We start from the raw sequence: 70,922 nt of genomic DNA, 5'->3' as shown, positions 1-70,922 counted from the left end.
TGCTGGACCATGTAGGAGCCCCTAAGGACTCTCGAAGTGAAAAACCACTTCAATGTCAAGGGAAGCACACTTAATAATGTTAGAACAAGCTCTGGGAATACCGAAAATTTTCTGAGCCTTGCAGCCACAGAAAAGCTGTAAAAAGATGCCTGTGTTCTGAGACGTGGAAGACATTAGTGTAGAGGCCATGGGCCAAGAGAACTTTGATCACGGGGCTGACACAGGGGCTCCAGACTGCACTGTCTAGGTTCAAATCTTGGCTCATCTGCCTCCTGGCTGTGTGACTCTAGGAGAGCAACTTACCCTTCCTGTGCCTCAATTTTCTCACCTGTAAAATGGGGAGGATAATACCACATTTCATTGATTCTAAGTCATGCATTTTTTAAACATTGATGAAAGCAGGGTATGTTTTATAATCAGTATCATGTCAAGGCTTCACTGGAATGTTATTTTATTATTTTTTTTAGTGGCATCTGATTTGGGATGGGGGGGGCTGTTATTTAAGATGCTCCTCCCTCTCAGGACCACAGGGTGGGACATGTGATCCAGTCTGGCCAATCAGAGTATTCCATCCAGTCGGCCACAGGGATTGTTTCAGAGATGGGCAGGTGATCTAAGCTGAGCCAATCAGATGCTTCCCTGGGACTTTCTTGCTGGATCTAATGGGAGAGATCCTCTATGTCCACTGGAGAATCTATTAGCATTAGATGTAGTTTGCCTTGATTAATATTCTAGTATTTTTTTTTCCTTTGGTGTGAGTTTCATTTCTAGAGAACATCCCCCTTCCTCCATCCCCTAAGTTAACCATTAAAGATTCCAGGTCTTCTCCCAGGCTGACTTGCACTTCCCTGCTCCCCATGAAGTCAGACAGGGGCCATGAGATTTTCTCTGACCACTTAAATGTGAGCTGAAGTGACATGTACCCCTTCAGATGGAAACTGTCACAGCCATGATACAACTTGTCCCATTGTCTCTTTCCTTAGCTACAGCGACCAGCAAAGTTTGAGATCGTGGTGTCTCCATCAACGTGTACATGCAGGAGGAATACATATACAGTCCTCAGCCAAACCCCAAGAGAGGGACCAGCACAAGCAAGAGATACATCTTAGGGTTTTGAGCCACTGAAATTGGGGGATGTTTGTTATTGCATGTAATCTTAGCCTTCCCTAACTGATACACCTCTTGGTTTCTGAGATCTCATTGTTTCCACCACAGACACAACCAGAGATTTTGCATGACCTGGTCCAATATGATGTAGCAAAATTGTTGGTATGTCTACACCTAGGACAATAGAGGTAATTTTTGTGCCCTGTGACCCTGACAACACCAGCCACTGTGTGCTCTTCATTCAGAAATTCAGAGACTGAGTTGAGGGCTGGATAAAAGCATTGTCCATGCCACAATCTCCCCTGATATCTGTACATCTCCCCATCCTTACTCAGAGCTGGCTCTTCCCAGACCAGTGACATTTTAAAGCTTTGCCTCTCAACCATCTTGCCAGTGACTCATTTTTTATTCCTATTCTAGTAGCAATCCTGCACACAGAGAAATTTTCTCCCATTCCCTCCCACACCTTTCCCTTCCCCCAGCCACCAGCAGGAAAAGAGCTTCATCTGGCATCACTGTGTGGGCAAGCCCTCTATCCGTGATGGACTCAGTTTACCTCGCTGAGATTCTTTTTTTTTTTTTTTTTTTGAGGGCCATTCCGGCTCTGCTGTTACATGTGGCTCTAGTATTACTGTGTTTTGCTTTGGTTAAACTGGGAACCTGATGTCATGGGAATTATTTTCTTTAAACTCTCTGCTTCATTCTGTGCAAAACATTCATCTGTGCAGACTTCACCTTCCTTACCACACTGGTTAAGGTTCTCTGGGTTGCAAGTGACAGAAAACCCATCTCAAACAGGTTTCACTGGTCAACCACTGCCAACGACAAAAGCAGCAAAAACGGATTCCTCTGCCCTGCCTTTTGATGCCTGCAAAAAAATGGTACCTGGACCCTCAAGCCTCTGTTCTTACTGTATCACTGTGCTCACCAAGAAATATACTACAGATGTGGCAGAAACACAGCCTCTGCACAGAACATTGCATAACTATATTCCATCAACAGAACTTGATTGCATCCAGTATTCAGCTGCAAGGAATTCTGAAAACTGTAGTTTCTAGGTTTCCGGCCCCAGCAGGGCAGCAAGTAGACGGAGAGAAGTCCCAGCCCCTCAGCCTCCACACAAGGCCCCAGACAAATGGATGTGACCAGCTTAGACCTTCCAGCCCAGCACAGTTGCCCTTTGAATGCAGCTGCATGAATGAGCCCAGGCAAGAATCACCCAGCCAAACCACAGAATCATGACAAATAATAAGTTGTTGTTGTTGTTTAAGCCTTTAAGTTTTGGAGGTGGTTTGTTACACAGCAATAGGTAACTGATACATTACTGGCTTATTGAGAGAATGCTTTTGAATGGAATAACTAATTGACTGGTCCTTTTAAGCAAGCAGACACCGCTTCATAGAAGCTGAAGATGCTTAAACAGTTTCTCTCTGTCTCTCTCTCCCTCTCTATCTCTCTCCCTCTCTATCTCTCTCTGTCTCTCTTTCTGTCTCTGTCTCTGTCTCTTTGTCTCTCTCTGTTCTGCCTGGCCTCTCTCTCTCTCCCTCCCTGCCTCTCCCCTCGCCTCTCTGTGTCTCTGCCTCCCTCTCTCTCCTGCCCCCTGTAAGCTTGGGACCCTGGGGTTTGGAGAGAACCCCCATTGAGGCAGGTGGTTAGACAACCTGATACCCTGGGGGATTAGCTGCTCTGCCCCTCACTCTCCCATGCCCCAAGGGATTTGATGCCCCTACCTTTTTCACTCTACCTTGATTAAATTTCCTCGTCTTCACCTGTGAAGTCCCACTCATTCACTGTTCACCGTGGCTGATCCTGTGTTTCACTTTGCACATGTTCCCAGTCTCCTCCAGGTCCTCCTGGGTCACCAGACGGCCACATGCCTGATAACACCGCTGCACCTGCCTGGGTTGTAGAATCTGAGCTTCTCACCCCCCAACCCCAACACACACACACACACACACACACACAGTGCCTGCATCTCCCTTCTCCACCTGGGGATTTGGGGCATCAACCATGTTCTCAGTTAAAATCTTACTTTAAAAAAAATCATAGGTTGGCTGCTTATGTTTTTTCCCCATTTTCTCCTACTTGTTTTGAGGAGACACAAACGTGTGAAATTCATGTTTCTCATCCCGATTTTTTTTAACCTTTCACTTTTTAAATAATTATAGGTTCCACAGGAAGTTGCAAAAATAGCACAGCGTCCCTTGTACCCTCCCCCCAGCTTCCCCCATAGTAGCACCGTCACATAACTCTAGCACATTCTCAAAATCAGGAAATTGACATTGCTACAATACTGTTAACTAGACCATGGGTTTTCATCTCCCAATTTTTACTTTAAGCTCCCCTCGTGCACACACACCTAAGTATGTTGTGTATACACTTCTGGAGTTGCACATACATGACCCATTCATGCACCCATGAAGATAAGCCTGCAACTTCTCACACAAGTGCCTTGAAAGGAGCACTCAAAAACACATGGGACTCATTATGTGTCCACACCCAGCTTTGAATATCTCTATAAAAGTCACACCCATGTAGTGACATCCATGCACCACACACACACACACACACACACAGAGGCCTGCAATCCATGCATGCAGTCACTTACACACACACATTCAGAACCTCCACATATATGCACACACACAGCCATACCATGCGTATATACACACACACACACTGCCTTGTGCATGCACTAACCCATGCTGGAAAAGTCCACACAGTGAGTTATTATTAACATGACCAGTGCCCCCCACCAAATCCTACTGGTCACCATGGTTTCAGGAGGACATCACCTGCATTTGCCATTTGCTCTGTCCCTCCCCTGCCCTCTCTCTCTCTCTGTCTCTCTCTTCCCCTGCCCTCTCCTCCCCTCCACTCCCCTTCTCTCTCTCTCTCTGTCTCTGTCTCTGTCTCTGTGTTTGAAGAAAACATTTGCTGCCTTTCTATAAGTTTTTCTAGCTTTGAATTTAGTAAGCATAGTAATATATTGAAAGTTCTGGAAGGGAAAAGAAATAAAGCTGTACTGGGATCCACAAGTGTAACCTTCACAGGCTCCTCTCCAGGCTCTGCCCTTATTCTGGTGCTGGAGGAAGGGGTCCCAGTGGTGGTGGTGGCCGGGGGGGACTTGGGGCTGCTCTCCCAGGCCCCAAAGCAGGTGCTCAGGCTGTTAGACCCCCTTGCCCCTCACCCTGCCTGTCCCTCTGCGATACTTTTGATACTCCTGAGTTTTTCCTTTAGCCCAGTCTCTCAGCCACTTCCCACCTGGCCTCTTGATCCCTCCTCAGCAGCCCCTCCACTAACAGATACCTCAGTGCCTTCAAACCTGAACTCATGCTCCATCCCCTATAAACCTAGCCCTTATGAAAGCTCACCACCATCTGTCCTGCCTCAAAGGCCAGAATCTTGGGAGTTCCCTTGATACTTCCTCTGTTTCCAACCCAAGTCCCACTTCTCCACACCTAGCTTAGTCTCAGCTGGTGTCAAAATCAGGATCCTGCCAGTGACATTTCCAGCCAAGATCCTTCTGACTCACTTTGCTCCACACAGGCCTGGTTGCACCAATTTGGGCCACATTCCTTGCATCCCAGGACCTTTGCACATGCTGTGCTCACCTCCAGTACTAATCCCCTCACTGCTTCTCTTAGTTGTGCTAATGCATTCTTCCGTCTCAGCTCCGGCGTCACCCTGTCAGAGATGCCTGCCCTGTTCACCTGTTAAGTGCTAACTCATGTTACCCTATACTTTTTTCCAACTCCCAATGTTAAGGTGCTTCCTTGTTTAGTGTTTATAGCTCCCTTTCTAGATAATGAACCCCATGAGGACAGGGATGTTTGTCTATCTTGTTCATTGCTCATTTGGAACAATGTCTGGCACACAGCAGGTGCTCAATAAATGTTTGCTGAATGAGCAAATGAATAAAGAGATTTCCAACCATCAGGTCATGCCACCAAGAGAAAAATGAGTCAGATGGGGCCCAGGCTTCTGGTGTGATTAGAACAGAAAAAAAAAAGAGGGAGTGGAGATGGTCTTACTCATTTTAAAGGGGGGTTTTACGGTTAAGAACAGAGTGAGTTCATCTTTTGCAGAAGTGAAGTTCATGAACATGGGTTTGCGTCCATACAGAAAAGGCTCTGGCAGGATGTGCTCCAAACTGTCAAGAGAGATTGCACTGGGTGGTGGGACTAACTGAAACATTTACTTTTCCTCTTCATGTCCCTCTTTACCTTTATTCACAAATTGCGTTTGGGCTGAATAATGAGGTTATCAACTGTCTTGCAGTTGGAGGTGGTAGATAAGCTGTCATTTAAGCAATACTTTAAAATGAGCATGTTTGGACACCTGGGTGGCTCAGAAGTTTAAGCATCTGCCTTCGGCTCAAGTCATGATCCCAGGGTCCTGGGATCAAGTCCCATATCAGGCTCCCTGCTCAGTGGAGAGTCTGCTCCTCCGTCTCCTTCTGCCTCTCCCCCAGCTTGTGCTCTCTCTCATTCACTCTCTCCCTCAAATAAATAAATAAAATCTTTTTAAAAAATACATTTGATAAAAAAATTAAAAAATAAAAAATAAAATGAACATGTTTGCTGATATGACATTTCTACCTCTGACAACTCACCCTTAAAGAAAGAAATGTGAACTTGTACAAAGAGCTCGGTCACAAAGTTGCTTCACCCCTAAACTGAACGACCTAGATGTCCAGCAATGGGCACTCATTACTTAAACTGTGGGAGAGCTGAATCAGGAAATAAAGCATAGGAGAGAATTTAAAGTCATGAAAAGACATTTTCCATCTACAAAGGACAATAATGTGCTAGATGATTCCCTTTTTGTAAACACAGGAAGGAGAACAGATATATTAGGGACAAGTGGGGGAGGATGTCAGAAATTGCTGGCAGCAACTCCCTCTCATGGGGTGGTCGTGGGTGACTTTTATTTTCCTTGTTGTTTTTCCCTAGTTTTTAAATTATCTGAAAAGAACATGCACTCATTGAATGAGGAAAAGACAACCCATAAGATTATTTTTGAAAAGATGAAGAGAATGCTGTGGCCAGTGGTTGTGTGTGCTTGTGCTTGGCTGAAGGCGGGATGTGTGTGCAGACCTGGTTTTGACCCCTTCCCATTGACACAGACTGAGGTTCCCCTACCTCGGCACTATTGACATTTGAGGCTGGAGGTGTCCTGCTTGTGGGGGCACCATCCCGTGCGATGTAGGATGCTTGGCGGCATCCCTGGCCTCCACCCATTATATGCCAGTAGCACCTCCCACCAAAAATGTCTCCAGAAACACGGAACACAACCTTATGTGACCACGCACCTACGCAGACTCTCCCTGTTTCTTGGGTCCCTGAGCCGGCTGTCACAGGTGAGCTGGGACACTCTGCAAGAGACAAGAGCAACCCAGGGATTACCGGACTCCATCCCCGTCAGCAGAACCTCACTCCCAAACCCTTCACCTGCCTGGGGCCTCTCAGCAGCTGCCCGGAACAGAAACCTGAGCCCCTGTTCTCACGGCTGGGGCACCCAGACCCTCAGAGATACAGCAGATGAGCTGGGGGCTGGGGTGGTGCTCTGGGGGCCCAGGCAAGCTGGGGAGCAAGTGGAGTGTCTGACCACTGCTTGGGAAATCTTACCCTGTGCAACCAGAGACCCTAAGCTACAGGATGTTTAGAAAGTGACGTTAGACTCATTGGCCCCTCTCAGATCCTAGCTGTGTTTTATCTAACTGCGGATTGTTCCAATCACTGGCATTCTTTAAAATCACGTATCGTAGGTCAGTGGTCCTCACCCACAGGTGATTCTCCTCCCCAGGGGACACTTGGTGGTCTGCAGACACTTGTGGCTGTCACAATTTAGGAGAAGGAGCTCCTGGGATCGAGTGGGTGGAGGTAGGAGATTTTGTTCAACACCTTACAATGCACACGATGACCCCATCCTAGAGAATGATCTGGCCCTGAATATCAGCAATGCCAAGATGGAGAGACCCTGAACTAGAGTCACAGAATAATAAAAACCCCAAGAGTTAACTTTCTTTAGTGTGCATTCGGTATTTACCAGTCTCGCCATGATGCTAGTCCATTGGCTTCTCAGAACCCCCCCATGAATGATAAAGACTAGCATCAGCCACATTTTCCATATGAGAAATTGAAACCCAGAGAGGGAAAATGTCCAATGCAAGGTCACACAGCGAGTGAATGATAGAGCCAGACGTTTGGCCAGGAAGGGCTGGAAATTTCAAGGTGTCACTACCACCCATCCACTCAATGGTTTTATTACACAGCTGGGAGATCCTGTGTCCTGCATGACACCAGTGCCTGGCATACAGTAGGTATTCAATAAGTGCTTGTTAAAAGAATAAAAGGAGTTGGAGGGACCACTGGACAAATCCAAAACAAAACCATCTACAAAATAACTTCTCTGCTCTTTTCGAATGTAATGGAAAGCAAAGATAGCCGGCATGGACAGGAACACCAAACACAATGTATGATTCTGCTTAGACCCCAGATTGGAAAAGAAAAGAGCCATAAAGAGTACGATGTGGACTGTTGGCAGAATTTGAATATGGATTACATACTGGATAGTAATATAGACTCAATGTTAGAGTTCATGAATTTGTTGTATCCTCATTATGTAAGAAAACAGCCTTTTCAGGACGCCTGGGTGGCTCAGTCGGTTAAGCATCTGCCTTCGGCCCAGGTCAGGATCCCAGGGTCCTGGGATTGATTCCCACATCGGGCTCCTTGCTCAATGGAGAGCCTGCTTCTCCCTCTGCCTGCTCTGCCTGCTTTGCTTGCTGCTCCCCCTGCTTGTGCTCTCTCTCTCTCTCTGACAAATAAAATCTTAAAAAAAAGAAAAGAAAAGAAAAGAAAAGAAACGGACTTTTTCTTAGAGGCACCAAGTTTCTTAAGGGGCTTGGTGGCAATGACGAGGTGTGGATATGAAAATGTGAACGTGACTAAGTGGGGCAGTGGGGAGCCAAGAGGTCATGATACTATTCTTGCAACTTTTGATATTCTTTTCAAAATAAAAATGAAAAATCAATATATGGAACTACTTGGCAGTTAGAAGAAACCAGCTTGGGATAACATGCAGCAGCCTAAATGGATCTCCAGAGAATCATGAGGGGTGAGAGAAGCCAATCCCAAGAGGTTACATGGTGTATGTTTCCATTTATAGAACATTCTTGAAATGGCAACTTTGTGGAAATGGAGGAAGGATTCATTGTTGCCAGGGGCTAAGGGGGTGAGTTGGGAGGAACTTGACAGAAATGTTCAAGGTCAGTGTCCTGGACCTGCTGTTATACTACAGTTTTGCAAGGTGTTATCATTGGGTCATGGGTTATTTCTTACAACTGCATATGACATCTACAGTCACCTCAAAATTAAAAGTTTAAGGGGCGCCTGGGTGGCTCAGTCGTTAAGCGTCTGCCTTCGGCTCAGGTCATGATCCCAGGGTCCTGGAATCGAGCCCCACATCGGGCTCCCTGCTCTGCGGGAAGCCTGCTTCTCCTTCTCCCACTCCCCCTGCTTGTGTTCCCTCTCTCGCTGTGTATCTCTCTGTCAAATAAATAAATAAAATCTTTTAAAAAAATATTTAAAAAAAAAATTAGAAGTTTAAAAAGAAGTATTTAATACTAACCAAAATTTTTCTGGGCACTTACTATGTCCCCAGCATTGGTTAACCACTTCACACATGGGTTTTTTGTTTGTTTTTTTTTAAACTTAAACTTGTCAGGTAGGTCCTGTCACTATGTCCATCTTACAGAAGAAGAAATTAAATATCCGAGGCACAAAAGGGAAGTTTTTGACTAGAGGGACAGCACACCAGAATCTCTGGGAGCATGAGACGGGGATATGTAAAGGCTTACAAAAACTGTGCTTAAGATGATACTTGTCATAAAGATAACTATAATCATGATCACTATCATTTATTGAGTGCAAACTCTGTGCCTGGCACTGTGTAAGTGCCTGGCACTGTGTAAGTGCCTTCCCTGTGTTAACTAATTTTATTCTCACTACATCCCAAGGAGGTTGATGCTATTGGTAGCCCCGTTTTGCAGATGAGCAAACTGAGGCCTAGACTTTACCCTGAGCGCTATAGGGAACCTTAGAAGGCAGAGCAGGAAAGGAACATGCTCAACTTTCCTGACACCAAATTGTGGGGTTTTTTCCCTACATGAAGCAAGTCTCAGACACCAGCTGGTTGTCCTGCAATTTAACTAGATCCTGACACCATCTACCTGGAGACAGCCTCACATCCCACAGGTAGGGGCTCTGTCCCACAAAACTACCCCTTTCAGACTCCAATCCAAAGTCCAAGTTGTCGCTTATGCTCCTGACCTACCAGCTACAGGTTGGATAATTTGTCAGAGAGGCTCACAAAGTTCAGGAAAAACAGTTAACTTACTAGATTACCATTTATTACAAAAGGATACACCCAGCAACAGTCGGATGGAGGAGACACACAGAGCAAGGTACGGGGAAGGGTCCAAAGCTTCCATGCCGTCGCAGTGCCTCCGTGTGCTCACCGACCCACTTCTCCAAACCCCACGCTTTAGGGAATTTTTATGGAGACTGCATTATGTAGGCACAATTGATTAAATCACCAGCCACTGGATAACCTTTCTTGCTCTTATCACTTAGGAAATTCCAAGGGTTTTAGGAGCTTAGCTCTGAGCTATATATATATCTACAATAAACACACACAAAGTAATGGGATGCTATTTCCGTAATTGGCTTATAAAAGACAGCGACTTCCATCTTGCTCGCAGACTATTGTCTCCTGGACTTGCATGCTTTAATGAAGCAACCCACCGTGTTGGGGAGACCCACGTGGCAAAGAACTGAGGGCAGCCTCCTGCCAAGGGCCCTCCAAAAACTGAGTCCTGCTAACAACCGCGTGATTTTGGAAGTGGATCCTTCCCCAGTCATACCTCAACCCTGGCTCACACCTTCAGTACAGTCTCCAAAGCTGTGAGGCAGAGCACCCAGCTAAGCCATACCTCAATTTCTGAGTCACAGAGCTGTGAGATAATAAATATTATTTTAAGCCACTATGTTTTGGGGTAATTTGTTAGGCAGCAATAGCTAACTTTATTATTATTATCAGAGTAAGTTTTATAAAGTGACCGTGAGAGCTTTACTAGACACTCGTGGAGGTGGAGTCCCCGTCTCCTAGCTAGGTGTTGGTCCCACGCTTAAGCTTGGCTTCCTCATCTGTAAAGTGGGGTTAATATAGGAGGGTCATGAGCAGGAAATACAGGTAAAGTGCTTAGCTGAGGCCCTGCACATGGGGGTGCTCAGGTGCAGGGGCTCTTGTGATGAGGATGATGACTGGGAATGGGGACTGTCTCATTTCTTGTCTAGTGTCACCCCCCTCTGAACACAGGCTGTGAGCCTCGTGGGTTTTCAGTAACTGTTTGTAAAATTCAGGCTCTCTGTGCGTCTGTGTTCTGTCTGCACACCCTGTCTGCTCATGGTGGTGATGGGGACGGGGGGATCGCTGGCATGGGTCCTGTCCCTGTTGGCTGCGTGCGTGCCCCCTGGTTCGGGCTGTGACCACCCACGTGGATGTCAACGTCCGTGGGGGTCTAGGGCGACTGGACTGGGGGGACTGGAGCCTGGGGAGAGCTAGGGGAGGGAGGCAGTTAGCCTCACTCCCCCCGGCCCCCCTTCCTCGCCTCCCGCCGAGGGTCTCAGCCACTTCTCCGCGGCACTTGGCGGAGAGGACACGCGGCAGGCGTTGCCCCGGCAACACCGGGATGCCCAGCAACAAGTCCGCGCCGCGCGTCACGTGCCCGGCGTGGACCAATCCGGGGGCCCGCGAGGAAGCAGGTCAGCCCGGGCCAAAGTCCGCCTCCCTACCTCCTCCCTCCCCGGCGGGCTGCTCGGAGCTAATTACCGTAATTGCGGAGGGAGAGCTCCGCTGTGCGCGGGGGTTGGGGCTGGGGGCTGGGCGGGCCCCGAGGAGCTGAGTGCGGAGGGCGGGGAAGCAGGACCCTCTCCCTCCAGCATTCTCGCCCGCTGCGTGGGTGAACGCCATCAAAGCGCTCATTAAGCGCCTACTGTGTACACCTAGTGCGGGAGGGCGGGGGGCGGGGGGTTGGAGCGCTTGCAGTGGGGGTGGGGAACCCTAGCCTCCAGTTTGGATAAATCTGGATTTGAGGGCGCCAGTCAGATCAATGGGTTTGATTCTTAAGATTTGGGGTCTCACGGGGCGCCTGGGTGGCTCAGTCGTTAAGTGTCTGCCTTCGGCTCAGGTCGTGATCCCGGGGTCCTGGGATCGAGCCCCGCATCGCGCTCCCTGCTCTGGGGGAAGTCTGCTTCTCCCTCTCCCACTCCCCCTGCTTGTGTTCCCTCTCTCGCTGTGTCTCTGTCAAATAAATAAATAAGGGGGCGCCTGGGTGGCTCAGTCGTCAAGCGTCTGCCTTCGGCTCAGGTCATGATCCCAGGGTCCTGGGATCGAGCCCCGCATCGGGCTCCCTGCTCGCCGGGAAGCCTGCTTCTCCCTCTCCCACTCCCCCTGCTTATGTTCCCTCTCTCGCTGTCTCTCTCTGTCAAATAAATAAATAAAATCTTTAAAAAAAAAAAAAATAAAAAAAAAAATAAATAAATAAATAAGATCTTTAAAGAAAAAAAAACAAAAAGATTTGGGGTCTCAAAACCGTTGGCTGTATTGAATCACACACACACACACACTCCTTTGAGTGTCGGTTTCCTCTGGCACAAAAATATGGGAAGTTTAGCTTTTGAAGGGACTGGAACTGTATAAAGACTTAGCTCTGAGCAGACGGGGCTCGAATCCAGTCTCTCCCATTTACCGCTGTGTGACTCTAGACGAATCCCTTAACCTCTCTGAGCCTGGTTTCTCATCAGTTAAAAAAACAAATCGGGGGATGCCGGTATTTGTTCGTGGGGGTTGTAAGTATTTATTGAGAGAATGCATGTGAAGCATATGGCAGGCATTCGGTAAACAGAAGCTAATCATCATCACGGTCCAGCTCTCAGTTATGTTATGAGCTGTGAGAACTTCCAAGTGCGGTTTAATGGCTCTGAATTGTTTTATTCCCCTCCCTCCCCCCCCCCGTAGATAATATAAAGGGATGGGGTAAGAGGCCTCATGCTGAATTGGCTGCCCCTGGAGTCTGTTTCCTTATGCAATGTTTTTGTTTTGGGAGGTCTTCATGTAAAAGGCTCCTGCAGTTTCTGATTCCTGGACTGGCTAATCCCTTCAATCCCTTCTGGTTCCTTGCACTGTTCCTTCTTTCTTTCAACAACAAACATTAATTGAGCACCTACTGTGGACTGAGCCCTGCTGTGGGTCTGAGTCCTCATCCTCATTATGGAGAATGCAGGCTCCAAGGACCAACTATGTCACCGGCCACAGGAAGTGGCCCAGGATCTCAGTGGAGAAGAGGGTATGTCTGGCCTGCTTTCAGTTTCTCCAGTGCATCTGCTGCCCACCTCTGGGCCTTTGCATCTGCTGCTCCCTTGGCCTGGAAGTCTGTGCCTGCTGATTGGCTCTTTCTTACCTTTTCTGTCTCTGCACCAATGGCGCAGACTCAGAGGGACTTTCCTGACACACACACATCTTAGTCTCTGCCTAAGCTAAGGATGTGCTCCCCTCTACCACTGTGGTTGCCAGCAATTCTGTTCCCATCCCTTACCCACCCCCCCACTAGGATGGAGAGTCAGAGGGAGGACAGTTGAGGGGGAGGGTTGTACCAGAAATTTTGTCAATACCTGTTTCTAAAGCACCTCCAAAAGCTGAGACGGTAGAACCCGTTGTTCTGCTGTTCTTTCCAGGTTCTTCCAGGACTGAGTGCTGGAGTGGAAACCAGGCCCGGAAAGAGTTAGTTTTCGTCCTTGACTCCGCAGCTCGAGAGCCACCTTTCAGAGGCTGGGGGCTGGTCCCACTCAGGACACAGACACCAGCCACAGAATATGACTATAAGTGGGCGTTCTGGCGTCAAATAGCAGCTCTCCCCACTTCTTTGCTCTCCGTGTCCTGGCCTCCCGGAGGAATGTGAGACTGAAACAGATAACTGCCTGAGAAGGGTTTTGGGGAGATTCTGGAAGGCCCGAACCTAGCACTCACAGCATCATCTGCAGATATCTATTGGAACCCAGTATTTTTTGTGGGCCATTGTGCTTGGTGCCAAGGCTGCAAGGGATTAAGAGAGGACCAAAGGAAAACACACAGGAGAAGGGGTGGGCAAGCTGGATTCTCATCCCAGCTGGATCCCTGACATGCTTTGTGAGTTGAACAAAGTTGCTTTCCCTCTCTGGGCCTCATCAATATGAGGGATAGGGGGCTCTGTAACAGAAAGACCTCCTTCAGACCTTTCCTCTGCCCTTCCTTGCTGGGCATTCTTGGTGGGAGTTTCCCCCCTCTCTGAACCTCAGCTTCCACATCTGAAAAATGGGATTTAGTTAACATGCTCCAGGGTGGGCATGAAGAGCAACTGAGATCATTCATTCAGTCTTTCATTCAGTGACTAACCATTCTACACATTAGGAAGTAAATGGGCATTAAAATGGGTCAGATTCTTGCCCTTACATGGTATATAAAACTCTTAGCATATAGCTCAAATAAAAGAGCATCCGCATCATCATGATTATTATACACAAAAGGCTTCAGAATGCACTTATTATGCATAAAATGTGTAGGGCTTGGCACAAAATAGATGCTCAGGAAACACTAGTTTATATATGGTAATAATTCCAGGACACACACTGCAAGATTCTTTCCTCTCTCAGAGTCTGAAGTGTTAAAAGTGCCTGTGATTCTCATTCAGGGGGTTGGGGATTGAGACCTTCATTAGGGATTCCCTGGAAGCCTCAGGTGGGGAGGGCGACCTGTGTGTGGTCCTGTTTGTGTGTTCTGCTCCTTCTGGGTAAATGCCTCCATTAATCTCCCCCTGCCTGGGCTTGAGGGTCAGGTTTCGGGGCCCCAGGCAGATGTTGTCCAGAGTAGCCCTGTTTCCTTAATCCTCAGGGCTCCAGAAATTGTCCTTAGAAGAGAGAACAACAGGCCTGCTGAGGCCACCATCTGTGCAGTCTCGATTTGTAAATGCTCATGAGGGTGGTAGGAAAGAGAGGTCTCTATAGTAACGGATGAGGAAGGGGCTGTGTGTGTGTGTGTGTGTGTGTGCAAGGCAGAGGACAGGGAGGAAGAATCATCCCAGACCCTTATTCTTAAACCTTTTTTTCTACCATGATGAGCTATTAATTAATACTCACTGCTGGTTTATTATCCCAGGAGATAATTAGCTACTGTTCCTAACTGGAGTCTCATGGGGGATATTTTCTAAAGAGATTCATTCATTTCTGCCCACCTGCACCTGCCTTTCTCCTAGAACATAGGCAAATGCTGCAGATCCCGGGGACCCAGAGGGGAGAAAATGGAACAAAGGGGACTCTCTGTGAAGCTGAGATTCCCAGCAAGATGGCGAGGGCAGAGCCCAAATTAGTGCGGACACAGCAAGTGATTAAAAAATGCCAGCTATGATTATTCTGGAAGGCGGAATGGGGCCTCCTAAGGTGCCAGTGTTTGCAAGGGAAGGTCACCACCTCTGTTTAAATGGATCAGTCTGACCCAAAGCAGGCAGAACGAGGTAGGAGGAGGAAGGACTCTGCAACCAAGTGGTCCTGGGTCCAAATGTGCCACGTCCAGAGTCTCCTCCTGGCCTTTGCACATGCTGTTCTTCCTGTCAGGAATACACTTCCTGCAACTTCACCTAGCTCGCTCCTCCTCAGCCTTAGGTCTCAGTTTAGACAGTGGCACCTCCTCCAGGGAGCCATCCTTGGTTTACCCCCTCCTTCCTCAACCCTGACTGGAGCAGGTGAGTCCCCTGGGCTCCCCCAGTGCCCAGAGGTTCCTCCCTTACAGCTTTGTTCAATCTGAGTTATAATAGACAGAGACTATCTGTCTCTCCAACTAGACTTTTTGTTGAGGATTATGTCTTGTTCTCCTACATAAACTAATAAATTAAAGATAACACGTTTTACAAAATGTGTATAGAATGCTACTTTCTGTATTAAAATAGGGAGAAGACACAATACACTTATTAGGTGACTAAAAAACAAGCTGACAATGCCCAGTGCTAATGAAGACGTGGAGCAATTGGAACATCTCATCCACCGTCCCCGGGAATGCAAACACATGGCTGCTCTGGAAAATAAGTTTGGCAGTTTCTTATAAAGTCAAATATGTCCTTACTGTGTCACCCAGCCAACCCACTCCTCGGTATTTACCCCAGAGAAATGAAAACATACTGTCTGCACAAACACCTGTACATGAATGTTTATAGCAGCTTTATTCATAATCTCCAAGACCTAGAGATGTTCCTGAACCCAATGTCCCTGCACTGGTGAATGGATAAACAAACTGTAGTTCATTCACATAATGGAATGCTACTCAGTAATAAAAAGGAGCTAATTCCTGATACACACAACAACATGGATGAATGTCCTAAGCATTATGAGTAAAAGAAGCCAGACACAGAAAGCTGCACACCGTGTATTCCATTTAAATGCCATTCTGGAAAAGGCAAAACTATAATGATGGAGATCAGATCAGCAGTTACCAGGGACTAGGGGAGTGGGGTGGGGATGGACGATACAGAGGCACGAGGGAACTTTTTGGGGTGATGGAACTGTTCTGTATCTTGATTATGGCATTGGATCCATGACTGTGCATTTGTCAAAATTTATAGAACTGTACATCTGAAAAAAAAAAAAGAACTGTACATCTGAAAATATGAATGTTGCTATGCATCAGTTAACTCCAATATACTTGGCTTTAAAAAAGAACTCTTAAAAAGGTTTTAAAAAGATGTGTGTGTGGTGGGGGAGAATGATGTGGGAGTTTATATATTCATGAAGGACCTCTGGAAAGGGACAGAGAAGAGAGTGGACAATTGACAAGAGCTTTGATCTTGGAGTTCGTGGACCAGGGTCTGCATCCCAGCTCCAAATCCTTCTCATTGCACTTTCTGGGCAGGCCCCTCCCCTTTTCTGAGCCTCTTGTCATGTCTCTAAAACCAGTACCTATCATATCTGAAGCTTAGAGGAATTGGCAAGAGAGTCTTGGAATCCTAGGTGTAAAGTCATTCTCTGCTCTCCTGGAGGTACGAGGGGGATCCCAGAAGAAGACAATGATAGGGTGGGGAATGGTCAGGAGCATGAGTTTTAGAGCCAAGAGACAGGGCTGTGTCCAAATCCCAGTTCTGCTGCTCACTTTCCAGGTGGCCTTGGGCTACTTAGTCTCTCTGAGCCCCAGTTTCCTCATCTGTAAAATGGGGACAACAGGGGTGTCTGGGTGGTTCAGTCGGTTAAGTGTCTGCCTTTGGCTCAGGTCATGATCTCAGGGTCCTGGGATCAAGCCCCGCATCCGTCTCCCTGCTCAACGGGGAGCCTGCTTCTCCCTCTGCCTCTCTCCCTCCCCGTGCTCTCTCTCTCTCAAATAAATAAATAAAAATCTTTTAAAAATGGGGACAACAATTGTAGCTACCTTATGGGGTTGTCCCAAGGCCTTAGGAATTCATGGCATGTAGATGGTTTGAAATGGAGCCTGGCACAAAGTAAAAGCTCAAGGAGAAAGAGAGAAAGGGAAGAAAGGTTTTCCGGTGTGACCTGCTCCCAGCATGAATGACCAGACCTCCCTCTGGTTATGATTCCTGCCAGTCCCCTCCACCTTTGATCATTCTCCTACACACCCATCAGGGCCTGTTCCTCCTCAATCCCTGCACCGCCACCCAAGACTTTGGCAGTCACTGTTCCTGCAGCCTGATACTTGCCCTTTACATTTCCTCCTGGCCATGTCCTTCTCATAGTTCAGGACTCAGTTCAAGTGGCCCCACCCCAGAGAGACTTTCCTCAACCATCCAGGCTAATACAATGTCCCTCTCACCAGCCACTCACGTGCTACCATGGGGCCAGCAAATTACAGCCCTTGACTCAAATAAGCTGCTGTTATTTTTATAAATAAAGTTTTATTGGCACACAGTCACACCCATTCATTTATGTATTCTCCAAAGCTGCTTTTGAGTGAAGTAGCCACAAGAGACTGGCTGTCCCGCAAAGCTGAAAATGTTTACTTTCTGGCCCTTGACAGAAATTCTTGCTCTATCCCCCAATCTATTATCTTCATAGCAGTCATTGCTGTGTGAAGTTATGTTGTTCCTTTATTTGTTTACTTGCTTATTGTCTGTCTTTTGCACTAAATGGAGGACAAAAATCACATCAGCTTGGTTTCCTGCTGTATTCTCACATAGCACATAGCAGGCATTCAAAAATATTTTTTACGGAGTGAATGAATTCACAAAGTAGGCTTGGGGCTGTGTATATATGGCTGTGTCTTTCTAGAATGTTGGAGGAGAAAGAGACTTAAGAAATCCTCTAAAAAAAACTCTTGTTGTAAAGAAGGGGGGGCAGACACAGGGTATAGAGCACACCCTCATGGAGGACAGTGAACAAGCCAGATCCCTGGACTGAGAGGAGAATCCTAGGGTCTAAGAATCACTTGCTACTACAAAGCCCACCTCTCTGTGACAGAGACGGGAAACATAGGATGATGAAATGCAACGCATGGTCCTGATTTGGATCCCAGCTTGGGGAGAAATGCCATAAGGGACAATATTGGGATGACTGGTGAAACTGGAATGTGGGCCAGGGATTAGACAGGAGTGTTGTAACAATTTTAATTTATTGGCTGATCATTAAATTAGGGTTACATAGGAGACCGTCCTTGATCTTGGGGGATGCATGCTGAAGTATTTAGGAATGAAGGGGCAGTTTTGTTTGCAACTTACAGGATTGGGACAGACACAAAGATATACGTAAAGAAATAGACAAAGATAAAGCAAATGTGGCAAAATGTTAACAATGGGTGGGTGAATCTAGATAAAGATGACATGGAAGTTCATTGCACGATTCTTGCAACTTTCCTGTGGGTTGGATTTTTTCTTTAAGATTTTATTTATTTATTTGAGAGAGAGAGAACACCTGAGAGGGGATAGGGTCAGAGGACGAAGCAGACTCCCTGCCGAGCAGGGAGCCCGATGCGGGACTCGATCCCGGGACTGCAGGATCATGACCTGAGCCGAAGGCAGTCGCTTAACCAACTGAGCCACCCAGGCACCCTGGAATTTTTTTTTTCACAATAAAATGGTTAGGGGCGCCTGGGTGGCTCAGTTGGTTAAGCATCTGACTCTTGATTTAGGCTCAGGTCATGATCTCAGGGTCAGGAGATCAAGCCCCGAGTCGGGCTCAGCGGGGAGTCTGCTTGAGATTCTCTCTCTCCCTCTCCCTCTCCCCCTCCTCCCTGTGCCCTTTCTTTCTCTTTCTCTCTCTCAAATAAATAAACATTTTTAAAAAAAAAATAAATAAAATGGTTAAAAGAAAAAGGGGGAAAACAAATAAACAAACAAGGCAGCTATCTCCAGGCTGCATGCCCATTTATTCTTCTTCCCTTTGTAGCAAGCTCCCTGTTCCTCCTTTTGGAACTGTGAAGCCATAACTGGCCTCTGAGTGGGAAGCAGAATGGAGGAATTAGAGCGTTTCAGATGAGCTCACTGGAATCACACACTTGACAGTGGACTTGTTAAGTACCTACTATGTGTCAGAATTCCACATAGCTTCTGCAGCCACTCCCCATGGATTTGACTGAAACTTTCCCCAGTGCATCACTGGAATTAACCCTTGGATGGGGCTTCATAGTTGACAAATGCTAAGTGCCTCATCTGATGCTCCTGGTTCCATGGGTGATATTCAGATGGCTCGTTTGTGAGTTCAAATTCCACAAAATGAGCAGCGCCTTTAGGGGACTTTCATACTGGGAGAGCACAAGCTAGAACACAAATCCCTCTATTGTCAAAATACTACATCTGAGTATAGTTATACTTTCATGTCTTCACCCTCCCTAAAGACAAGCTTGGTTGTTGAAGTCATGTATGTGCCACCCACCCCATACCTAATATAACAGAAGTTGGTTGATTAGGTAAAGGGGTGGAACGTCTCAGAAAATAATAATAGCTTCATTATTGGGAAACTTACCATGTCTAGACAATGTTTCTACTGCCATGCCAAGCTGCACTGGAGCCTGAGGTAAAAGGAAAAATCAGTAATGCGGATCCTATCTTTATTTAAAATTTTGATAATGTATTCATTGCCAATTTTTTACATTAATTTTGATTCCTTAAAACATTGCATTGAGGGGTGCCTGGGTGGCTCAGTTGGTTAAGCGACTGCCTTCGGCTCAGGTCATGATCCTGGAGTCCTGGGATCGAGTCCCGCATCGGGCTCCCTGCTCAGCAGGGAGTCTGCTCCTCTCTCTGACCCTCTTACCTCTCGTGCTCTCATTCTCTCTCACTCAAATAAATAAATAAAAAATTAAAAAAAAAACATTGCATTGAAACATTATTTATCTTGATTACTGAGTTTTTTTGGTGCGGTCTTGAATTTCCACACCTGTGGCAGGTAGTTTGCTTATCTTAGTCCTGGCCCACATTATTTCTTTCTTTCTTTTTTTTTTTTAAAGATTTTATTTATTTATTTGACAGAGAGATAGAGAGAAAGAGAACAAGTAGGCAGAGAGGCAGGCAGAGGGAGAGGGAGAAGCAGGCTTCCTGCGGAGCAGGGAGCCCGATGCGGGGCTCGATCCCAGGACCCCAGGATCATGACCTGAGCCGAAGGCAGCCGCTTAACCAACTGAGCCACCCAGGCGCCCCCCACATTATTTATTTCTAACATCCATCCGCACCATATCATGAATTTCTCATCACAATGCTCTGAGAAGGTACTACCATTATCATCATTTCACAGGTGAGGAAACTGAAGCACAAAGAGGTTCAACTGTGCCCAAAGTCCCACAGCAGGAAGGAGAAATATCTGGATTTGAACTCAAGCTTGGTTGTTTTTTTACTCAGAGCCTGCTCAGTAAAGCAAAACAATAAACTAAGTTATGAAGTGGGTTCTGAGCTGAGGAATCAAAAGATCTGGTCTTGAGACTCACCTCTGCCCCAGGCTCTTCTGAGCCCTCCATTCTCACAGACCTCAGTTTCCCTATCTGGAACTGAACTTAAATATTCTGAACCTGCCCTGTTCTTTCCCCAACTCAGTTTACTAGTTTTCTCTCTCCTGAGTCAGCTATAGCACAATGTGGAGATGAGAAGAAGCAGGTACCAGCCAGGGCTTCTGGGCCGAGCTGGATGTGAGAGACCCAGGAGGAATTTGAGCCAAGTGGGGAGACCCTGAGGATCACAGCGAGTGCTCCTCCCCACTCTAGGAAATCCCAACCCAGTTTTTGGGCAGATGCCAGACTTTTATTCTGAAGCCGAGACCACAGCCTATGAGGTAATCTTTGGAGATGCATTCCAGGCGGAGTCCCATTGGCCGTCTGGTGAAGCCCCTCCTCGGGTTCCCGGTGCTCCGCCTTCCCCAAAGCCCATAAAAGTGCACGTCCCTGCCTCGGCAGCCACTGGTCACCTGCATCTGCCCACAAGATTGGAAGCAGGTGAGGCATACAGAGGAAAGGCCACTGCCCCGTGGGGGAGGGGTGGTCTGAGGGACCAGGGACCCCCGGGGATGGGGCCGGTTTACAGATCAGCGCATGGACATCTTCCAAGAAAGTGACAAAGACGGCAAAGTTGGCGGTCTGGAAAGCGGGAGACCAACAGGGCTGACTACCTGGGAGGTAAGTCTAGGGACAGCCACGAGGTGGGGAGTAGGTATGAGTACTGGTTGCGACCTCTCCGTGTCTCCCCCACTGCCATTATGAAGCGCCCCGGGAAGAGAATCGAAAGATAAAGAAATCTGGGGGAGGGGGAGAGTCAGAGGGATAGAGAACAGAGGGGAATGGGGTGACCCAAGGGAGGAGAGGGAAGCAAGTTTTCTTCAGAACCGAGGCTGAGGACAGCTCTCCGACCACCACGGAAGGAATGGCTCTCTGTTTCGGAACCGATGCCGCGGACAGCGCCTCTCGGGGTCCGCGAAGGGAACCGCGATCTGCTTCAGCACCAGAGCTCCGGACAGCTTCCAGCGGGGTTCGCGGGCCGACTTCATTTCAGCACCAGGAAACCGGACAGCTTCCCTGGTAACCAGGGAGACCTCGCACCCTGCCTGGGGAAGAGAGGGTGGTCTGAGACGTCTTTCGCTTCTGGAGACTTGCCCCTCATTTAATGGATGTTTCAACGAATTATTTTCTAGATCAGCACGTGAAATGAAACCGCACACATAAAGCTGTAATTCCCAACAGGTGAGACGGCCAATCGGTAGGACTGTGGGGGAACGCGCGCTTGCCAAGATGACGTTGTTGTGCTCTTTCCAGACTTCTGTAGAAGCATTGCACCAAGCGTTTTATATACATTATATGCCATCTTCAACCCTAGGACATGGGTGTTTTTATGCCCAGGTGACACTTGAGGAAACTGAGACCCAGAGAGTGGCACCCAAGGGTGAATGAAGCTGCAAGTCAACCCCGCATCCGTCCAACTCCAAATTTCATGTTTCTGACATGCCTGGGTGGGAGTTGGGCCCTTGGGAATCAGACCTTGCCTCTATCCAGGGGGACCAGGAACGGAAAAGAGGAGGCAGTGGAGAAGCAGGAAGCCCGGATGTTATGGCTTGGCTCAGGTGAGGGGTAAGAGCTGGGTGGGGGGATCTCAGATGTGGGGCAGAGGGGGCGAAGAAGACTGGAGTGGTTGTGGTCTAGTGCTGTGTGGAAGACTAGTGATTTTGTTGTTCTGATGTACTATGACAACAAGTCACAGCTTCCTCATAGCGTGGACTCCCATCGACCTCCGCCTGAGGTGGACAAGCAAGCGTGGGGGACGGGGGATCAGAGAAGAACAACTTACATCTAGGGGGAGGGCTGGCTAATTCCATGGCACAAGGATAAGGGAGGGAATAAAACAGGGGCATGCACCCCATAAATATACAGCAATGTCCATATATTGTATCGACCATGTTACTTGTACACTCCCACAGGCCAGGAGATACAAAGTATCTGAGTCTGAACCCAGGGACCATACCCATCTTACTACACTTTCCTGGGGAAATCAGTGAAGTAATGGCATTTGAAGCCCTCCCTAGGCCAGAATTCTTTGGGGACTTCTCAATAACATTTCCAGGAATGATATTTTTCTCCCCTATCCTGCCATCAGTTCCATGTACCAATTATAGGACAGATGTAAGTTTGTGCCTAGTAGGTGAGTTGTGACCTCAACAAGACTCACCCCCAATTCCCTATGACATCCTAATCAAGTCACAGACACCACAGCAAGTTTGTTCTAGCCTTAGAGCCTTTGCTATTCCCTCAGCTTGGAAAGCTCTGCCCCCCACAGCACCCCACTGCTCACGCTACCTTCTTACTCAAGTTTCATGTCATTGAGGGGAGTTTTCCTTGTTGCCTCACACTGCCGCCCTCCCCGTGTCAAGTCTATATTATACATTCTCATAGACCTGGGATATCTTCTCTCCATCACTTCAGTTATTTTTGTGTTATCTGTCTGCAGGACTGTCTGTGTCACCATTATACTGTGAGCTCCATGAAGGCAGAGATTGTGTTTGTATTTTCACTGCTGTGTCCCCAGCACCCAATTCAGGACCTGGCACACAGCAGGTGCTCAATAAACATTTGTTGAATCAACAAAGGCATCAGAGAATAAACCAATGCATCAATCAATAAGTGAATTGATGGCTTCAGCACACACATAAAGATCCTGCTTCTCCTTGGTCTCCCCGACAGAGATACCATAGGGTGATGGTTGCTGCAGGTGTTTATTGGGGAGTATAATTAAATTTGTGGACACTCAAGGGCCAGCCAGCCAACTAATAGCCCCAGGAGAGAGCCAGGCTCATTTAATTAGCAATTACGAGGCATTGATTCCTCATTAGCTCCAGCAACCCCTGTCTCCCTCTTCAGCCCCAGACAAATGAAACCTTTCTCTCTCCCAGGAGTACTGCCTCAGTGGGTCCATTAACAAGCAGAGAAAATACGATTACAAGACACCTAAATGCCACAGGCGGTTCATGAATGGGGTGGGGAGAGGGGGTTCAATGTCTGGGTTAAGGCTAATTGTGAGAGATTTTCTGGTATATTTAGAATCACCCTCTGGGAACTGGAGAGCTTTTGGATAGGAAAAGACACCCAGATACTGCCCCCCCCCCCCAATTAGGGACCCCATTGAAAGAGGAGATTCTACCCTGGTAGTTCTGTGAATGTCTCACTCTGAGTGTCTCACACTTACTCCAAATTAATCATTCCAAATTGAACACCAATGCACCCAACCACCAGTATGCCCCTCTTTCCGTGTCCCCATCAATGTGGCAGTCTCTCTACATCCCAGAGACCCTCCCCTCTTCATATCCACCAATCCTCTTCCCTGAATTCCCCCAAAGTAAGTCATTCTGGTTAAATCCATCCTCTTCTCCAGCCCCCTGCCTCCACCACTGTTTGGTCATCTTGTGATCTCTTCCCTCCTCCCTCAACACACACACAGCCAGCTCATTCTCCACATACATTAAGGAGTCTTCTAGAACACAAATCTGATCAAGTCCTGGCTTTGCCTTCAACCCTTCCAAGACTCCCATTACCTGCAGGATAAAATCCCAATATCCTCACACAACCTGCATGATCTAGGACCTCCCTGCTGAGAGTAATTGCCTATCATTGTCCCACCAGCTACACCAAACAACTAGCCCACTCAAGACCACATCTTACCTGGATTCTCCAATATTAATATGAGAATGATTCCCCTGGGAAGTTCACAGAGAATGCAGATTCCCAGGACCCTCCTAATTTCAATAAGCAGAGGGGAGGGAGATCCCGAAATCTGCATTTTGATCAGTTTCTCCACTGATTCTTAGGGAATTCTTCCTTTGATTAAAAAAGATCCCACTAGGGGCTCCTGGGTGGCTGAGTCATTTAAGCAGCCTACTCTTGATTTCAGCTCAGGTCATGATCTCAGGGTTGTGAGATCAAGCCTGGCATCAGGCTCCCCACTCAGTGGGAAGTCTGCTTGAGATTCTCTCCCTCTGCCTCTCCCCCTGCTTGTGTTCTCTCTCTCTCTGAAATAAATAAATAAATCTTTTTAAAAAGATTTTATTTTAGGGCGCCTAGGTGGCTCAGATGGTTAAGCGTCTGCCTTCGGCTCAGGTCATGATCCCAGGGTCCTGGGATCGAGTCCCGCATCGGGCTCCCCGCTCAGCGGGGAGCCTGCTTCTCCTTCTGACCCTCTCCCCTCTCATGCTGTTTCTCTCTCGCTCACTCTCTAAAAAATAAATAAATAAAATCTTTAAAAAAAAAAAAGATTTTATTTTAGGGGCAGCTGGGTGGTTCAGTCATTAAGCGTCTGCCTTCGGCTCAGGTCATGATCCCAGGGTCCTGGGATCGAGCCCCGCATCAGGCTCCCTGCTCTGGGGGAAGCCTGCTTCTCCCTCTCCCACTCCCCCTGCTTGTGTTCCCTCTCTCGCTGTGTCTCTCTCTATCAAATAAATAAATAAAATCTTTAAAAAAAGATTTTATTTTATTTGAGAGAGAGTGAAAGTGATCACAGAGGCCAAGGGAGAAGCAGACCCCCCACTGAGCAGAGAGCCTGATGTGGGGCTTGATCCCAGGACCCTGGGATCATGAACTGAGCCAAAGGCAGACATTTAACCGACTGAGCCACCTAGGTACCCCCCAAATAAATCCTTTTTAAAAAGACCCCACCAACCTTTTATGTTCCCCCAAAAGACCTCTGGGGAGACACCTCAGTTAATCTCATGAGTTTCATCTTCATACCCCCTCATGCCCAGCTAAGTGCTAGTACTTAGCAAGTCTTCAGTTGAGATATGAATGCTGGTGTCTGAGCCCCATTACCTTCACCAGACACAGAAGGATGGAACCCATACACACCTATAAACATGAACCAGCACCCGCAGAGTTGCTTCTGGACTGAAGGTACAACCCATTGAGCTATCTTATCATATTTGATCAGTATCCACTTATCTTAATTTGGGAATCCATGAAAATAGAGGCTCAGACAGTGTGGTTTATTCGGAAGGTGGTCCTAGAGAGTAGGAGTCAAGGGACCAGAGAATGAGGCAAAGAAGCAGGGAAAACTGATATACAGGGATGTACTACAGTTACTCTGATACATTCAAAAATAACAGTTCTAAAACACAATGGAAATAAATTTTTCCCCTTTAGCTCAGCAATCCCATGCCTAGATTTATGTAGAAGAGAAATGAATATGTATTTCCACAGAATGAAATTTACAGAAACAGCTTTAACAGTTTTATTCATAATAACCCAAAACTAACTGGTGAGTGGAGAAACAAATAATGGTATGTACGCACTTGGTTGGGGGTGGGGGGAAGAAACAAACTAATGATATAAACAGCAGCATAGAGGACTAGAAAAGTCATGCTGAACAAAAGGAATTTGAACACATATGCATGATTCCATTTATATGACACTGAACAATGGGCAAAAGTAATCTATATTAATAGAAGTCAGAACATTGGGCTGGGGCACCTGGCTAGCTCAGTTGGCAGAGCATGTGACTCTTGATATTGGGGTCACGAGATTGAGCCCCCATGTTGGACGTAGAGATTACCTTTAAAAAAAAAAAAAAGAAGAAGAAGTCGGAGCATTGGGTTCCTCTGGGGTGTGTAGGAATCCATCAGAAAGAGGTCCTGGGAACTGTCCGGGGTTCTGAAAATGTTACCTACCTTGGTTAGGGTATTGACTATATGGGTGTATAGTTGCCATAAATCTTTGATCCATGCACTTAATTAAGATCTGTGCAGGGCACCTGGGTGGCTCAGTCATTAAGCGTCTGTCTTCGGTCAGGTCATGATCCCAGGGTACTGGGATCAAGCCCCACATCCGGCTCCCTGCTCTGTGGGAAGCCTGCTTCTCCCTCTCCCAATCCCCCTGCTTGTGTTCCCTCTCTTGCGCTGTCTTGCTCTCTGTCAAATAAATAAAATATTTTAAAAAAAAAGATCTGTGCATTTTACTATGTGAAAAATCCAACTTAATTTTTCTGGTAAAAAAAACCTTGAATATATTTATTTTATGTCACATAACTGTCTGGGTCTATGCAGTTCAGGGAGGGTTTGGTGTCTCATGATGGCAGGGCCCAGGTTCCTATGTCATTGCTGACTATCCTGTCACCCTCGCCCACATGGTCCAATATGGTGCATGATTTATTGGAATATTGTTTCTGAGGTCAGATGTGCTCAGCTAAAAATCAAGGGTTCTAGTGCTGAGGGAGAAGGAGAGAACATTTGCTGAGGATAGCTAGCAATCTCTGCTACACATATCTCAAACAGTTGGAAATCCATCCAATGTCATTCACATTTTCCAAGCCAGTTTCCAACTGAGACCTCCCATAAGCCTGTATCTCCAGGCTCATATTTCAAAATAGAGTTGTAAGCTCCTGAAGAGGAAAGGCATATGAATGGGCAACATGGCAGATCTGCCTAAAAGAGACACCCATATCCTGGCTGCAGCTTCAAGACCCTGGAGAGATAGACAAGGACAGAACAAATAAAACAGATAATCCAGTCTACACTGGACACAACACAGTTCTCAAAGCAAAAAGCACCTGTGGGAAAATGAAGAGTTTGCAGTACGGAGTTATCCACTTAGGTAACATTGCAAGAATAAAATGCCTCAGAGACTCATGGGAAGCATATGAGACACTGCCGTTGAAGCATGATGTGGGTTGAAAATTAAAATTAGCCAACTTTTGGCACATGACTGTTTCTTGGCATTATAATAAGTTTTGGAGAGCACCAGGCAAAGAAGGTACCAAAAAAAAAAAAAATTTCTAGTCCTGTGATGGGATTAGAGACTTTTCATGGGTCATTGGGGCAGGGAGGTGCAGAATGATGAGCAGGGACATTGGGCAAGACCTTCCCCTCCCACTCAGCTTCCCTATCTGTAAAAATGGTGACGATTATGGCTTCTCTCTTCAGGCTGTTGTAAAGATCAAGGAGATAGAATGTGTTAATGCGTGGCACCATGCCTGGTACATAGTAAGTGCTCAATAAATTACAATGAGGACAATGGCAACAATGACAGAGAAGTAGGTGGATAGATAGGAAGAAAATGATAAAGGTGGATAAATAATGGATTGATAGATAGATGGAAAAGGAAGAAGGAAGGGTAGGTGAGAGGGACCCTTTTCTGAGCCCCAGGCCAGAGGCCCATCAGTTCCTCTTGAGCAGTTGATGAAATCCACACCTGGACTCCTTCCCTATCAGCTCTCATATTCAAGGGACATTATGCACCTGCTTTGATTGCCCCAGGATCAGGAACCAGGCAACTAGGGACAGCCCCATTGTCCAGGAGCCCAGGAAGTTATTCAAATTAGCCAATCCCAAGAAGTCCAAGAAACCTAGCTAACCCCACACAGCTTGCCACTTAGAAGCTGCCCCTACAGCTCCAGCTTGCTGTCCCCTTGTCCCCCAGTGCACACCCTTTCTTATTTGGAACTCCAAGTAGCAAAGCGTTCTACCTTTCATCTCTCCAAGTGTCACTGTGTTGTGTCCTGCCATCAAAATAAATCTTGTAGGGGCACCTGGGTGGCTCAGTCTGCCTTCCGGTCAGGTCATGATCCCGGAGTCCTGGGATCCAGCCCTGCGTTGGGCTCCCTGCTCAGCAGGGAGTCTGCTTCTCCCTCTGCCCCTGCCCCTCACCTCGCTTGTGCTCTCTATCACTCTGTCTCTCTCTCAAATAAATAAAAACTTAAAAAAAAACAAAATAAATCTTGTAAAACAAATGCACATAACAAAATTTGCATTTTAACACTTTTAAAGTAACAATCCAGTGACATTTAGTACATTCACAATGTTCTGCAACCATCACCACTACCTACTTCCGGAACATTCCATCACCCCAAAAGGAACCCCATTCTGTTAAGCAGTCCCTTCCCAGGCTCCTCCCCCCCCAGCTCCTGACAACCACTAATCTGTTTTGTCTCTATACATTTGCCTATTCTGAATATTTCATATAAATAGTATAATATGTTCTGTGGTCTGCTGTGTTTGCCTTCTCTCACTGAGCATAATGTTTCCATCTTCATCTATATTGTATCAAGAGTGATGCTTCTTTCCTTTTTTATGGCCAAATAATATTCCATTGCATGAATATACTACATTTCCTTTATCCAGACACTGCTTTAACAACTTTTAGGTACAATACCTCCTACGAGGTAGGTACTATTATTATAATCCATCTTATAGGAGAGGAAACCAAGAGCCAGAGAGGAGCAAGTTCCTGATGGCTGCACAGCTAGTGAGTGACAGAGTCAGGATTTGAATGCGGGCAGTTTATAGCCAGGGTCTGAGTGTTGAGGCATTACCTTATGCCCCTTTCAGAATCTGATACTCAGAGACAATGTGGCCATGTGACGTGTCCCTCTGTCCTTTCCATCGGGGTGGGGGGGGCATGTTGAGATGCAAACAGAAGCAGACCTGTGGTCACCCAGCGAGTCATCTGCAGCCAGGGCTGGGGAGGAGTGGTGAGGGCACGCCGCAGATGCTGCGTTATCCAGGGCCTGCTTTTCCTATTGGCTCTGAGGGTGGTTGCCTCCCACCAGGGAGGGTGGGGGTCCACTCGGGAGAGAGTTGATTACATCCCGTACCTTAATGGGTCCTTCAAGAGAGAGCGGCTTCAGTTTCCATGACAACTGGCAGGCAGCATCACAAGGAGATGGCTGAGTTTCCTCCCTTGACCCACATCTGGCTCTGGAATCTATTCCCTCCGTCCCTGCCTTTCTGGATCCCAGGAGCCCAGCCTGTGCCCAATCCAGAGCAGGGAGGGCATCTGTGTGGGTGGTCAGCACTCACGCCTGCTGGTACACTCAGAGCTCCTGCTCTTTGGCCCTGCCCCAGGCGAGTGAGGGAGGGACGGACAGAAGCAGCACATGCTGGGCACAGGTGCGAAGCAAGGCAGGAGGGACAGGGCACAGAGAGGGCATCCCAGGCGCTTCCGTGCCACTCCCAGCCCCATGTCTAGCCCACCAAGGAGAAGATGGAGAAAGCCCTGAGATGGAAATTGCTAACAGGGCTGGACAGGGTGAGACCCTTTAACAGGCAGTGACCAGAGGGGTCACAGAATGTGCTCCTCAGGGCAGAGAAGAGAGATTTAACAGACAGCAGGGAAGGGAATGGTTGGAGAAAAGTTCATCCTTGTAGCCCACCTGGTTCAGACTCAGGGGTAAATCTAATTTTGATCACTGAACTATGGTTCTGTAAGGGAATGTCCTGTTCTTAGGAAATGTCCACCGAAGTACTTAAGAGTAAAGCTGGTCAAGACCTGACTCAAATTGTTCAGAAAATATATATATATGTTCTACATATATATACATATGTAGTGTATATATATATATACATATATATATAGTGTGTATATAGGTATGTGTATATGTATATGTACAAATGCATTACATTTTATTTTGTGTCATATGAATTTAGAATATACTTTATACAGGGACGCCTGGGTGGTTCAGTTGGTGAAGTGTCTGCCTTTGGCTCAGGTCATGATCCCAGAGTCCCGGGATTGAGTCCCACATCGGGCTCCCTGCTCAGTGGGGAGTCTGCTTCTCCCTCTGACCCTACCCCCTCTTGTGCTCTCTCTCTCTCTCAAATAAATAAATAAAATCTTTTTAAAAAATAATATACTTTATACATTATGTATTATTTTGTATGTTTTATATAATTATGTAATATATTATTTGTAATACCTTATATTTTGTTATAAATTATGATGTAAATACTATGTATATTATATACTTATGTATATTTGCATACTTATATATGATAAATATATGTTATAAGACTCTATATAAGTCTATACAAGACTCTATATAAGTAGACTATACAATAGTATATATGTATACCATTACAGAGAGAAAGATAAAGCAGAAGTAACAAAGTGCCAACAGTTGAGGAATCTGGGTAAAGGATATACAAAAATACTTTGCCTCTTCTTGCAACTTTTCTACAAGCTTGAAATTATATCAAAAGAAGAAGTTACAAACAATACAAGGGTGGTTTAACATTTGAAAATCAATCCATGTCATTCGCTATGAATGGACTGGATTCATGTCAAGCCATCCATGTCATTAAGGACCAAAAGAAAACCACAGAATCATCTCAATAAATGCAGAAAGAGCATTTGACAAAATCTAGCATCTATTCTTAATTTTTTTACAGCCTCAGGATAAGCGTAATAGGGGGGAATTTTCTTGACCCAATGAAGGATACCTATGAAAACCCACAGTGAACAGTATACTTCAGGGTATAAGACTTGTTGCTTCCCCCCCAAGACTGGGAATAAAACAGGCCTGTTCTCTCCCATCATTCCTGTCCAGTCGTGTGCTGGAGGTTCTAGCCAGGGCAATGAGAAAAGGAAACAAAGGCATCTACTTTGGAAGGAAGTTAAAAAAAAAAAAAAAACCAAAAAAAAATTCTTTATGCATGGATGACATGATGGTGCAGTTTAAATATGCATAGTTTATTATATAACAAGTTTACCTCAATAAAGCTGTTCTTTTGGGGCCCCTGGGTGGCTCAGTCGTTAAGCGTCTGCCTTCGGCTCAGGTCGTGATCCCAGGGTCCTGGGCCCCACATCAGGCCCCCTGCTCCTCGGGAAGCCTGCTTCTCCCTCTCCCACTCCCCCTACTTGTGTTTCCTCTCTCACTGTGTCACTCTTTGTCAAATAAATAAATAAAATCTTAAAAAAAAAATACAGCTGTTCTTTTTTAAATCATAGATACAGGGAAACAGTTGGGTGGTTCGTCAACATGTTAAACATAGAATTAACATATGATCCAGCAATTCCACACCTAGGTTTACACCCAAAAGAATTGAAAACAGGGACTCAAACAAATACTTAGATACCAATGTTCATCGCAGCACTAGTCACAATAGACAGAAGGTGAAAACAACCCACATGTCCATCAACAGATGAATGGATAAACAAAATGTGGTCCATCCTTACACTGGAATATTACTCAGCCATAAAAATGCAGGAAGTACTGAAACATGATACAATGTAGATGAATCTTGGAAGCCTGATGCTCAGTGAGGGAAGCCAGACACAAAAGGGCCACAAGGTGCGTGATTCCATTTACATGAATCTTCCAGAATAGGCAAATCCAGAGAAGTGGGATAGGGACTGCTAATGGGGATGGGGCTTCCTTTTGGGCTGATGGAAATATTTGGAACTAGACGGAGGTTGTGGTTGTACAACATTGTGAATGTTCTAAATGCCACTGGATCATACATTTCAAGATGGTTATTTTAATGTGTCATTGTATGCTTTCACATGGGTAATTTATTTCAATTTAAAAAGTTACAAACACAGGGGTGCCAGGGTGGCTCAGTCGTTAAGCATCTGCCTTCAGCTCAGGTCATGATCCCAGGGTCCTGGGATAGAGCCCCTCATCGGGCTCCCTGCTCAGCGGGGAGCCTGCTTCTCCCTCTCCCACTCCCCCTGCTTGTGTTCCCTCTCTCGCTGTGTCTTTCTCTATCAAATAAATAAATAAAATATTTCAAAAAAATAAAAAGTTACAAACACAAAGAAAAATTTCTCTCTTGCTTGTTGTCATAAGGAAACATACACTCCTATTACTCAATAACATTTCTGCTGAGATTGGAGGATCGTTTCTTTCTTCCTTTTTAAAATTTTTTTTTATTCTTTTAGAGAGAGAGTGTGTGCAAGTAGGGGGAAGGGGCAGAGGGTGAGGGAGAGAGAGAATCTTAAGCAGGCTCCATGCCCAATGAGGATCCCAATGCAGGGCTCCATCTCATGACCTTGATATCATGACCTGAGCTGAAATCAAGAGTCAAAATTATCCTAACTGACTGAGCCACCCAGGTGCCCCTGGAGGGTCATTTTTTAAGGCCTTCAATGAGAAAGAAAAAAAATATATATATATATATATCATTAGATGTCACTGATGTCAATCTCCACTTGCAGAAGCAATAACTAAAATGTTCCACAACTGTCTCCAGTGGAAAGCTCCTGTCTCTTTCTCCAAACCCCAAGTGTGTGTGAGTTTGGGGGTGCCTTCACAGTTCACACTCCTACACTAAAAGAGAAAGACATGGGCGCCTGGGTGGCTCAGTTGTTTAAGTGACTGCCTTCGGCTCAGGTCGTGATCCTGGAGTCCCGGGATCGAGCCCTGCATCAAGCCCTGCATCGGGCTCCCTGCTCAGCGGGGAGCCTGCTTCTCCCTCTGCCCCTCCCTTTGCTTGTGTGCACTGTCTCTTTCTCTCAAATAAATAAATAAAATCTTTAAGAAATAATAAAAAATTAAAAACATCTATAAACTTTTGGACATCCCTCCCACATTAAATTCCCTTCCCCTGAGAGGGTGGCATCTGATTCTCTCCCCTTGAAGCGGACCAGACTTAGTGTCTACCTCCCAGCAAATAGAATAGAAGTGACACCGTGTGGCATCAAAGGCTGGGGGTTACCTCCTACACACCATCTCCAGATGCGGCCACACTGGGGGTATGGGACTTCTACATATGAATTTTGGGAGGACACAATGCAGTCCACAGAAGTCACTAAGCTTAGAGTCATTTGTTAAGCCAAAAGATAACTAGAATGATGTGGAACACGACTTCTTGCAACAACTCTACCTGGAGAAAAAGCATCTCCCAACTTCCTCCCTCCCTCCCCAGCCAGGGACAGTCTGTCCATCCCCTGGGCTCCTGCGTCCCTCACCACGCATGCAGCAGGAGTTGAGTTATCGCCCTCTGCCAGATTCCGGGCTCTTGAGAAGGGTGTTTGGCTTGCTCACTGCTGTATCCCCAGCTTCCAGCAGGTGACCCCGCACATAGTAGGTGGCCAGAAGATTAGTAACCATGGATGAAAGGATGAACGGAGCAAAGTCTGTGCTCGGCAACAGAAATCTGTCGACTCCCTTCAGCGACACATTGAAACTGTTTCTTAGGAACGAAGCCATGGCAATTTTCCCCAGTGAGCAGGCAGTTCCCCCAGGGAGGAGACAGACATAGTAAACAAACTCTTGGGGGAACTGTGTGATTTGGTTAGTAATTATAGACATGCAAATTCAAGCCACAAGCTACATTTAATGCAGTTCCAGTTACTATTGCTGCATCACCAGCTACCCCATAACACGCAGGCTTAAAATAATCATTGTTTTCTTGTATCTCACCAATTCTGCAGGTGAGGAATTTGGGCAGGTCTCAGCTGGGGGGCTTCTTCCCTTACCCGTGGGTAGGGGCAGCTAGTGAATGGCTGGTCTGAAAGGGGGGCGGGGAGTCAGGCCTCAGGACACACCAACCCTGCTGATATCTTGATCTTTGACTTCCAGCCTCCAGAATACATTTCTGTTGTAAGCCACTCCCCGCCATCTGTGATATTTTGTTATGGCAGTCTGTCTGGGTAGCTTATAAACCACAGATATCTATTTCTTACAGTCTGTGAGCCTGGGAAGTCCAAAGTCAGGGTGCCAGCATGGTTGGGGTGAGGGCCCTCTTCCTGGATCGTGGATGACTTCTCACTGTGCGCGGGAGGAAGGGGCAGGGAGCTCTCTGGGGCTTCTCTCGAAGGGCGCTCATCCCCATTCATGGAGGCTCCACCCTCATGACCTAAGCCCCTCCCAGAGGCCCCACCTCCTAATACCGTTGCTTTCACAGGTTAGGTTAGGATTTCAGCATGGGGGGGGGGCGGGGACATTCAACCGGTAACACAGTACTAGTAAATGAATATCGTTATTTTTTTTTTAAGATTTTATTTATTTGAGAGAGAATGAGAGAGAGCACATGAGAGGGGGGAGGGTCAGAGGGAGAAGCAGACTCCCCGCCGAGCAGGGAGCCCGATGCGGGACTCGATCCCGGGACTCCAGGATCATGACCTGAGCCGAAGGCAGTTGCTTAACCAACTGAGCCACCCAGGTGCCCTGAATATCGTTATTTATGTAATTTCTCACCAGCCTCCCCCACTTACACCAGATTCTGGAGTAAGAGGTTTTAAATCTTTTTTATATACAAATTTTATTTATTTATTTGAGAGAGAGAGAAACAAACAAACAAAAAACGCAGAAGGAGAGTGAGAGAGAGAAGCTGGCTCCCCGCTGAGCAGGGCCCCGAGATCATGACCTGAGCTGAAGGCAGATGCTCAGCCGACTCAGCCACCCAGGCGCCCCTGGAGTTAAGAGGTTTTTATCTTTTTTTTTCCTACTAGCTGCATCCCAGCTCCTAAAACCAGTGCCTGACACCTGGTCATCTCATAAAGTATTTACGGAATGAATGAATCCGCCTAACCTTTGGCTTTTACTCTTTGAGGTCTGTTATATTTATTTTCGCGATTTTTCTGAATGTTTTTTTTTTTTTAAAGATTTTATTTGTTTATTTGAGACAGAGAGAATGAGAGACAGAGAACATGAGAGGGAGGAGGGTCAGAGGGAGAAGCAGACTCCCTGCCGAGCAGGGAGCCCGATGCGGGACTCGATCCAGGGACTCCAGGATCATGACCTGAGCCAAAGGCAGTCGCTTAACCAACTGAGCCACCCAGGCGCCCCCTGAATGTTTTAAAATATTTTCTCATTAAAAAATTTTTAAGGCGCGCTCGGGTGAAAGCCCCCCAGCTTGGTGCGCCCGGAGCGCGGCCCCGCGCAGGTGGCCCGGTCCCCCGCGTGCCTGCCGCGTGGGGCGCTAAAGGAGCGGATCTGGGCCCGCGGAGCGCACCTGGCCGACTGCCCCAGGTGTGCGCGCGCACGGCGGCCCGACGTTTGCAGCCAGCTGGGCCGGGGCGCGGGGACAGGTAGCGGGACAACAGGCTCCCCCGGACGCGGAGGAGTTGGGAAAGAGGCAGTCTCCTGGCCTGGGCCACAGTCACGGCCAAATAGCGGCCCCCACGCTGTCTTCCCGTGGCTGCCTCCCCGGAAGCTGAGGGCGGCAGACAAAAATCAGAATGAAAGAGAGGGTGGAACGTGCTAGCTCCAGGGCATCAGCCATCATTCTCAGGCGGGGTGGTGCTGTGGTTAAGATGAGCTTACTGGAAGGACCCCTTTATCCATTCCACATAACGTGTGGAGCGCCCGCTGTGTTCCAGGCACTGTTCTAGAAACATGGCATTGAGCACCATCGACAAAAATCTCTGCTAGTCCAAGCCGACTTTGCAATGGGCAGACTGAGAATAACGTCTGAAATATATAAATTATGTAGTGGGTTAGGATGCACAGTCGTCTGCGTGCGGTGGGGAGGAAAAGACAGGGCAAAGTCAGGGGGCCTTGAGGGGAAGGGTTGCTGATTTTTATCATCAGCCCGTTTCCGGACCCGCAGATACTTCCACCACGGATGATCTCCAGTTTCGGGGGGTGGAGTCACAGAGCAGGAAATTAGGAAGAGATGTGCAGGGCCACACCATCACCTAGCATTTCCACCATGTAAAGGCAGGAGGCACGAATCCCCTGGAGAGCGTGGCTAATAGCAATATGTAGTAATGAGGAGGTGATGTGGGTCCAGTATTTATCACTTTCTTTTTACATGATTGGTTAAGTTTTAGGTACCTATAATTTAATTTTCGGTACTGGCTGGGTTTAACTTCTAGTTGTCAAAAATCTGTAACAGTCAGCTCTTAGAAGCCGGTACACAGGGGTTCCAGCCCAACCTGGAGGGGAGACTGAGGTCCTCCTCCACAGTTGGGAGCAGGGGCCAGCGAAATCAAAAGTTGATGTGGGCATGTCCTTACTCTGTTCTAGAGCTAGAGCACAGCTAAGGGAGCTCCGGGCCCTGGGGTTCCCCCCCAAATCTCTCCCCTTTCCCATGCCCGTATTCTTTTCTCTGTCTTCTCTCTGGAGGGTAGATGAGTCCACGGTTGGTTCCTCCCACATCCTGGATTCCTCCCCCGCCCAAAATTCCTCTGCTGTCCTGCCTTCTCAGTTACCCTCAATCTCATTCAAACTTCAGCCCTTTCTTCCCTGGCCTCTGGCTTTCCCCCAAGAGTGGGTGAGTTAGGATGCATCCCCAGTGTGGGTCAGAAAATCCAGAACTGTAGTGGCTTAACGAAGATTAAATCTGTAGTGTGGCTGGACCACGAGCACAGGACGCTCAGTGAAAGAACCAGACACAAAAGGCCACGTGGTGTGTGATTCCATTTATGTGAATGTCCAGAGCAGGCACATCCACAGACAGGAAGTGGGTTAGGACGTCCTGAACACCTGCCACAACGCAGAGGGACCCTGAGGACACTTTGCTCAGTGAGAGGAGCCAGACACAGAAGGACACATCCTGCAGGACCCCACTCCCAGGAGGTCCCCAGAGGAGTCCTGTCCACAGAGACAGAGAGGAGAGGGTGCGAGCCAGGGCTGGGGCAGGGGGTGGGGAGTCTGTGCTTCATGGGGACAGAGTCTCCGTGTGGGGAGATGGAGAGTTCTGGAGACGGAGGGTGGGGGTGGTTGTACAACAGTGTGGGTGTGCTTCATGCCGCTGAGCTGTGCATTTAAAAATGGTCAAAAGGTTAATTTTATGTTACATACATTTTGCCCCAATTTAAAAAAAATAAAGAAAAGAAAGCACAGAAGTATTTGGCTAAAAGTATGCAGCTAGTGAGGGTTTTGATACAGGGGATTACCTACATAAATCGTAGCACATTTCCACACTATGGAATACTATACTAAAAGTACTGCTGGAAAATCTATGTTATTTGAATATCAGCTCTGCCAAGGCACAGATTTTTGTTTGTCTTGTTCACTATCATACCCCTGATGTCCAGAGAGGTACCTGGCATGTACTGGGCACCCGATAAATACCCACCAGCAGGAGTCTGCCTACATAAAACGTGGCACCTGTTGAATGAATGATAAAATCTTCAAGCTATAATGCTAAATGCAAAAAAGCAGGTAATGTAACACCTGTATTTTCTTTCTTTCTTTTTTTTTTTTTTAAGATCTTTATTTATTTATTTGACAGAGAGAGACACAGCGAGAGCAGGAACACAAGCAGGGGGAGTGGGAGAGGGAGAAGCAGGCTTCCCGCGGAGCAGAGAGCCCGATGTGGGACTCGATCCCAGGATCCTGGGATCATGACCCGAGCTGAAGGCAGATGCTTAACGACTGAGCCACCCAGGCGCCCCAACACCTGTATTTTCTTGATCCCCCAAAAGACCACTTTTCCATGTTTTATTGTTTCAGGAATCAGAAAGCAACCTGAACTATATTTCACTTAAAGCCATGTGTATGTTTAGCATGGTGTGGGTGCTTTTCGGTTTTGTGGGTGTTTTTTTTGGTTTTTGTTTGTTTGTTTGCCCCTGAAGAGCTGTTATTAAATTCAGAGTGTTGTTTTCAACAACTAATGGCAATTAAGAGTGAAGGAAATTCAGACATGTGCACAGAACAGGATGCAAGAGGGAATAAATGTTTATAGGTTGGGGCGCCCGGGTGGCTCAGTTGGTGGATCATTCAACTTTTAATCTCAAGATTGTGAGTTTGAGCCCCATGTTAGGTGTAGATATTAACTAAAATAAAATCTTACGAGGCGCCTCGGTGGCTCAGTCGGTTAAGCGTCTGCTTTCGGCTCGGGTCATGATCCCAGGGTCTTGGAATGGAGCCCTCCATCGGGCTCCTTGCTCAGCGGTGAGCCTCCTTCTCCCTCTCCCTCTGCCTGCCGCTCCCCCTGCTTGTGTGCGCGCTCTCTCTCTCTCTCTCTCTGTATCAAATAGATAAATTAAATCTTAAAAAAAAATCTTTAAAAAATGTTTGCAGATCAATCACAGTTTTGTTTCTGGCTAGGGATGTAGTAAAGAAAGGGTTTTCACAGTTTTTCTCATTTGCTTGTCTGCATTTCCTGACTTGTTTTTGGTTTTTTGGGTTGTTTTGTTTTGTTTTGTTTTTTCTGTAGAGAATATATAACATTTACGCAACAAGAAACACTGTAGAAACTAAGTTCAGTCAATGGCATAAAAGATAACATAGATTGCTGGGACCTACCGTGCTGTGACTAAGGGCACAGGTTCTGTCTGGAGCTGGAGGAGCTGGATTCAAATCCCCATCCTATCACTTGTGAACCCAGGGCCACCTGCACTCCCTGCGCCCCGAATGTCCCGGCGCCGTCAGCTTTCCCGCCTCTCCCGAGCGCCCCCTGCCGGCCAGCGGCTCGGCCACGCCAAACCCAGATGAGACAGGGCCTTTCGGCCGGCTTAGCCCTCGTTCTCGCTCCTGATTGGCTCCGAGTTGCTCGCGATGCCTTTCGGGGAATGGAGTCTCTCGGCTCGCGCCTGCGCTTCCTGTGGGCTGGAGCCCTGAGGGAGCCACAGGAAGTACGTAGCCAAACTTGCCCGGGTCCCAGAGGTCATAGTGATAGCATTGCGCGACGGGAATTGTAGTCCAGGCGTTGGCAGTTTCGGCCTTAATTCTCTTGGTCGGAACGACAATCCCCACCATGCACCGTGCTCCCAGTTCGCCTCAGCTTGTGCGCGTCCTTCTACGAGTGGTAGTCTTGGCCCTCTCCGTTCCTCTTCTGTCCTGCGGGGGAGGCCGGCCCCCAGGACTACATTTCCCTGCGCACCCGCCAACACCCGCGGCGCCCGGCCGCGGCAGCCATTTTGTTCCTCCGGAGAGGCCCCTAAGATGGCGGCGGGGGAGACGGTGAAGGTTGCCGCCTGCCCCTCCGGGCGCTAGCCCGCGCTCTCCGCGTCCCCCGGCGGCCGGCCCATGGCCTGGCGGAAGCCCGGACCATGGACCTCCGCACCGCCGTGTACAACGCCGCCCGCGACGGCAAGCTGCAGCTGCTTCAGAAGCTGCTCAGCGGCCGGAGCCGGGAGGAGCTGGACGAGCTGACGGGCGAGGTGGCCGGCGGGGGGACGCCGCTGCTCATCGCCGCGCGCTACGGCCACTTGGACGTGGTCGAGTACCTGGTGGACCGGTGCGGCGCGAGCGTGGAGGCGGGCGGCTCGGTGCACTTCGATGGGGAGACCATCGAGGGCGCGCCGCCGCTGTGGGCCGCCTCGGCCGCCGGCCACCTGGACGTGGTGCGCAGCCTGCTGCGCCGCGGGGCCTCGGTGAACCGCACCACGCGCACCAACTCGACGCCCCTGCGCGCCGCCTGCTTTGACGGGCACCTGGAGGTGGTGCGCTACCTGGTGGGCGAGCACCAGGCCGACCTGGAGGTGGCCAACCGGCACGGGCACACGTGCCTCATGATCTCCTGTTACAAGGGCCACCGCGAGATCGCCCGCTACCTGCTGGAGCAGGGCGCCCAGGTGAACCGGCGCAGCGCCAAGGGCAACACGGCCCTGCACGACTGCGCCGAGTCCGGCAGCCTGGAGATCCTGCAGCTGCTGCTGGGGTGCAATGCTCGCATGGAGCGCGACGGCTACGGCATGACCCCCCTGCTGGCGGCCAGCGTCACGGGCCACACCAACATCGTGGAGTACCTCATCCAGGAGCAGCCTGCCGGCGAGGAGGTGCGGCCGGGGCCGTCCGGAGAGGGCCCCTCCGCCGCCGGCCCGGGGTGCGCGCCGCCGCAGGGGGCTCGCGGCTGTGGCTCCTCCCCAGAGGAGCCGCTGAGCGATTCTTACGAGAGCTGCTGCCCCACCAGCCGGGAGGCTGCCGTGGAAGCTCTAGAGTTGCTGGGAGCCACGTATGTGGATAAGAAGCGGGATCTGCTCGGGGCCCTGAAGCACTGGAGACGGGCTATGGAGCTGAGGCACCAGGGCGGAGCGTATCTGCCCAAGCCAGAGCCCCCGCAGCTGGTCCTGGCCTATGACTATTCCAGGGAGGTGACCACCACCGAGGAGCTGGAAGCGCTGATCACTGACCCGGATGAGATGCGCATGCAGGCCCTGTTGATCCGGGAGCGCATCCTGGGCCCTTCTCACCCAGACACTTCCTATTACATCCGCTACCGGGGTGCGGTGTACGCCGACTCGGGCAATTTTGAGCGCTGCATCCGCCTGTGGAAGTACGCCCTGGACATGCAGCAGAGCAACCTGGAGCCCCTGAGCCCCATGACCGCCAGCAGCTTCCTGTCCTTTGCCGAACTCTTCTCTTATGTGCTCCAGGACCGGGCGGCCAAGGGCAGCCTGGGCACACAGATCGGCTTTGCAGACCTCATGGGGGTGCTGTGCAAAGGAGTGCGGGAAGTGGAGAGGGCCCTGCAGCTGCCCAAGGAACCTGGGGACTCGGCCCAGTTCACCAAGGCCCTGGCCATCATCCTCCACCTGCTCTACCTGTTGGAGAAAGTGGAGTGCACGCCGGACCAGGAGCACCTGAAGCACCAGACCGTCTACCGGCTGCTGAAGTGCGCCCCCCGAGGCAAGAACGGCTTCACGCCTCTGCACATGGCCGTGGACAAGGACACCACCAACGTTGGCCGCTACCCGGTGGGCCGATTCCCCTCCCTCCAGGTGGTCAAGGTGCTGCTTGACTGTGGGGCCGACCCGGACAGCCGGGACTTTGACAACAACACCCCACTGCACATAGCGGCCCAGAACAACTGCCCCGGGATCATGAATGCCCTCATCGAAGCGGGTGCCCACATGGATGCCACCAATGCCTTCAAGAAGACTGCCTACGAGCTGCTGGATGAAAAGCTGCTGGCCAAGAGCACCATTCAGCCCTTCAATTACGTCACCCTGCAGTGCCTTGCAGCCCGCGCCCTGGACAAGAACAAGATCCCCTACAAGGGCTTCATCCCCGAGGAGCTGGAGGCCTTCATCGAGCTACACTGACGGGGTTCAGAGAGAGGAGAATCCGGGAGGGCAGAGCCCACGCGTGCTCTCACCCTCTCTTCATGAGCCCTTGGGTGGCGTGACATAGAAGGGCTCTCTAGCCTCCGCGGCCCCGTCACATCTGCGGGGAGGGGAAAGGAACTAGCAGGTTGTTGGTGCTCACAGCCTTCAGGATCGTGTGTTCAAAGAGCTGTTTTTGGCCAGCCAACGGGCCAGTCTTTCATCAGGAGAAGATGCACGCCCTTCCCCGCATCCCATCTGCCTGGGTTCCAGAGGATTTCGCCTCCTTGCCTGGAGGCAGAGGAATTGAAGCTTTTGCCTTCTTTCTCTCCCAGCAACAGGAAGAAGCTGAGAATCGGGTCCATGCTTCTCTGCCCCTACATTGCCAGAGAAACCCAGCCGCCAAACGCAGCGTCGGGACCGGGTGCTCCTGAGGTCGAAAGTTGGAGACTCGAGAAGCAAGACCGACTCCCTTCTTCCAGCAGCACACTTGCACCCCGCTCCCCGCTACGCCACCGTGACCGCAGCCCGTGAGCCCGTGGGCCGGGCTCCCTGCCCTGGGCAGCCTGCTCCTCGCATTGCTTTCGTTGGTTTGGTGTTCTCTTGATTCATGAGTGGGCAGGTTACACGTGGGGCCCAGGAGTCCCGAGGTTTCACTGCCATATATTTTTTTTCTTTTTTAAAGAATGTTTTGTCAGATTTAAGAAGTTAATTTCACACAGGGAGGTTTCCGTCGTGCCTGAGATGGCAAGGCTATCAGGAGTGAGCTTTACGGTGTGGAGAATTTGGTGAGGCAGGTAGAAGTCCCCAGCGTCGGGCCCGAAAGTAAGAGTGACTACGTCTTTTTTTAGAACTTCACTCATTTGCCTTCTACTTGGGCTTCCCGACGTTCTCATTAGCAAGAGAAGCATTTTCCAGATGCTGAGGGAGCTGGTGTGGCGTCTCTCCCCCACCCAGTGAGAACTAGCATGGCTGGCTTGGGTACGGTTCTCACAATTACTGAGTCCAAAAATGGCAGGCCGCCTCAGCCTCGCAGATCCCAAGTGATGGGCGGCCCAGCGGCTCTAGCCATTTTTTTTTTTTGTAGCTGCTTGAAAGCCTGGATCCAGGCGTTCCCGAGCAGATTGCAAGTACGCTGCTGAGTCAGCCAGGTAAGACGGTGAATGTCCACAAGTTGCCAACTGCAGAATCTTGGTTTCCCGTCCCTCAGGGTCTCATGTGCCCGTGCTGGAGAAACTGCCACCTCGAGATCTTGCGATCTCTCTGGAGCGACCCTGCACACGCCCCGGCAGCCAGCCGCAGAGCAGGGGACAGTAGAAGGGGACAGAAGCAGCTGCTCAGGAGAGGGGGACATCGGGAGAGGGGCGTCCTCCCCCCCAACCCCCCGCACCTTTCCCGCAGCCTTGGCGGGCGGCTGCAACACGGCCCCGTGTGGGGCCCCTGGGTGTCCCTCCCCTCCAAGGAAACTTGGCCTCGTTTGGATTTGCAGTGTTAGTTAGGACATTATTTATTTACAAGGCCAGGCTTGACCTCCTGTTGAGGCAGGAAACAGTCACTGTCCCTTGAAGGCACGGAATAAAGCAATGAGGCAGTTTACGTTGTGAGTCTTTGCGCTGACGCTCAAGTCCTCTGACGGGGCCATCAGCCGCTGCTGAGTGCAGAGGCCCGTGGTGTGGGTCAGTGGAGACCCCAGCCCCCAGGCCACCGTCTCTCACTGGGGGAGTTCCTGGGGGTGTCCTGGGGCCGCTGTGTCAGGTTTCCCCAGGGGAGTGGCCTGATCTGTGCGGGGGGTGGGGGGGAAGACAGGAAAGCCACTGGTCTCCTCCAAACCCCTGCTTTGTGGTAGGGTTGCCACAGAAGAGGTGGCGTGGCCCTCCAGAGATTGGGGGGGTTGGCAAGAGGCTGCGGGTGACTTCGGTGGGCTTCCTGGAGCCGTTCCGTCTGGGGAGGAAGATCTGGTTCTCTCCAGTTAGCCGGGCCCAAGCCCTGCTGTGTGTCCTCAGGCCGGGGTGTGGGGGGGTGGACCCCCCATGCCTGGGGAAGGCCCGGCCTCCAGCAGCGTGTTGGGTGGGGGGCTGCTGCTCATCTCCTGGCCTCACTGGGGCGTCTGCCCGCCCCCCTGTAGTGTGAACACATCGTTGCCTTGAAGGAGTGGGCATTGAATCAGTAGGTGCTCAAGAGTGGCCTCAGGAGACACAACACCGGCCAGCGCATTTATTGGGCCCTTGCTGTATGCCAGGCTCCATCCCGCGTGCCTTTGTGGGCCACTCATGGCAGCTCAGGGAAGTAGGTGTTCTCCCCGTTTCGCAAGTGGGGGAAGCCGGCTACCTCGTGTTCGAAGACTCGCCACAGAGGAAAGCCCACCCAGGCCACGTGCTTTTTTTCCCCTCCTCCGAGCTTAGAACTGGGAATTGTGATTTCAGCCCCAGTCTCACGAAGGCCACTCAGACCAGGTGAGCGGTGATCCCGCTGCGCCGAACGGTGGCAGAGGATCTGGTTCCTGGGGACGGGGGGGTGTCCCCAGGCGGTGGCCCACAGGATGCAGGGCATCTCTCTGCCAGCTGGGGTCAGAGCTCCCTGACCCGGCCAGTCGTAGTGGGCTGGGAGTGCGGTGTGCGCACTGCTCCACCCTGTGTCCCCAAACCTCTGCAGTCTGAGTGAAGGCGGGGTTGTGTGAAATGCAGGGATGGGTGCCACGGCTCCCTAAGGCCACACAGCAGACGTGGTGACAAGTCCCTGGCAGGTGAGCTGACAAGCTGAGTGGGCTGGGAGCCCAGGGTGGAGGTGCTGAACGCATGCAGCCCCCCACCCGTGGGAGCCGCTGCCCATCCTCCCCGAGCTGGGATCAGTGCCTCCCATTTTGCCCGCTTGGCCGGCCGCTCAGTGCGTTCCTGTCTCCAACCTCCCAGAGCCCTGGGCAGTGTCAGTCATGGCTGGGTCCTGGGAGCCCCTGTGCCGAGGGAGTGGACGGGTGGGTGAATTCATGGGCGAGTGTCTCCCACCTTGGGGAGTCCGGGGCCTCCAGCTTGGGCCCTGCATGCCTGGGGCCCGCCACCCCCACAGGATTCCAGGACTGTCATCTGAGCGGTGTTTACAGGGAGGGGAGCAGAGCGTCCCGGCCCGGGGTTAAAGATAGCATGGCTCTAAATCACATCACAGGCTGGAAAGGGGAGGTGACCAGTCCCTGGGAGCACGGGCACTCCAGGCCAGCACAGCAGGGCTGACTCTGTCCCCGGAGCGAGCGGGTGTGGATTCCTGCAGGAGGCTCGGCGGGGAGTGGACAAGGAGGCCGTTCCACTGAGCAGTTACCACGGGCCTTAGGCAACACCCAGCCCTGATCCGGGCGCTGCCACCACCAGCCCTGCGGAGGGAGGCAGTGTTCCGTCCCGGCCCCCGGCCCCTGTGCCTCCCATAGGTTGCAGGAGAGACATTGAACCTGCCTTGGATGGGACACTTGAGACTCCCCAGTGCAACCTCTCCCCCTGCCCAGTGCCTTAGTGTCCTCTACCAAAAGCTCATCAGTAATTTTGACCCGATGTCCCCCTCCTCCATGAAGCCTTCCCTGATCACTGAAAGCATCTCAGCCATCACATCCCCCTTAGGTATTTCCTTCTCAGCCCGCACGTAACTTTAGCCCCTGAGATGATCCTGATCCTTTTCTTCATTTGCTTCCTTATTTGTTCCTTGTGTCCCCTTCCCTAGAATGTCACCTGCAACAGCTCATTCCCTGTTGTGTCCCTGCCTAGAAGAGGGTCTGGCACATGGTAGTTTGCTGAATGAATAATGAATAAATGAATTCACAAGGAGGCCCATGTGGCCAGATGGAGTGAGGGAGGAAGGAGCTGGGGGAGCTCAGGCAGGCGGTGCAGGGTGAGCGGTCTGCGCTTCACCCTCAGGGCGAGGAGAGCTGTGCCTGGATTGAAGCTTGAAGGTCACCGGCTGCAGCCGCAGGAACAGGCTGGAGGGGGGCTGCACCGAGGTCTAAGTGTCACCTCAGGAAGCTGGAAGTACGAGTGCGAATTAAACCCCGAGTACATGGAAGCCAGGAAGGAAAACAGAGTGGAAATCAGGGAAACAGAAATGCACAAACAAGGGATGCCCCGCGGGCTTGGTCAGAGGAGTGAGCGACTGTTGATCTCGGGTCGTGAGTTTGAGCCCCACATTGGGCATAAAAATTCCTTAAATAAATAAAACTTTAAAAAAACTAAAAATTTTTAAAAATGCACAAACGGTAAGAGAAAAATCAACCGAAAAGCTGGTTCTTCTAAAAGTTAGATGAAATTGACACAATGTGCACCGAGTAATGCCTTCAAGTGTTGAATCACCGGATTGTACACCAGAAATGAATTATCACTGTATTAACAACACTGGAATTAAAAACATTAATAACAAAATATTTTATTAAGAACAAAAGTTAAATACAATTAAATGAAACACGTGCGGCGGGGGTGGTTCTGGCTTCAGCCCTCGGGCCACAAACCCACCATCAAAGCTCTGATGGGGTCGTTTCCTCATTCAGAGAATGAGCACGCTCACTGGGCCATGTGGGACAGTGGTCAGGACAGCGGCCACGTGACCTCAGGAATGCCACCGCCCCTCCCCGTGCCTCAGTGTCCTCATCTGTAATTCGGGGTGAACAGCAGCAGCTGCTTGCAACGTGACAAGAAGGACTGAGACTGTCGGTGAAAATGTCCTGGGGCATGGGAGACACAAAGCCTCCTAGTCACGGGGTGCCCACTGTCTGCACACCCACTTACACGTCTGCTATGGATGGGCTTTGAAAGCTTCACATTACTTGTGTATTTATTCAAATATGTCTTAGGGAGCAAAGCTTAGCTAGGCTCCCCCACCCCACCCCCCGACAACATGTGAGTTTACAGGTGTTAATACTGCAAATGACCCACGTTTCAAAATAAAGACGAGTTTGTTACAAGTTTTTACCGAGAGAAAATTCACCATTTCTTAAAGTGTGCAATTCCATGCCTTTTAGTATAGTCTCAAGGTTGTGCAACCATCACCACAATCTAATTCCAGGAGAAAAAAAAGGGGGGGGGGGAGTCAATTTTAAAGCCTGTTTAAAGAAAACTGTTACATGACTCGAAAATAGGAAGTAGGGCGCCTGGGTGGCTCAGTCGTTAAGCATCTGGCTTTGGCTCAGGTCATGATCCCAGTGTCCTCGGATCGAGTCCCACATCGGCGGGAAGCCTGCTTCTCCCTCTCCCACTCCCCCTGCTTGTGTTCCCTCTCTCGCTGTCTCTCTCTCTGTTGAAAAATAAAATCTTTAAAAAAAAATTTTTTTTTAAAGAAAGGAAGTAAAGAAGAGGGCAGAAGGCAGGCAAAGCTCCTGAGGACAGGAGACAGGTGAGCAAGGCTGGGGAATGGGCGGGGCGTGATGGCAAGCCTCCGAGACCCAGCGAGGGATGGGCGGGCACGCGGCGCCACCCCAGCCTGCCCGCCGCCGGTGCCCAGGGGCCCGAAGAGAAGGGGGATAGGGTTTACAGGGTGGGGACCAGCGCAGAGCCCGATAGAGGGTCTGAGGGACCCCAGGGGAGCATCGGGGAAGACAGGAGATTGGGCCAGGCCCCCCTGAGAGGTCAGGAAGCTCCTTTTCTTGGGAAGAGAACAAGTTTTTAAACTTCCCTTGGACATTGGAAACCCTGGCACCTCCCCGGGCTATAAAAAGGCCGTATCCCCTGACCAGGCTAAAAATAAAAGATCCCTGCCCAGAAGCACTCCGCGTGGGAGGGGGCACCGTGTGGGCCCGGTGGGGATGGAACCTGCTGTGTAACTTAAAGGAGGTGTCTGCCCTCTCTGGGCTGTGGTCCCCAACAGCATTAGGCTGGACAATTGCCAAAGCCCCAGTTAGTGGGGATATTTATACTGTGGTTGTTGTTATTTACAGAGGCTCTAAGCGGGGAAAGGGGGCTGCTGGTATGACCTGGAACTTGGCACTCTCTGCGGGTTCTCTGCTCCTCCAGCCTCTCTCCAGCCCCAGGCAGGGGAGAAGCTCGAATCGCTGTCCCATGGCGACCCCTTGTGGCGCAGAATACTCACTGCAGCACCTTCTGGGTCTCCACAAATAAAGGCTGCATCCTGTTCTGGAGGAAGGTGGAGGGAGGCACATTCATGACACAGGTACTCAGGTCGACCACACTGGCTCCTCCCCATCCTTCAGGGGTGCCAAGCTACCTCCCACCATGGGGTCTTTGCATGAGCTGTACGTTCCACCTGCAGCAGGAAGCCCCCCACGACTGCCCCCAGACCCAGGGCCCCCACAGTGGCCTCTGCATTCCCCCATCACACCCAGGACCACCCTGGCTGCAACCACCTAGTGGTGTGTCTGTCTCCCCCACAGAACTATGAGCCCCATGAGGGCAACGACAGGGTCTGCTTTAGTCAACACTGTCCGCCAAATCTGAAACCACCCCTGGCATACACTAGGTGCTCAATACATACTGTTTGGTGAACGGATGACAAAACGAATGGACAGGACATTCACCAGCAGGCAGGAGGGAAACATAGAACAAAGAGGTTATTTTTTTTCAATATTTTATTTATTTATTTGAGAGAGAGAGAGAACACGAGTGGGGCAGGGAGAGAGGGACAAGCAGACGCCTCCAGGGAGCCCGATGCGGGGCTCGATCCCAGGACCCTGAGATCATGACCTGAGCCGAAGGCAGACGCCAAACTGACTGAGCCACCCAGGCGCCCCACAAAGAGGTTATTTTAAAGATAAAAAGATGTGCCCATTAATTCAAAGTCATTTATTAAGCACCTGCTATGTGCCAGGTACTGGGGTCCAGCAGTGAAATCAACAGATAAAATTCCCATCCTCTTGGGAAGGCAGATGATAAACAATGTGCTCAGTGAATAAGTGACTTACTATTTTTGTCTAAAAGTGCTAAGCATTAGGGAACAATAGAACGGGGTGGGGAGGGTGGATGAGGTTGTAAATGATTTTAAGTGGGGTGATCAGAGAAATCTCCATTGAGAGGATGACATTTGAGCAAAAATCTGGAGGAGGCGAGGAGGGGGCTATGTTGGCATCTGGAGGAAGGGCATTCCAAGGAGAGGGAACAGCTGTGTAAAGGTCCTGGGGCAGGACCACATCTGTGTGTTGAAGGCCATGTGGCTCGTACAGACTAGATGGGGGGGGGGAGAGGGAGAGGAGGAGAGGGCAGGTCGCGCTGTGCCTTGGGGGCGGCGGGGAGGACCCGGGCTTGTACCTCCAGGGAGGTGGGAGCCCTGGAGGACGGAGGGCAGAGGAGGTGCTCACGGGCGCCCTCTGGTGGACCACCCAGATTGCGCCGGAGATGCAGAAGATTTGCAAGATTCAAAGTGCCTCAAGTTCTGCCCAGGCTCGGTGGCAGCCACGCATGCACTGGGTGACACTGGGCAATGCATTGCCGTCTCTGGGCCCAGAGAGCGGGAGGACATTTGTACAAGATCTAATCATCTCAGAAAGACATCATGGTTAGCAGGGACAAATCATCTGTTATTGATTCATGTTTCAGAGTTCTTAAAGAACGGGAAATTTTCAAAAAAATTCCCCACTATTTTTCCTTAAGGCTGTTTGTCCTAGCGGGGCTAGGGGGGTTTCCCAGGAAACACCCCAGGCCTGGTGGCCACTGGGGGCGCACTGGCCTTGGAGCGGTGGCGGCCACCAGGGGGCGCCAGGGCAGCAGGACGTGTGGCTGAGCCCCCAGCTCTGGTGAAGCGCAGCTCTGTCTGGAGCTGTCCTAGCTCACACTCTCGCCTCCGGGCCTTTGCCGGTGCTCTGCGCACCTCCGGGAGCTCTCTTCCCAGCCCATGGCTCATTCCACCATACGCCTCAAGTCTCAGCTTACTTTCTCCTTCCAGAAGCTTCTCTGAATCCCCCCAGGCTGGTCAGCAGTCCCCTTTGGGCCGCCGCAGCTCCCTACACTTCTCCATCACAGGCCTGATTCCCCTGGTCACTGTCTCTGTCTCTGGCAGCTGACCGTGAGCCCTGAGAGAACAGGACAGTGTTGTCTCAGGTCACCTTGGGGGGTATGGTGACCACTCAATCGCCCCTGTGCCCACAGGTGCCTGCACCCAGTAGGAGCTCAATAAATGTGGATGGATAAGTAGATGGATGAATCACATCCTCTCCACCCACTGCCCAGGGAATTCCATAGGGGGCAGGGATAGCGCCCCAGACGGACCTGCACACAGCAGGTGCTCCACATATTGTTCCTCAAAAGGATTCACTTACTGAGCAACTACCCTGGGCGCTGAAGACACTACAGTGACCCAGACAGATCCAGGAGCCAGGAAAGGAATAAGACTATTTCACAGAATAAGAAACAAAAACAAAAACAAAAAACAATGGATGTAATGAACGAGCAGTCTCATGATCTCCATATGGGCTGGAACCCAGCAGAGACACCTGGCTCCTTCTTCAGCCCCCAAAGGCTACTGCGTGCTGTGTGACCTTGGATAAGTGACTGCCCCTCTCTGGGCCTTAGTGTCCTCATCTGTAAACTGGGGACAAGGATAGTCTCCAGCTCCTGGGCTGCTGGGAGGATGAAATAAGTTCAGCCAGCATGTAAAAGCCTCGGCCCAGGGCTTTCAAAATGCTTGTCCTTTAAGTATGCTGGAGTGACACGGGGACGTGCGAAGTATTGGAGCTCCAGACCTGAAGTCACTAGGACCGAGTACAGATGGGAAAGATGAGGTCCAGGAAAGGGCTGTGACTTGTCCCAAGTCTCACAATGTCTCAGGGATGAAATAAAGACTCACGCTCTGAATGTGCCCACTTGTCCCTCCTCTGCCTCCACCTGGGTCCAGTCCCCATCATGGCTGGACTGGATCTGCTCTGTTGCCACTGCTCTGGTCCCAGGTTCAGCGCTGCGCCCTGCTCCCCCCAACTTCCTGACCTGTCCTTCCCAGAGCAGCCACCAGAGGGCGCCTGTGAGCACTCGAGTCAGGTCCTGCCCTCCTCTGCCCACAGCCTTCCAGGACTCCCACCTCCCTGAGGGAAAAGTCCAAGTCCTCCCCGAAGCCCCCAGGGCCCAGCAGGAACCTGCTACCGACCCCTCCCTGCCCTCCCCTCCTCCCTCCCTCCCCTTCTCTCATTCTGCTCCAGTCACACAGGCGTCCTTGCTGTTCCTCCAACATGCCAGGTAGGGCTCTGCCCCAGGACCTTTGCCCACGAGCTGTTTCCTCTGCCCAGAAAATCACCCCAGTCCTCAAGCTCTTCTCATCCTGGCCGGCTCCTCTTCCTACGGGTCTTGGCTCTAACATCACCCCCTCAGAGAGGCCTTCCCTGGCCACTCGGGCCAAAGTTTTCCCCCCTGGGACACCCCCATGTCACTGTTCATTTCTTCTGATAGCCCTTCACTTTCTGAAATTATCTCACTTCTTCCTGTGATGACTCATTCGCTGTCCCCTCTCCTCCGCCTCCGACTGAAAGGAGAGCAAGGGATAGATTGCGACTGCCTTTGCCCCTAGGGCACTCCAGTGCCTGGGACAAACTGGGTACACAGTAGGCGCTCAATAAATGTTCACATGAACGAATGGCCCGTTCACCGCAATCGTCCAGTTATTTGCAGCCAGCTCTCGCCTCCATGATCAGAAACCGTCTGTCCACGAACCCAGCCCACCTCGGCCCACCCTGGAAGCTGGTCTCCCGGGCTCCTCCCCAGGTTTCACTTCAGTGCTGCGGAGGCTCCAGGAAGCTGAGCCCCAACAAAATCTGAGTCAGCGACTAAAATAACTAGTGGTATCTGACGGCCTGGGTGACTCAGCCAGGCCCGCCCTCCGGGGCCCCAGGAAACGGAGGAGAGGGCTTGCAAAGTTAATGTTTGAGCCAGGCTGTTGGGTGGGAGGGGCTAGCAGCTTCCTGGCTCCTCCGGCTGGAGTTCGCCCTTGCGGCGCTCCCTCCCTTGGAAATTACAATTCCTCCACTTCTGACCCGTGTGACCGTGCGGACCCAGATTCACCCCCTTGAGCCTGTTTTCCCTATCTGTAAAATGAGCCCAACAATATAAGCTTCTACTCTGAGGGAGGTCAATTTTGGGGATTAAAATAGGTTCAGGAGCGCCAGGCTGACTCAGTGGGTGGAGCATGTGACCCTTGATCTCAGGGTCCTGAGTTCGAGCCCCACCTTGGGCACAGAGATTACTTTTAAAAATAAAAATAAAATCGAATACGTTTAGATCTTCAAAGCCTGCACAATCCGTAAATGTGAGTGCCCAACAAGTGTTAATTCTATCCTTTCTCAAAGGTCTGTGACCCTGAAAAAAGATTAATCCCCTCCTCTCCAGCTGGCGGTTAATGAGCACTTACACTGCGAGGTTCAGTGTCTCACACAGGATCTGCTGACAACCTTGAAACATCAAACCCACTTCTCAGATGAGAACTCGAGGCTCAGAGAGCCGAAGGCCCTTGCCCAAGATCACATGGTCGGATCTGAGCCCAGCAAGGTGGGGAGTGGGGGACACGACACATCAAGGCAGGAACCTTTGGCAAAAAAAAAAAAGAGGGGCTACAGCAGTAAGTGCTAAATGTCCCCCCGTGTCTTTTCTCTCCATGTTCTCTGGTATTAGAACCAAAACTTTTCGCAAAGCCCACTGCCCAGCAGAAGACTACATTTCCCAAAGTCCCTTGCAGCCGAGGGACCACGTGACTAGGCGCTGGCCAATGAAATGCGAGAAGCTGCGCACGACGTTCGGTCCATGCCTTACACGGGGAGAAGCGAGCTCCTCCCTCCTGGTTCCCTTTTTGGGAACAGTTGAAGTCTCCCAGAGGAGAACGGCACCGCAGAAACGTTCAATAAATATTTATTATAGTTAAAACACGGTACCCACATCCCCCAGCCCACTCCCCCCACCACCACCCAGGTGAGAATTTGTAAATGCCACATCCAATTCTGGCCACCCTGCGCGCCAGGAAGTCGTCAGGGCCCATTTCGCAGTTTCCGGAGAGCGGCCGATGACGTCACGCTCCTCTGCCCCCCCGCCCCCCGGAAACGGTGGGGGGCGTCCCCAAGGTCCGGGTCCTCGGGCCCAGCCACCCCGTCACTCTGCTCCTTGCGTTTTGTCCTCGGGCGCCTGGGTCCCTCTCTGGTTCCACATGTGGTTGTTGAGGCCCAGCTGCACCATCTGGGCGTGGTGGATGATGAGGGGCTGCAGCCCGGGGCTCTGAGGGGGCGCCGGGCCGGCCTGCGGGAAGGCGGGGGGCGGCGGGAAGGCGGCCGCGGGCGAGCCGGCCGGCCACGGAGGCTCAGGTGGCGGCTGATGGCCCGGCCAGGAGGGAAAGGGCGGGGGGGCGCCCAGAGGCCCCGGGCCCCTGGGGGGCACCTGAGTCCCAAGTGGCATGTGGCTCCCGAAGGCCACCCGGAGCGTCTCCATCTGCGCCTGCCAGGACAAGCAGCTCTGGACGTAGGCCGAGTAGGCGGCGTTCAGTGCCGCTACCTGCTGCTGCTCGCCCTCCAGGCGCCGGCGCTGCTCTTGCAGGGCCCGCACGTCCTGTTCCTTCCTCCAGTGGGCCTTGCGGGCTCGTAGTGTCTGCGGCTTGAAGGTGTTGGTCACCCTCCTGGCGAAGATCCGGGAGTGCTCGTCCAGCCACACCAGGCCGATGAGCAGGCTGGACGTGTGGGGGCTGAGCTGGGCCTGGGAGCTCTCCAGGGGCAGGAAGGGGATCACGCAGTCTTGCCACCCGGGCCGCGTGAGGCTGCTCATCAGCGAATGGCCCGCCTGGTGCTGGCCCAGGTGGCAGTCGAAATTGGGGGTGAGCAGCAGGATGGTGAAGGCCGAGTGTTCGATGGCGTCTTGAAGGCAGCGCAGCTCGCCCCGCCCGGGCACCTGGAAATCCTCACAGAAGGTGGCCCCATCAGGGACCCCCAGGGCCTCGAGCCTCTCCCGGACTCGTAGGGCAATGTGTTCATCCGCCGCAACGTGCAGGATCACAAAGTTATAGAATTTCTGCTCTGACTCCAACTCGGGAGAAGGGGGGCACGGGCTGGAGGAGGCCAGACCAGTGGAAGAAGAGGTCGATGATGAAGGGCAGGGAGGGGACGTCCTTAGGGCTGAAGGCGCAGGTGGGCATGAGCTGGCCACCTGGGAAGCCGTATCTTCTACAGGAAGTGGGAGTGGGGGCTGGTCCTTGTCAGGGCAAGTGTTTCTGGAGGGCAAGGAGAGAGATTTGGGGGCTGCCAATGCTTCTGTGCACTCCACCGGGTAGTAGGTGTTGATTTCCAGAGCTTTGGGGGAGTCGGGCTGGCCAGGGCTTGCATCTGGGACCAGCTCAGTAAGCCTAGGGGCTGAACTGTTTGGTAGCATCCGGGAGCTGGCAGTCTTCCCCGATGAGGGGCTGGCAGTCTCCCCCGATGGGGGACCCGCAGCCTCCCGCGATGGGGGACCGGCAGCCTCCTCCGATGAGGGGCTGGCAGTCTCCCCCGATGGGGGACCGGCAGCCTCCCCCAATGGGGGGCTGGCACTCTCCCCGGATGAGGGGCTAACCACCTCTCCTGATGAGGGGCTGACAGTCTCCCCCAGTGGGGGGCTGGCAGTCTCCATCGATGGGGGGCTGACAGTCTCTTCCGAGGGTGGCCAGCTCACCTCCTCAGGCTCCTGGCAGCCCATGGGGGCAGGCTCGGGCACCGGGCTGGCCTGGGGCTCGTCACACAGCTTGCTGGGCCTGTGGTAGCTGTGGTGATGGCTGAAAAAGGGCATGGTGGGCGACTGGCTGATTTCCAGATTGCTGGCCAGGGAGGCGGGGCTGCCGGTGGATCTCAGGGAACGCCCTCTGCTCCAGCCTGAAAGGTGCTCGATGGGCTGGGGAAGGCTGCGGGTGCCCGAGGGTGACACTGAGGATGGTGGCAGGCAGCCCAGATCAGAGTGAAGGGGCTGGAAGCTCCCTGGGTCCCCGATGATACCCCACCCACAGCAGTCCTGGGCCTCTCCCTGGAGCTCTGCGAGCCGGTGGTCATCCCTGGAGCTGAACGTATGGAGGGCAGCCTGGTAGGCCATGTCCCGCAGAGTGGCCGGGCACAGCTTCTCCTCAGCGAGCAGGTGGAATACCCGGGCAACTGCCCAGGACAAGTCTGGGGGCTCCTCTGGGGCCTCGGCGCTGTCCATGCCGGCCCACTGGCGGGCCACAAGCCGGGCCACCGCATCCGCCTTCAGCGCTTCCAGGGAGATCCTGGCCTCGGTCTCCTGGCCCAGCTTCAGGAGCACCATGGCATGCAGGAGGTCCGCCCCCCGGCAGCCTGGGCGCAGGGTCTTCAGCTTGTGCTTAAGATGCAAGAGCTTGTCCTGGCCTGCAGCACCTAGAATGTCAAAGGCTCTGGAGAGCGACAGGCCCGTGCAGGCCATGGGCATAGGTGAGTGCGGCCGTGGGCAGCAGAAGCACTGGGTGGTGGAGGCATGTTCCACACCACCTGCCTTCCTGCATGCTTGGAGTCCCCTACGTGCTCACCATACCGAGTCTCATGGGGGACACAGCAGTAGACCTGTGAAGCAAGAGAGACACAGTCACCTCCAGAAAGGGGATAGCTCTGGGAGGTGGCCCAGACACCCCCATCTGCCCACTTTCTGGTGCCACCACCACCTATCAGGGTGACCTTGGGAAAGATGTGTCACCTCCCCCCGCCTCCATTTCCTCCTCTGCAAGATGAGGGCAGCCAACACTTGCCTGGTGTCACCCAAGAGGTAGACCCGACTATTTTTCCTGTTTGCATGTGAAAAAAATCATGCCAGAAAAGGGAAGTCACTTGCCCAAAGTCACACAGCCAGTGGGTGACAGAGCTGGGATCTGAACCCGTGAAATCTGGCTCCAGAGGCTGAGTGCCCAACCACAGAACTATACTGCCTATTGGGAATAATAATAAGCTCACTTGTGGGATTGTTTCAGGGAATTGTGCTGCCTTCACATAGGGAAAGTTCTGAGCCTGATGACCAGAAGTCAGTAGGTAGAGGGAACATCCTGGACTCCTGGCAACTCCGGCCCCGGTCGAGCCTTCAGATGAGGCAGCTGCCGGCCAGCAGCTTAACAGCGACCTCGAGAGAGCTTCCAAGCCAGAGCCACCCAGCTCATCTTCCTCCAGATTCCTGACACCCAGGAACTGTATAAGATGATACATGTTTGTGGTTTTTAAACCACGACATCCTGGGGTCATTTACACGGCACAGCTAGCTGCTGCAGGTAGTGATGTTAGCATGAGGAACTAACCATTGCTGAGAGCCAGCTCCAGGCCTGATGGTGCTGCCAAGCCATTTGGAGACTATTCCTTGCTCTCCATGTCTCAACAAATGCCAAGCTGGTTCCTACCTCGGGCTCCTTGCAAGTGCTGTTCCCTCTGCTTGGAGAGCTCCTTCCTCAGACCTTTGCCTGAGGGACGCTAGTCTCATCATTCAGCTCTCAGGCACAATGGCACCATCTCTGCGGCCCTGCACGACCCCGCTGTCCTTCCCAGTCTGTCTCTCCCACGTCACCTTGTTCCCCCCAGCGTGTCACCGGGTGAACTTTTCTTGTGTGTTAGACTTTTTGCATTTGCTGTCTGCCTCCTGGCCACCTGGCACCCATGGATGGGGCTGAGCCTCTCCTAACCCTGCTGGGCTGCTGAACCACAGAGCGGGGACCTAACCTTGTGGGATGAATGAATGAGGCTAGAACTCATATCCTCCCAATGCTGTGCATGAAAAAAACAGGCACAGAAAAAGGCCTTTCGGGGCGCCTGGGTGGCTCAGTCGGTTAAGCGACTGCCTTCAGCTCAGGTCATGATCCCAGGGTCCTGGGATCGAGCCCCGCATCAGGCTCCCTGCTCAGCGGGGAGCCTGCTTCTCCCTCTCTTTCTGCCCTTGCTCATGTGCTCTCTCGCGCGCTCACTCTGTCCCTCAAATGAACAAATAAAATCTTGAAAAAAAAAGGCCTTTCACAAGGGCACACAACAGGATGCTAGGGAGAGTATTCCAAATCCCATAACTGAGGTCACCCGGTGCTCAAAGCACATCATATTCAGACTTAGAAAAACAAAAACACAAACCACCATTTCAGATCCATTCCAGGAGACTGAGAACACTTTATATGCCCTTCAGCTGGGCTGGGACTCCTGTCTGGTCCACCCTAGTGCCCACAATGACACCCCCAGAGCCTAGAGCAGTGCTTCTCAACCAAGAACACCTCTGACCACCAACCACCCCCACCCTTGGCAATGTCTGGGGACATCGATGGTTGTCACGACCACAGGGAAAGGTGTGCCTGGCATCAAGTAGATGGGACCAAGGATGCTGCTCACTCCCCCTCCCCTGAGCAGTACCTAGGACAGCACCCCCGACAGAGAATGATCCAGCCCCAAATATTGCTCAGTGCTGACATTGAGGATCCTGGTCTAGAGCAAAAGCTGACTCATGGATCACAGACCGTGAATCACAGACCTCAGGGCAAAAATGATTCAGGATTTTTTTTTAAAAATCCATTTTGAGTAGATGTGAGTCACTGGGGCACCAGGGCCAAGGTCAAAGATTCCAGGAAGGTCAGATGCATGCCAGAGAGAGCATGGGGAGAGCCGCACTGGGAGCAGAAGTGCAAGGGGGACAGGACTGAGCTGACCCCAGGAGCAGGGCAGAAGAGAAGTGGCCAAGAAGGAGCAGAGGGGGTGGCACTTGGGGGAAGGATGTAGAGAGGCAAGTGGCTGTCTGGCTGTTTCAGAAATAGAAGTGGCCCGAGATGCTGACATGAGGACTTGGTGGGGGGGGTGAAATAGCACAGACCCCCCACCACCACCAAATGCAGCTGACTTCCTCCTGTGGAGGACAGACAACCAACAAATGAGTGACATTCACAGCACATCAGCTGGGAATAAATGTTACGGAGAAACACGAGGAGGGAAGGAGGGTCATGAACCCCAAGAGTCAGGGGTGGGGGTGTTCACAGTTTTAAACAATGTGGTTCAAGAAGGCCTTGATGACAAGAGAGATTTCAACAGGACATACAAATGTGACCCAGAGGGACATCTGAGGGAAGAGAGTTCCAGGCAGAGGGAACAGCATGAGCAAAGGCCCTGGGGCAGGACCAGCCCAGAGTGATGGAGGAGCAGCGAGGATGCCCGCTTGGCTGAGTGAGTGAGGGGAGAGAGGGAGGAGGGGAGGGCAGGGAGGGGACCCGGTGGGTCCTGCAGGGCTGTGTGGGCCATTGGGGGAGGACTTGGGCTTTCACACGGAGGGAGGTGGGACCTGAACATTTTGAACCACCTTAGACCTGTCTAAATGTGGTGGCTGTGACTTATGTGTATTGCCCTGAGGAAAAACAACTCCACGGGACCACATCAGCTAATACTTCAAGAGAAGCCAGAAATGCAGAGTTTCAGGAAACTGCTAAATTTGCCAAGTTGGCAATCAATGCAAATAACTTTTTTTTTTTTAAGATTTTGTTTATTTTTCAACAGAGAGACAGCCAGAGAGGGAACACAAGCAGGGGGAGTGGGAGAGGGAGAAGCAGGCTTCCCGCTGAGCAGGGAGCCCGATGTGGGACTCGATCCCAGGACCCTGGGATCATGACCTGAGCTGAAGGCAGACGCTTAACGACTGAGCCACCCACGTGCCCAATGCAAATAACTTTTTAAAAAAGATTTATTTATTTATTTGAGAGAGAAAGAGAGAGCGCCTGAGCAGGGTGAGGGGCAGAGGGAAAGGAGAGAGAACCTCAAGCAGACTCCACGCTGAGTGCAGAGCCCCACGCGGGGCTTGATCTCACAACCCTGAGATCACAACCTGAGCCGAAACCAAGAGTCAGACGGTCAATCAACTGTGCCACCTAGGTGCCCCTCAAATATTTTTAAGAGACCTTGTGAGCTTAAAAAAAAAGAAGAAAAGAAAGGTGGGCCAATATGCAATCTGTGGAGTAAAAACTCCAAACATATTTGTTGCGTGATAAGTAATGAAGTATGTAAGAAGGAGGAAGGGAAACATTCATTCAAGGAGCAATTTTCCAGCATCTGCCAAGTACTGGGGACCACTGAACATACCAGGATGGAGAAAGAAAACAGAAACAGACTCTTTCCTCTTAGAGCAAACAGTCCAGTGGGCATGATATTTATATATAATATGTACATATAATATATACATAATAGGGCAGTAATGTGGGCATGCGTATCTATAATATATAACCTAGTGGATCCCCTTAATTGAGGACTTACTCTAGGCCACTGGTCTTCTTGCTGTTCTTCAAACTCGCCAGGCACGGTCCTACCTCAGGACCTTTGTACTCCCTGTTCCCGCTGCCTGCAACGCTTTTGCCAGGTAAACCCACAACTCACTCCCTATCCTCCTGCAGGTTTTTTTTTTTTTAATCAAGATTGGCTTGATGATGGGGCACCCGGCTGGCTCTATTAACAGAGCATACGACTCTTGATCTCATGGTCGTGAGTTCAAGCCCCATGTTGGGTGTAGAGATTAGTTAAAATAAATAAATAAATAAACCACAACTGCACATAACTGCCTAGAACAGAGAACAATGACACTCAGGACACTGTGCATCACTGCCTTGGACAGAGGTCACTGGGCTGTTTTCGTATTTTTTGGCCCGCAGCAGTGCATGGCCACTGTCTGTTACTGAGGGGTCGCAGCGGTAACCGTGTCGCCCTCAGGGCTGAAAATATTCACTTTCTGGACCTTTACGGGAAACAGGCTTGATTTTTTCCCCACTCGAAGGGGCAAGCTTGACTAAGATGACACAGCAAGTGACAGTTATTTGGCATCCATGTACGTAACCACACAACCCAAAGCCTCTCTCTCAAGCCCATATAATTACTGTGAAGCATAACGGGCTGTTACTGGCTGAACTGTGTCCCCCTGAAGAATTCACAGTTGGAGCCCTAACCCCCGGGACCTCAGAATGTGACGTGCATTTGGGAATAGTCTTTACAGGGGTGCTGAAGTTAAAATGATATCGTTAGGGTGGATCCTAATCCAGAGTGACTGGTGTCCTTGCAAGAAAAGGAGGGGAGGACACAGACGTGCACGGAGTCATGACCTGTGAGGACACAGCGTCCACACGCCCAGGAGAGACACCTTGGAAGGAACCAAACCTGCCCACGGCTCGATCTCAGACTGCCAGCCTCCTGAGCCCTGAGAAAATACATTTCTGGTGTGTAAGCCGTCCCGTCTGCATTTTAAGGCAGCGACATGTGGCTACTGAGCATTAAAAATGTAGCCACTCCTCCTAAGGAGAAACCGAATTTTAAACTGGGTTCATTTTTAATTAATCGAAACTGAAATTGATAAGCCGAGGCAGCATCAACTATTCTCTCCCTGTTAAACACAGTCTTGTTCTAGAAGGGCCCGATTTCGCTTTGAAACTGATGAAAATACAGCGTGGTAAAATGCACACCAGATTTTGAAGAATTAGCACACACACACACACACAGAAAGATAGGTAAGATACCTCATTAGTAATGTTTTATATCGGTTACACGTTGGCTCTATTGCGATAGATAAAATGTATTGAGAGAATGAACTTGACTTGTTTCACTTTTTCCTTTTGTTAATATAACTGCTAGGAAGTGTAACATAGCATAGGCACCACACTTTATGTTTCTGTTGGGCAGCAAAGAGTTTAGACGTTGGCACCACGACCCAGTAAGGCTGGGATCATCAGCATCTTTGACACAGGAAGTAGCCTAGGGTCACAGAGCTCCTAAGCAGCACGGCTACCTGGGGACCGGGACGCAGGCTAATGCAGGACACACTTAATGCAGGTGCAAGTGAGCAATAAGACTCAGAGACGGCGTATAGCTCCTCCTAGCTATGATGTGAGCTCCCCATCAGCTGTGTAAGGGGATAAAAACGACATTCAAGATCGACTCCTGCACAACCATCAAGTCTTTCTGAAATTAGCAAGGCCGCTACTTGGAATATGGTCTGATATCCCCCTTCAACAGCAACGAGTCCCAGATCAACCGTTCTTTCCACTTCCCGAGGACTCCTGGGAGCAACTGTGTATACAACTTAAAAGGAGAAAAACTCAGATGTGTTGGCATGTGCCCTCCAAATTTTAACAGATAAAAGGCACAGCGGATAAGATGTGCAGAAGTGTAACACCTGGGAGAGCGCAGGGGTGGGGGGGCGCTGGACGCCACGTTCTGTTTCCTGCTGCGTTCGCTTTGAAAATTCATCAAGTTCGACTTTGGATTTGTGTCCTATTCTGAATTCAGGTTATACGTCAATAAATTAAAAGGAAAAAAGTTCAGGGCGCCTGGGTGACTCAGTCGGTTGGAAGTCTGCCTTCAGCTTAGGTCAGGATCCCGGGGATCAATCCTGGCATCGGGCTCTCTGCTCAGCGGGGAGTCTGCTTCTCCCTCTCCCTCTGCCCCTCCCACCCCCAGCTCATACTCTCTTTTGCTCTCTCAAATAAATAAATAAAGTCTTTAAAAAAAATAAAAGGAAAAAAATTCTAAAAGAGTTCTCCAACTCCACCACCCGCAACAATGTAGTCAGCGAGAACATAGCAGTGGCTGTCCTTGTCTGAGGGCCAACGTCCCCCTCATCCATGTGACGCCCACCTGAAATGAGTCACCTCCAGGGCAAGAGAGAGCAGTTGGTAGGCAAAAAATGCCCTTGGGGTTCCAATCTCAGCTCCACCACTCCCAAGCTAGAAGGGCAGGCCATGTGCACACGGGTGCCTCAGTGTTCTCATCTCTGAAATGGGTGCAATGAGAAGCCCTATCTGCTAGCGTCAGCATGGATTGAAGAGGCTCACACACGTACAACCATTGGAGGGGTGCCTGGCACTCCATGGGTGGTCTGTGGGCATGACTCCTGCCCCCTTCCAGCAGCCACCAGACTTGGAGGTCCTCCAGGAAAGGCTCAGGCTGTGAGCCAGCCTCAGAAGCAGCAAGACAGGACCACCCCCGCCTGCATTCCTAGAAAATATCGGAAGCCACACAACCGTTCTCCACCTCCCCACCAACCGGCCTGAGCCCTGACCGTGGCAACACCAGCTTTGCCCGCCTCCCAGGACCGGCCCCCCAGCGTGTTCTCCATCCACCCTGCCCTGCCCAGCTCCCACCCCTACCTGCCACAAACCCGGCTCTCATTCTGCCCCACCCTCCACGGCCTCCAGGGCAGAGTACACCGCGCAGCCCACAGCGTGGATGCCTTGTGACAAAAGTACCAACAGGGGTGGGGGCCTCGCTCTGCCACCTGCCCTCTTGTGGAGCCCACTTATGTCAGTTTCCTCAGAACCGGGAAGTGGCCCTCCCCATGAGCAGGAGCTCAGTATAACAACATAATAATGCATAAGAATAAATAAATAAAACTTGGCAGAACTTATTTTTTTTCTCTTCCTCTTCTTAAAACATTTTTAACCACATCTGGCTCATGCCCATTCCCTCCTCTCCTCCTCTTCCACAGTCTCCAATGTCTCTCCGTGCATCGGGCAAATATTCGTTGAGCACCTACTATGTGCTAAGACCTGTTGTAGGTGCTGTTGCAGCCCAAGATGCACAGATCCCCTGCCCTCGCAGAGCTCATAGTCCAGTTGGGGAAAACCGATAATAGATGAGAGACTGATCCACTGCAGAGAATGAGAAGTTTATGAAGAAAATGAAACAGGGTGTGGTAGTGAGGAGCCAGGGAAAGTCTACTGAGGAGCGAGGGAGGCCTCTGGGAGGAAGCGAATGGGAGCTGAGACCTGAAGGAGGGATGAGAGTGATTCAGGTGAGATCTGGGGAAGAAAGTTTCAGGCAGAAGGAATAGCACGTGCAAAGGTCCTGGGGTAGGACAGGCTGGCATGTGGGAGGAACAATGAGGAGGCCCGTGTGGCTGCAGCAAAGTGAGCGAAGGGGAGAGAGGGACAGGGGGGCAGGTCGTGCGGTGGGCCTTGGGGCCAGCGGGGAGGTGGGGGCCCTGGAGGGCTGTGGGCAGAGGAGGGCGGGGCCTGACTTCGGGGCTCAGGGGCGCCCTCTGGCGGCTGCTTCAGGGAGGACAGACTTGGGAGCAGGGGCAGGAGCCTGGGACCTGGACCCGCTCAGGCAAGCAATGACAGGGGCTGGACCGGGTGGGGATCTCAAGGAAGGTGGGGAATAGTTGGATTTGTGGATAATTTGGAGAAAGGGAGAGGATCATGAGGAGGCAAGGAGGGCACCTTGGCTTTGGTCCCAAATGCTTGATTCAGAAAATGTGGAAAAGCTGGTTTGTGATTAGGAGGGAGAAATCAGAGGTGTCTCAGACATGACTCATTTGATGGGTCCTCCCTGTGGGCCCCTGTCCCCTCCCTGCCCTCACCTCCTCCCAGTCCCCCTTGCTCCCTCCCATCCAACCACACTGCTCCTTAAATACACCACACTGGATCCTGCCTCAGGGCCTTTGCATTGACTGTTCCCTCAGCCTAGGGCACCCGTCCCCAGATGCCTGGCTCCTTTGCCTCCTTTAGGTCTCAGCTCAAATATCACTTCCTCGTCAAGGTCAACCTCGGCCACCTTGCCTAAAACTGAAGCCCATTCCTGCACACTCCTTGCTTTATTTTTCTCCTTCCAACTTCTCCTTACCTGACACTATAGGTTTCCCAACTTACTTTGTTGAGAATGCATCGCTTCCCACCTGAGTCAGCACTGCTAAAACAGGGATATTCATTTATCTTGTTCACAGCTGCATTAATGACTGGCACACAGGTGGCGCTTAATAAATAGTTTGACAGGATCAATCAATGAATGGACAGAACAGCACCTGGCACACAGTAAGCACTCCATAAATGTTTCCTGCTGAATCCTCTCCCCAGCAAGACAAAAAGTCTAATCTGCTCCCACCAGGACTGGCACAGCCTCGAGGCGCCATTCAGTCCTTTTGGCTGATTAAGAAATGTTACAAGACACAGAAGGCAAAACATAGCCAGACTGTCCCTGAAAAATATGCAGGAGACCAAAGGGACATTTGTTCACTACGTGTTTACTGAGCACCTACTATGCAGTGGGCACCGGATGAAGCACATGGCAACCTTGGAAGTTAGGACTATTTTGTGCACATCAGAAAGGGAGGCACAGAGAGGTATAGCCACTTGCCCTGGGTCACACAGGTGGAAAGTAAGGGGGCAGGGATTTAAACCAGGCAGCCTGGCTCCAGGGCCCCAGCTCTTATTCACCAAGTACCGACTCTGTGGGGCCCCTTCCGGTGCCTGGATCTGAGGAATCCTCAAGCCAGGCCAACCGAGAAGCTGCCGGATATCCACTCTCTTCATCGGGCACACATCACCCTGACCATTCACGGGGTTTTGCTTATTGTCTTGACTGAGGACCCTGTGGGGGCACTACTCTGCCCCTGGTTCTTCATAAATGTTTGCTGAAGGATGAATGCGTGCCCCTATTCAGAGGAGGAAACAAGGGCCCAGGCAGGAGCCCCCTGAACCCACCTGCCCACCCCCACAGGCCGGAACCCAAGCCCTGACCTCCAGCTTGCCTGGGCGTCACAGCAGAGCCCCCTCCCCAACCTCCTACTTCAGCCACAGGGAGAGGGAAGAAATGGGAGGGGTGCCCTGAGGATCTCCAGGTCTGAGTGGTGACGGCAGAAGTTCCTAGGCGGGTAGCAACCAACCCCAAGCCCCACCAGAAGCGGTGGAGTTGTGGGGCCTGGAGATTCTCGGATCTCCGCTGCTGGGGGCCCGAGCCCAGGGAAGCACGCTCCTGCCGCGGGAGGGGGGTCCCGGGAGCCCCTGGGAAAAGTGGATTCGGGACCCAGAAGGGGCTGGGGGGAGGGGCGCGCAGACGGGACAGGAAGAACTGGGTGCTGGGACAGAAGAAATCAGAAACCTGTGTGTGTGTGTGTGTGTGTGTGTGTGTGTGTGTCTGGGAAGAAATCAGAAACGTGTGTATGTGTGTGTGTGTGTGTGTAACGGGGGGGCGGGGGGTACTGGAGAGGAATCGGGAGGGTTGGGGAGAGATACCGGATGTTAGGGAGAAATCCGGGATGTCGGAGAGGAATTCTGAGTGTGGGGAAGAATCTGGGGAGTTGGAGGGAAATCGGTGGCGTTCGGAAAGAACTAGGGTGTTGGGGAGGGACCCAGGAGGGTGGGAAGGAATCGGGAGGGTGGGGTGGCCTTCGAGGTGTCGGGAAGGAATTCGGTGTGTTGGGGAGAGATCTGGGGTGTTGGGGAGCAATCCGGCGAGGAGGGTGAGGAGGAATCTGGGTCGGGGAGGACCAGGGCCACCCGGGAGGGCAGCTGAGCGCTGAGGGGGGCACCGAACAAGGGGCGCGAGGGCACCATGAGCGGGGGGTGGGGAGCAGCTGGTCGCGAACCCTAGGGAGGAGCCGCAGCCTCCCCAGCCCAACCCAGCCGGCGCTGGTCCCCTCGCCACCTACCTGGGGTCCCGCTCCATCGATCGTCGGCGCGGGGGCTGGAGGCCGGGAGGCCTGGCGACGGTGCCCGCGGGTGGCTGGGGGCGGAGGGCGCGCGGGCGGCTCCACCCCCGGCCTCCGCCCGCCCCTTCCGCGTCCCGCGGGGAGCGAGGCAGGAAGGTGAGGTCACACTTCCCTCGCGGGACAGGGAAAGTCCCCGGGGCGCCCCGCAGCGCCCCCCTGCGCCACCCTAGGGCTGCCATCTTCGGCGACTTTGGGCACATCCCGCGCGGGCGCTGGGGACCACGAGAGGGACAGAGCCTTGCCCTCGGGGCGCCCGCAGTCTAGGGAGAGAGTAACTACAATTTAAAAATTAGATCATCTCAGCTAGTGATAATGCTCTCCCCGGAATAGAACAGGGGGATAGGGTAATATTGGGGGAGGGCTACCCGAAATCGCCACCCTGGGGGGGTTTGGGGATCCCCAGGTGCCTGGAAGAGGGGCAGCTGAGATGGCATATCTTGATGCTGCAAACATAACATTTAAGAATTCATAAGGGACCCTAACCTTTTGGGGGTCCTGAACCCAGTGCACACATGTCCATTGGTCATAGTTAAGATGTGGGACCACCATACTTTTAGGGACCCACGAAAATGTTTTCATTTCTTTTCAAATCAGAAAGAAAATAATGAATATGGTTCATCCTGGATTATATTAGTCTTTATACCAACATGGTTGTAAATATAATTTTTATTCGTTTATTTATTTTAATGGACAAGGGCCTATGAAAGTCGTAATGCCTTTGACGGGGTTTCTTTTTCAGTTTGGAGAAGCTCAGAGCGTCTTCTCAAAATACCATCTGTAGATGCGTAAAACAAAATACAAGAAGTTACAAGGAAGTCTTCCTTATGTTGAAATACATCTATTAAAATATTTTTCCAAAACGACTTAGTGGGGCGCCTGGGTGGCTCAGTTGGTTAAGCGGCTGCCTTCGGCTCAGGTCATGATCCTGGAGTCCCTGGATCGAGTCCCGCATCGGGCTCCCTGCTCGGCGGGGAGTCTGCTTCTCCCTCTGACCCTCCTCCCTCTCATGCTCTCTGTCTCTCGTTCTCTCTCTCAAACAAATAGATAAAATCTTAAAAAAAAAAAAACAACAAAAACGACTTAGTGATCCATTATCACTAAATGGATAAACACAATGTGGTCCATCCATACGTGGGAATATCATTCAGCCTTCAAAAGGAAGGAAATCAGTATCTGCTACAACCTGGATGGATCCTGAGGACATCATGCTCAGTGAAATAAGGCAGACACAAAAGGACAAATCCTGTCTGATTCCACTCATAGGAAGTCCCTAGAAGAGTCAAATTCGTAGAAAAAGGAAGTAGATGGTGGGAGCCGGGGGCCGGGGGAGGGGTGGGGAGTTAGTGCTGAATGGGGACAGAGGTTCAGTTTGGGAAGACGGAAAGTTCTGGAAACGGAGGGTGGAGGTGGCTGCACGACAGTGTGAGTGTGCTTGATGCCATGGAGCTGTGCACTTAGAGATGGTTAAAGTGGTAAGTTTCATGTTAAGTATATCTTACCACAAATTTAAAAATTGTGTTTAACACATGTAAGATAATCACTTTAAAATCCTTTTTTTCCTTTTTTTTTTTTTAAGATTTTTATTTATTTATTAGACAGAGAGAGACACAGTGAGAGAGGGAACATGAGCAGGGGGAGTGGGAGAGGGAGAAGCAAGCTTCCCGCAGATCAGGGAGCCCAATGTGGGGCTCGATCCCGGGACCCTGGGGTCATGACCTGAGCCGAAGGCAGACGCTTAACGACTGAGCCAACCAGGCGCCCCTAAAATCCTTTTGAAAGAGAGCTACGCTGAAACAAACAAGGCTTCGGGCTACGCCTTTATATTTTCTACCACCTTAACTGACAAGATCTAATAACCACAGGTGTCTGCCGAATTTCGAGTTGTTTGCAGCAAAGCAATCTAATATGAAAATATCTATGGGTTTCTATTGGGGACAAAGTCACAAGTCCTGCTGGTGCCTTCATTCATAATTGAGGAAATGGCAAGTATCGGTCAGTGAAAATAAAGACGTGATTTTTTCCCCCCATTACTTCATGGATCCCATCATCAGGTTCCCATGAGGTCCACGGACCCCAGGCTGAAGTTCGTGTAAAGAGTCATGAGAGGACGATCAAATGGAAGTTAGATTAATGCTAATTCCTCCCCACCTAGTGTGCCTTACTTAGTGTGTGTCTCTGGTGGGAGAGAAATTTTATTGAGTACCTACTGTGTGCCAGGCACGTCTAGGCTCTGGAGATCCATTGGGGAAGAAGAAAGAAGTGGCCCTACCTTTGGGGCCTCTGCAGCTAGGGAGGGAGAAGGCATTAAGCCCATCTTCCCATGCCTCTTGGGTCCCCCGCCCTTGTCCCACCATCTCCAACTTTTGGAGTTTCATTAGGTACTTGTCCCCACACCAAACACATCTTGGTGGTCATCTGATCCATGTTTTAAAATAGCCCTCCCAGGGGGATTGGAATGTGCCCATTTTATAGGTGAGAATACTGAGGCTCAGAGAAGGTAAGGTGGAGGGGGAATCCAGGCTTCCGGGGGAAACCCTGAGCTGCAGATGAGTAAATCTGACTGCCTGTGATGGTCTCACTAAGCATGGCTGTATTACAACTTACTGAGTCCCCAGTCATTGGACACGCTGCTTGCTTCCACTCTTCCCCGGGAATTTTGTGTGTGTGTGTGTGTGTGTGTTAGACTATATTTAGTTCAAATTTATAAAGTTAAGTCTTACAAACTCAGCAACACAAAGGAAGCAACAGTAAAATATGTATAAAATCTACAACCAAACAAGATTTTCAAAATTTCCCACTGTACAGATTTTCTATTACATTTAGTTGCTTAATAACACACTCATGAATTTCTACTCTCCAATCTCTCTTTTTTTTTTAAAGATTTTATTTATTTATTTATTTGAGAGAGAGAATGAGCTAGAGAGAGCATGAGAGGGGGGAGGGTCAGAGGGAGAAGCAGACTCCCTGCTGAGCTGGGAGCCCGATGCGGGACTCGATCCCGGGACTCCAGGATCATGACCTGAGCCGAAGGCAGTCCCTTAACCAACTGAGCCACCCAGGCGCCCCTCCAGTCTCTTTATATACATAAAGGTATATGTGAATAATGGAAAATCCTAATCCAGACCTACATTTCTTCAAGTTCATATATACCCAATTTGTTTTCTCAGGCAAGCTCAAATATTCCCGTGTCTTTGCAGATGTGGATTCCTGTTCTCGGAAAATCTTGTTTCAGTCATTCAAAGGCAGTCAAAGTTAGAGGTATTGCCAATCTTTGAGTCCTTTCAAAACAGTGAGTAGTTTCAATTTTCTCTGAAGGACAGTCTACAGATCAAAACTTTAACATGTTTTAACATCATCTTCTCTATCTATAAGCAGTTTCCCAGTGAAGTCTTTTACATGGAAATTCAAATGTCTGAGATACTCATTATCTTTAGGGTAAAGAAATGCTTGGCAGACTTTTATCTTTGACCAGTTTATATGGCCCTAATGTCCTTGCGCCTGTGGTGGCTAAAGCATGGAAGCCTTGTAGCCCCTATTTCTTTCAGTGCATATTTACATTTGTAGGATATCCCAGGGTATTTCTTTACTTGGGTAGTTTACAAAATGTTTTATTTTGGATGCTAATGTGGGTAAATCTTCAGTTATAATGCCAAAATTTTGATCCTCTTCATCAAAATTGCCTGTTCTCTTTTTAAAATTATTTCTAAGCTTTTGGAAATATTTGGTATCTCTTAAATATTTTGGAAAATAAAGTGATGACAAGCATGATGACAAATATTATATGTAATATATAAGCATTGAACTTAAACATGTATTTGTACACAATATTCTCAAATCAAAATATTGATTTTGTGTACAAATATCTGAGGGCACATTCTATGGAAATATTGTAAAACATTAAAATTTAGTGATCATCTCCTTATAGAATGCCAAAGGATCTTTTTTTTTTTTTAAGATTTTATTTCTTTATTTGAGAGAGACACACAGCGAGAGAGGGAACACAAGCAGGGGGAGTGGGAGAGGGAGAAGCAGGCTCCCCGCCGAGCAGGGAGCCCGATGCGGGGCTCGATCCCAGGACCCTGGGATCATGACCTGAGCCGAAGGCAGACGCCCAACAACTGAGCCACCCAGGCGCCCCCCAAAGGATATTTATATATGTTCCTCTTATGTTTTGACACAATTTTTTTTTTTTTTAATACCTAAGAAGTCAGCACTTTGGTCTGTGGGGAAAATAGTGAACTACTTATTTGAAAATGCCAATTACAAAGCTATCTCAGGAGGCCAGCACTAAGGTGGTGGTTGTGAACACCGCGCAGGGAATGTCTGAGTGCTGGGTTCAAATCCTCACTCTGACACTTTATAGCTGTGAGGTGGGGCCGAGGGTGAGCCCGCTGAATCGTGCCTCAGTTTCCCTCCCTTGTAACCTGGAGATGCTAACAGCACTCTCTCCAGGGGTTGATGATAGGCTTAGGTGACTTAGCGGACAGCGTTTCTCTAGGATGGCTGTGGAGAAGGGGAACTTCTCAGACTTCTCCTCAGACGTGGAGAATATACATTCTCACTTTTACTAAATACTGCCCGACTGTTCTCCAAATTAGCACTCCCTGGTTACACTCCACCAGAAGTGAACAAAAGGGCTCATTTCCCCCATCACCTCCGCATGTTACTTTCTCTTTCTTAATTTGTATTGAAGGATAAATCAAAGACCCTAAAGAGTGTAAATCTTAACCGGAAGCTCAGCGGACTTTCGCATCCATATATACTCCCTGTAGCCAACATGCAGATTGAGACAGGTATATGTCATTTCCAGCCCCTGGAATGCCCTGAGCCCCGTGGGCAACTCTCTTCTGATTTTTCTCACCATAGCTGAGCCTGTGTTTTGAAATTTCACGGACATGGAATCAGGGTATGGGTTCTCTTGGGTCTGGTTTCTTTTGCTCAATATGGCGCCTGTGAGTTTCACCCATGATGTTGCTCTGGACCTTAAAAAAATGAAACAGCCAGTTATTTTACCAGCAAAACGAGCTAATTCAGGAATAACAGAGGGGTTGCAATTTGGGATGGCAAGACATGGCAAATCATAGCCAAGTCCAGAGAACAAAGGGGAGGAGGAAGCTGGGAGGGACTGCTTTGAAGGAAAGTCCATTCGAGGAAAGGATGACCTCCCATTGAGTTGTGGTGGTTCCTCATTGGCTGAGTGGTGGTGGTTCCTCATTGGCTGAGTGGTGGTGGTTCCCCATTGGTTGAGTGGTGCTGGTTCCTCATTGGCTGGCTGGGCTGTTGCTGGGCAGGAGAAAACCTTGCTCCTGCTGGGGTAGTAAAGTAGGCTTGTTCCTGCCGGGAAGTTCCTGTGTGAGAGCTCCCCCTTTCTGGGTTTTCTGACTCCATTCTAAATGAGGTTTCTCTTTATTAATTTTTTTTAAGGTGTTTTTTTTTTTTTTTAAGATTTTATTTATTTATTCATAAGAGAGAGAGGCAGAGGGAGAAGCAGGCTCCCGGCTGAGCAGGGAGCCCGATGCGGGACTCGATCCCAGGACCCTGGGATCATGACCTGAGCCAAAGGCAGATGCTCAACCATCTGAGCCACCCAGGCGCTCTTTAAGGTTTTTCTTTTTAAACAAGTATTTCTTGATTTTTCAAAATATATTTTAGTTATTTAAAGTAGACTGCAGGGGCGCCTGGGTGGCTCAGTCGTTAAGCGCCTGCCTTCGGCTCAGGTCATGATTCCAGGGTCCTGGGATCGAGCCCCGCTTCGGGCTCTCTGCTCGGTGGGAAGCCTGCTTCTGCCTCTCCCACTCCCCCTGCTTGTGTTCCCTCTCTCGCTGTGCCTCTCTCTGTCAAATAAATAAATAAAATCTTAAAAAAAAAAAATAAAGTAGACTGCACACCCAGTGTGGGGCTTGAACTCATGACCCCGAGAGCAAGAGACCCCAGCTCCACTGACAGCCAGCTAGGCACCTCTTTATTAGTTTTCATATTGTGAATATTAGTAATTTATTCATGTTCTTTGCTGCATAATATTCCACCATGTGAGTCTCTCCCAGTTTTTTCATCTGCTCTCTTTTGGATACAAACCTGGGTTTGGGGGCTATTAAGAATAAAGTGGCCATGACCATTTGAGGTCCTCTGTGTGGACATCTGGTCACATTGAGCTTGGGTATAAACTCAGGAACACTGAGAGCTAGAACAGGGGAGGTGCCCAGGTTGTAAAGGTTTGTAAAGGTTTGTAAACCTTTGTCCAAACCAAGAGGCCCTGGGAGAAGGTGGCAGCATCCCGCTTTGCTGATGAGAAAGCATAGAGGGTCATTTCAGTTCTCTAGTGGGGCTGGAGGGAGACCCCAAATCTCCCTTCTCACGCCTGTGTCTTGGTTGGGGACAGACATTGTACTGGTCTATCCCATTGCTCCAGCACCAAGCATTTGCTTCCCTGCCCCCCAAAACCACACTGTTACCCTCTGCTGGAGATGTGCCCACACCCTTAGCCCTAGTAACATAAGTGTGACTTCATGATGTTTAGTTACTGCAGCGAAACACGTTGCAGCTTTTTATTTTAAAGATTTTATTTATTTATTTGAGAGAGAATGAGAGAGAGAGCACATGAGAGGGGGGAGGGTCAGAGGGAGAAGCAGACCCCCTGCTGAGCAAGGAGCCCGATATGGGACTCGATCCCGGGACTCCAGGATCATGACCTGAGCCGAAGGCAGTCGCTTAACCAACTGAGCCACCCAGGCGCCCCACATTGCA

General features: G+C 50.5%; 2 protein-coding genes across 4 annotated transcripts; one reads left to right on the top strand and one right to left on the bottom strand.

Annotated features, from left to right (window-relative positions):
- The first annotated feature begins 38,694 nt into the window (after window positions 1–38,694).
- Window positions 38,695–42,623, top strand: FEM1A (fem-1 homolog A). Of its 2 annotated transcripts, XM_044917019.1 has the most exons (2): window positions 38,695–39,540; window positions 39,682–42,623. In XM_044917019.1, exons 1-2 carry the CDS (start codon window positions 38,812–38,814, stop codon window positions 40,804–40,806), a joined length of 1,854 nt encoding a protein of 617 aa, XP_044772954.1. In that variant the 5' UTR covers window positions 38,695–38,811; the 3' UTR covers window positions 40,807–42,623. The 2 variants fall into 2 exon arrangements, with proteins under 2 accessions (XP_044772954.1, XP_021560837.1); XM_021705162.1 differs by having other exon boundaries at window positions 38,695–42,623.
- Window positions 42,624–51,631: 9,008 nt separating this feature from the next.
- On the bottom strand, window positions 51,632–64,201 carry TICAM1 (toll like receptor adaptor molecule 1). 2 transcript variants are annotated; one of them, XM_044916866.1, is made up of 3 exons: window positions 64,119–64,201; window positions 53,347–54,280; window positions 51,632–53,106 (listed from the first exon to the last, which is right to left on the bottom strand). In XM_044916866.1, the coding sequence occupies exons 2-3, from the start codon at window positions 54,147–54,149 to the stop codon at window positions 51,846–51,848; spliced, it is 2,064 nt and encodes a 687-aa protein (XP_044772801.1). In that variant the 5' UTR covers window positions 54,150–54,280; window positions 64,119–64,201; the 3' UTR covers window positions 51,632–51,845. The 2 variants fall into 2 exon arrangements, with proteins under 2 accessions (XP_044772801.1, XP_021560944.1); XM_021705269.1 differs by having other exon boundaries at window positions 51,632–54,280.
- Window positions 64,202–70,922: the final 6,721 nt, after the last annotated feature.

Source organism: Neomonachus schauinslandi, chromosome 1, assembly GCF_002201575.2.
Source record: "Neomonachus schauinslandi chromosome 1, ASM220157v2, whole genome shotgun sequence".
NCBI lineage: Eukaryota > Metazoa > Chordata > Mammalia > Carnivora > Phocidae > Neomonachus > Neomonachus schauinslandi.
The sequence above is the reverse complement of the archived record's forward strand: the minus strand, read 5'-3'. Positions and strand labels throughout refer to the sequence as shown.

Coding starts and splice junctions, on each gene's coding strand:
- FEM1A (XM_021705162.1), top strand. CDS start 38,812: ATGGACCTCCGCACCGCCGTGTACAACGCCGCCCGCGACGGCAAGCTG.
- TICAM1 (XM_021705269.1), bottom strand. CDS start 54,149: ATGCCCATGGCCTGCACGGGCCTGTCGCTCTCCAGAGCCTTTGACATT.